General features: G+C 41.2%; 2 protein-coding genes across 2 annotated transcripts; both read right to left on the reverse strand.

Moving 5' to 3' along the window:
* Positions 1-5156: 5156 nt before the first annotated feature.
* On the reverse strand, positions 5157-6074 carry LOC142139766 (odorant receptor 131-2-like). The gene has a single exon (XM_075197637.1). The coding sequence runs from the start codon at positions 6072-6074 to the stop codon at positions 5157-5159; it is 918 nt and encodes a 305-aa protein (XP_075053738.1).
* Positions 6075-28366: 22292 nt separating this feature from the next.
* On the reverse strand, positions 28367-29278 carry LOC142139767 (odorant receptor 131-2-like). The gene has a single exon (XM_075197638.1). It carries the CDS (start codon positions 29276-29278, stop codon positions 28367-28369), a length of 912 nt encoding a protein of 303 aa, XP_075053739.1.
* Between the last annotated feature and the right edge of the window lie 42811 nt (positions 29279-72089).

Genomic DNA, 72089 nt, shown 5'->3' on the forward strand with positions numbered 1-72089 from the left:
GGCTTACAAACATCAGGGCGTACCTTCAATAATTGATTCCTATCCTTTTCATTAGCGGATTCTATAGCTTTATTCAGTAATTCCTCTCTATAGCCTTTACTTAGAAACTGTTTCTTCATCCCCATAAACTGTTCTTCTAATACTTTCGGATCTGAACAATTTCTTTTGAGCCGTAAAAATTGTCCCTTATGCTTATTTTCTAACCATCTGTAATGATGGCCACTAGTAGACAAAATATAAGAGTTGGAATCAGTAGGCTTCCTATATGTTTTTGTACGTAACTGATTATCCTCAATATAAATACTAAGATCTAAAAAATTTACCTCCTCTGAACTAATATTGAATGTAAATTCAACATTGATCTTATTCATATTGAGCTCATCACAAAAAAGATTCAAGCTAGCAGAATTTCCGCTCCAAATAAAAAAGACGTCACCTGGTTTGCTCCAAGCACGCCATCCTGCCAAATGGCAAGTTCCTCCCAAAATGACAAAAATAAATTGGCATAACTAGGAGCGAACCTGGTGCCCATAGCAGTCCCATTGCGCTGAATATAAAAATGCCCCTCAAAATAAAAATAGTTATTAATTAAAATGAAAAACATACTTTCCAATATAAGTTCCTTAATAGAGGAATATTGCTCTTCTCCATCTAAAAAGTGTTTAATGGCTCTAAGGCCATCCTCATGTGCAATCACAGTATACAGGGACTTAATGTCTGCAGTGACAAGGAACCAGCCTTCTTGCCACTCAAAAGTTTCCAACTTCCTGAGAACATCCCCTGTATCTTTAAGATAAGAGGGGTTTTTTATTACTAAGGGTTGTAAATAATGATCCACCCAGAGGGATAGATTAGATGACAAAGATTTAATCCCAGCCACAATAGGACGTCCTGGGGGGTTTTGGGCATCTTTATGTACTTTGGGTAGGACATATAACACTGGAGTCACAGGATGGGTTATAGTAAGAAACCCTATAGTATCAGCATCTAAAATACCCTCCTCTCTGTATCTCTCAAACGTGTTATTAAGTTCCAATTTTATTCTGTCTGTGGGATCTTTTTTCAAAATCTTATAGGTGTTCTCATCTCCTAATTGTCTAAAGATTTCAGCGGTATACTTCTCCCTATCCATAAGAACAATGCCACCTCCCTTGTCAGCAGGCTCGATTATCAAAGAGGAGTCGTCCTTAAGGGATTGCAGAGCATCTCTATCTCTTCTGGTTAAATTTGATTTAGGATTTTTTCCCACAATAGATTTCAAGTCCCTTTGGACCCTCTTTCTGAAGCAATCAATAAAACAACCTCTGTTGAATGTTGGATTAAATATAGATTTTTTCCTAAAAGGAGTCTGGTTACAGGAAGAGCCCATTGTCTCAATGGGGGTGGATATCTCAGATTTACCATTAAAAAACTTTTTTAAAGAATAACTCTCATGAACTTTTGTAGGTCTATAAACAACTGAAAATGATCTATCTGATGGCTTGGGGCAAATTTAAGACCTTTAAGTAATACCTTCCTTTCATCATTGGTAAGGACATGATTACTAAGATAGAACATCTTCATCTCTTGATCTTTCCCAAAAGTGCCATCCACCAAAGGATCTATTCTCTTCTTTTTGAAATTATTAAGTCTGCTTCTGTTAGGTTGAATAATCCCACCTCTTTTATCCCTTTTTCTTTTCTTTTTCTTTTTGCTTATATTGGGAGTATTTATAATGCCTCCTATCAATTCCTGCCCTTGGGGTTCCTCCTCCGATCTAAAAAATCCCTGCTAGTACTGGGAAATGTGTACTCATCCTCCAAAATACTAAATGGATTTTTATGGAAAAAAGAAGAAGGACGAGTGTCCATCAGAGGCATCCTCCTATCTTCTTAATCCAAAATCATTGCCCTCATCAAAAAAAACTCGATTTATTCCGAGGGGATCTCTAATAGGGATATTTCCCCCTATGGACTTTATTCCAACCCTCTCTCCCATAGTAGGGATCATTATTTTTATAACCCCTATTAAAAGGACTATAATTTCTAGGCCGAGAATAATGTCTAGAACGATATCCATCTCGTCCAGAGGGGTCTCTTCTATATCTATATTGATCTCTGACTCTATTATTATTTCTAGAAAAACCCTGTGTGCCATCCACATATGGGGATACTTGATCAATTTTAAACCTAAATCTCCTATTCAAGCTCTCCACGTTAGAAGATTTTTTCATATGAGGAGTGACGGCTACATTACAGGCTTGAATATTTATACCATTTGGTGAGTGTGTACCCCTTAGGGGTTAAGTGTAACCGTTGACTTCACGTGGTGTTCCTGTTCCTGTATGAGTGCACGGATTATCTAGGGTTTTCCCTTTGCCATCTTGATACATCTACAGACTGCACTGTTTTTTGGTTGTTTTCTTTTTATTTTTCATGTTTGATCTACGAGGAACATTGAAGCTATTGGGACTCTTCTAGAAGATTCATTCCTTTGTCTTATGGAACGTAGGACTTTGGACTTTTTTACCACTACATTTTGATCATTGTGCTTTTTTCTTGCATTATTGATTTTATCTCTGGATTGGCGCTTGTCTGCAATTTATCTGTTCGTTTGTCTACATTGTATAGGGCTTGGTGTTACCCATTTTTTTGCTATAAGCTGCCTCTCAGTTTGTTACATTTGGTACGCCTGTGACTTAGTCATCTTTTAATTTTTTGGTTTAACTTACTCTGCACACCTGTCTTTTCTCTCGACAATATATTTGGGTTTCCCTACAGTCAGTAACATGCTGGTACTGACTACTTCTACTGTTATTCTTGGACATCAGACACTGATTGTCTGCAAGCACAACTAAACACTAGGGGATAAAAAGTGGAAATGTTGCCTATAACAACCAATCAGATTCTAGCTGTCATTTTGTAGAGTATACTAAATAAATGATAACTAAAATCTGATTGGTTGCTATAGGCAACATCTCCACCTTTTCAAACCCGCAGCTTTATAAATTTACCCATCGGTGTCGGCGAATAGTCTCTGAAACCAACATGGTCCTTCACTGGCACCTGGAACTGGTTACTACTGGGTGTAGAATGTAGCTGCTAAAGCATCTCTTTGCTGATGGATGACTGGTTCCTACTGACAACTTACTTTAAATCAGAACTGTGGGAATCAGGAAGAGCCAGGGAACCGATTTTGAGTTTAATCCATTATCTGTAGGTCACAGGATACAGCCAGTAATAGGCACCATGCAGAATGGTGTTTATTTGCTCAAAAGGAGCCCTGACAAGAGCTGTTGCACACACCTCTATGGTTGGAATGATCACCTCTGAAGTACAATGATAGTACATATGCACTATAAAGTTTCAACTACCCATTTTTGTTTGCATAGTTTATACACACAGTGAGGGTTGGGGGGTGGGGATAATCCACTATCCTCTTCCACAGATACCATTAAATCTGCACTGGGATATTAATATTAATTAATGTATCTGAGTGTAGCACAAAAGTCAATGCATTTTCTGAAATTCGATTTAAACAGCAATCTTTGATTGCCCAAATTACCAACCAAATCCTTATGAAAATAGTTTCTTTATCTCTCTGACTACATTGGATATAAAAGAGAAAAACCTCCTGCTGACAAAGGTAACACTGGCCTCAGAAACACTGCTAAATTAAAATGGGATTTCCTGTCTACAAAACACAAAAATACTTGTAACAAAAATACACCCACAATAATATCAAACACATATATAAAAAATAAATGTATACAATAAGTTATTACTTCCTTTTAATGTCCGGTGCTGGAGAGCTGGACATTAACTTCTCTGATGCTATAGGACCACATATTCACATTACCTTTCTATATATAAAGCACCTATTCTATTAAACATATTTATACAGTTTTACATTTGGAGAAAAATAGAATTTAAATGAAAAAGAAAAGGAGCTTCTAACATGCTAAGTGTTTGGTTTTAAACCACTTAACGGCTAATGGTAGCTTTGGTTGAATGAATGGAGTCTCTTCTTTTGACTCTTAACAGATATTGTCTGCTGATTTATTTGTTCACCAGACAATCTACCCTGAATATACACTGAACTCAGGGGTGCAGTGAGTAATTCATTTTGACCTGCCCCCACCCAAAGGCTGCATGAGCAACCTAGGTGAGGTGTGACCACATGAAGTGATAATAAGCTATTGGTTCATGTAGTCACTTTGCTCATCCTTTAATATAGCTAAGCTGGGTCACAGCGGGGGCTGTAGCCCTTTCTGCACACACCAGAAGATGCCAGGTCCAGGCCCCCAATGGACGTCCGGGTACTTTGTATTTGACATAGGAAAATTTGCATGTAAAGAGAAGAAAATATAAAAAGTATTGGATTCAATATTTTGAGAAGAGCTTCAGCTTGTCCTACAAAGCCAATATTTTTCCTAGTGGTTGGATAACCAGCTGCAATTACATACTCATAATTGGCCTTGAAAAGAACAGCTATTATGGCTCACGTCTCACTGCAGAGAGCTTCAGTAACAGAAGAGGAGGACCAGTGACTAAGTCTACCTTCAGCTCTTCTAAATGGTATGGGATCGTATCTGACTGTATATGGTAATTATTCTGATTTTTCCACTATAAGAATTGCAGTATTAATAACTTTGCACAATGTGCGCTGCACGTTTGCCAAAAAAGATTATTTATTGAGAATCAGTATAATAACAAAGTCTGGTGATGGGGGCCCTACCTCTTATGATGTGGGGCTTTTGAATAGGAAAAAATAATCCCCATCCATGGTCATTACTGACCCCTACAGAATGTGACATTGGGCAACAGTAATGTGAAAAATAATTCCCCACTTAACTGTCTGACTTTATGTGCTGTGAGGCCAATAGAGGCCACTAAAATAGCAAAAAAACAGCTTGAATAGGGGGATATTTTTTTCTTGTCCCATATTCTGAATTTTGGAGTCGCAAAATTTGTAAAACATCTATGTTTTTGGTTGAAACAGTTGATGATTTAGTAAATATACTTTTAATTTTCCCCTTTGGGGTTGAATGGGGGAGGGGAATATGATGATAACAGGCCTATTGCAAGGAGTAAGCATAACAGTTTCATCTTGTTTTAATAACTTATATCATTATTATTTCTCATCTATGTAACATATCTTCCTAATTCACTCAAATTTCACTTTACAAACAATGATCTTGCTGATGAGCACACATTTGTCATATGTTTACCAAGTACTTCATCTCTAATACCATAAATTAATGGACTGATAACTCTGGGAAGACACATTAACAGGAAGAAATTAAGTATTGGCATATAGAGAAAATATGGTGTTAAATATCTGTCAGTATATGAAGAAGTGAAAGACAACATACATAAGATGAGCTGAAACGCGTGGAGCAGGACAGTTTTTCCAGCCTTAGAAGCAGATGTTTCAGAACCAATCCTCCGAGCAACCAGCATAACTTTCAGGTATGTGTAGGCAATTATCAGTCCAACAATGGTAAAGCTAATTATGATGGTTATTGTTCTTATAACTACTTGTATTTCATCCGCTATCAATAATGCCCAGTTGCAGGAGATATGGATTGAAAAGACACGTTTATCTACAAAGGAGCAAAATGCAATAAAATCTGCAAGCTGTGGAATGAATCCCACTGTCCACATGATTGCAATGGCAGCACTAGATCTCTGTGCAGTGCACAATTCTGCATGCCTTAATGGGTGGCAAATGGCTACATAGCGTTCCAGAGACATGACCGCCAAATTGTAAGGAGTAATCCTAAATGCACAGGTAGAGAAGCTGACAATTGTATAGCAGACTGATAAAGGCATGTACAAAAAGTATGCAGTAGTGGTAAAGAGAAAAAATGATATAGCTAGAAATGCTAAATCATTAACAAGCATGTGGATAAACAGTATATAGCGAGGGTTCTCTCGGACATGAGGAACTGTGAAGAAGGCTTTCAGTATAACAGCCATGAAGTACAAGAAGATGCAGAACAAGGGGAGGATCAGTATGAAAAAAGACACCCTTTGTAAAGTGTAATTGGGGTATCTAGTCATGTTGTTGTTGAGCTGGGTAGAGTTAACCATTAGTTTGAGTCCAAATCGCCTTTTCTTCTCTATTGAAGGTAGAAAAAGGAAAAAATACTTATTAAAAGGGCATTTCTCATAAACTTGCTGCCTTCTCTTGGACAAATAAGCGTATCATAAAGTTGTACTTAAACTATCTATAAATTTCAGCTAACATGTCTGAGTATGAGTTTGAAATGATAACAGTCTTGGCTCTTTCCTTCTCCTCCCTTTCCTATTCATTGCAATATGCTTTGTGAGGAAGCCATCACTACTGAAAGTTTTACTTTGTTACTACAATGTTGAAGTTTAGCACAAAACAGTTAACCCTTAGTGCTGCAGAAAACTATTATAATATTTTTATAGGATGAGATAAATATGACAAAACGCAGCATTTGTGAATTCGGCAAAAGTGTTGAAATGAATCAATGTATAATAGTACCAACGTGTACTTTGCACTGAACCTTATTTTACTGAAATACTTAAAATATTGGTTCCAGAAGTTCCTTTTTCAACTAATTTATTTTATTTACAGTTATAATCCTAATTAAAGCAACATTAAACAACGGCTCCACTTATGAAATAATCCCCTATGTATGAGCTGTCTGTGATTCTAATAACAGGACTAAGAAATTAGTCAGCAGATTCTGAGCTACAGTGAGTTGAAGTGTTTCTATCATTTATATATATATATATATATATATATATATATATATATATATATAAGATTGAAGGTAAATTTTAACAGACATGTAAATTCAAGTTTCATAAAGTAAAGGAAACAAACTGCTCCAGAGATCTTAAAATAATTTATTAACAGTTAGTTTATATAGTGCCTCTATATTGCAAAATAGTTTATAAAGAATAGTTAAACATTAACATCATTCCTTGTCCTAGTGGAGCTTACAATCTATATTTCCTACCACACACTAGGGTTACTTTAGACAGTGACCAATTACCTATAATTATGTTTCTGGATTGTGGGAGGTAACCATACAAACACAGGGGAGAACATACAAACCCCAAACAAATAGGGCCCAGGTTATGACCTCCTGAGCTATGAGACAGTATTGTGTTAGAATACTGGAAACCCGAAATAAATGGTGACCATATAAAAAACACTCCATAAGAATCATAGGAAAACTATATGAGAATACGCATACAATTTAAAGATTTATCTATCTATCAGTCCTGGCTGCTAAACATCTGAGAAATAGCATTGGAACTGTGATTTGTATAAATAATTAACCAGCTGTGATGAATGCCAGTTGAAGAAAAAGTCTGTGGGCTAGATTTACTAACAGGCCTGAAGCCGCCATGCATCGCCGCGGTTTTCCGGCGGGTTTGCATTGCAAACAGCAGGATTTACTAATGGGCGCATTTCATGTTCAATTTGAAACCGCCGGCGATGTCACGGCGGCATGTAATGCTCAAAGCCGCCGGCGGCTTTGAATAGAACATGGCGCTTTTGCTTTAAATGACGGCGCTTTCGTGTGAAGGCGTATTTTTTGAAAATTACACCTGTCTCATGGCCTGTTACTATTGGCTATTTTCAAAGTCAGGAGATTTGACATCACAAGCCCTATATAAACCACTGGCCTGACACTTTTTCTTTGATAGGCTTTTGAGGAGTTTTGTGAGAGGAGTTTGGAGGATTGTGGTTTGGTGACAGTTGGTGAGAGTTGGAGTTTGGTGGAGCGATATCTGATTGAAGTGTGAGTAGTCCTGTGGTATTTTTCTGTTTTGTACATTTATTTTCTGTCTTGTATTTTTTGTATTTGACTTGTCCTTTGTCTGTGTTACTTGTGTGTGACTGTGTTGAGAGTGTGTCTGTAGTTAATGTAGTTTGTCCTTTGTGTTTGTAAGTCTTTCTGTGTTTTGTGTGGTTAACATTTATTTGTGAACATGTCCAGAGAGAGGAGGGGAGCAGAGGCTGAGGAGAAGGAGATGGAGGTTGAGGGGGCAGAGGAGGGAGAGGAAGAGTTTGAGGAGACAGGACAGGGCAGGAAGACAAAATCAGGGAGAAATGTCAGATTCTCCCATGATGAAAATTGTGTGCTGGTGCACAATATCATTCCATGCTATGAGGTCATCTTAGGCAACCTTGCAGCCCGGACTCCGCTAAGGCGGCGCCACCAATTGTGGGCTAGAGTGTGCGATGCCGTTAATGTGGTGGGCCCACTAAAGAGGACAGTGGTGCACTGCCGCAAGCGGTTTTCCGATATTAAAAGGAGGCTGAAAGAGAAGATGGCCCAGGAAAAGAGGGCAACAAGGCGCACGGGTGGTGGCCCCCCTCTTCGTATTGAGTACACAACGTACAAGGAGGAGCTGCGCCAGATAATGCCGGCAGAGATTGTCGAGGGGATAAACGTGCAAGACACGGATTCGCCCTCTTTTGGCCAAGTAGTTGGTGAGTTATTTGTTTTTTTTTCCCTAACAGTATTTAAAATGCTTTTTTTCTTTTTTTAAATGCTTTTTTCTTTTTTTAAATGCTTTTTTATTTTTAAAAGTGACTTTTTAATTTTTCAAGTGTATTTTTTACTCTATTAGTTTGTAAAGGATTTTTTAAAAAAAAAAACCTGTTTTTTTATTTGCAAACACATTTTTGAAATAAACTGTATATTTTTAAATTGTTTTTTGCTGCAAATACATTGTATGCTTTTTCTAATCCATCCAGATTCGCCAGGACCGCAGTTCAGTCCCAGTCCGAGACCTACACCTCCACCTTCAGTGAGAGATTCGGGCACAGACGAGCAAGCAGGTGCGTGATTTCTGTTTAGGAGAGAAATAATGGAGTTAATTGATTTTCTGTGCAAATGTTGCTGTCAATGTTATTATTATTTTTTGTTTATGGTTTGCAATGAGAACTTAGGGCTACATTTACTAAACTGAGATGTTGCCTATAGCAACCAATCAGAATATACCTTTACTTTATTTATTGCATTCAACAAAATGACAGCTAAAATCTGATTGGTTGCTATAGGCAACATCTTCACTTTTGCAACCATGCAGTTTAGTCAAAATACCCCAGCATGTACTACACAGAGGGAGTACTAAAATAGTATTAGTTTACCCCAAAGCACGGTCTAGCAGCATTTGGCTGACTAAATCCTCATATTTGTAGGTTAAAAATACTTTGCTTTTTTACCCCCCTCAGCCATACATAGTCCAAATGATAATGTGTATTCAAAAGATAAAGAGTGCATCCTGAAGCAGGTTGCATAGGCCAAGAAATCAGGAATGCAAACATTGTGAAAGAATCTGTAGTTGCAAAAGATTATTCTTTCCTATCCAGTGTTCAGAATGCAATATACAAACATATTATATCCTATATACTTACCGTCATTTTTCATACACAGGGCCCTCTTCATACCAGGCACCTCACCCGGAGTCCCTGGAAATGTCCCCTGAGCCAGATGATCAAACCATCATCACCCTGGAAACAGTGGATGTCCCTGTGTCTGGCCTCCAGGATGTTTCACCTGGCCCTGCTGAACAACCAGCACACCAGCAACCTGCACCTCCAAGTATGGACCCAGCCCAAGAAATGGCGCTGTCTATTGGTGCTTTCCAGCAGCAGCAAACAATGTTCATGGAGAGCCAAACTCGCCACATGTCCCAAATTGCGGCCCAGTTGAGACGGTTACATCGCACAAATAGCCAGATACCTGCTGCAATCAACCGTCTGGCTAATGCATGGGAACAATCAAATGTGCAGATGGCACAAATGACTGGGGCTGTGGAGGCCTTACATTCCTCTGTTTGTGAGGGGAATGCTAACGTGACCCGGCTGGCAGGGCAACTACAGCAGGAACTCATTGCCCGCTTGCCTGCACCTTTTTCATCGCCCACCACCAGTACCGTTAGTACGCTAAGCAGATCGGCACAGAGTACTCCTCCAAGGAGAGGTGCTCGCACCAGGGGTGGGCGAGGGAGAGGAGAGAGTGGGGCCACACATAGCGATATGCCAGCAAAAAGGTGTCGCTAGCGCTAAACCATTCTTATTACCTAATGTTTTGTTAAGTTTGTGTAAGCATTATACTTTATTAATTTATTGTGTTCTACTGCAATAAATGCAGTTAAATTTCTATGGTGTCAGTGTTTCTTTTCTGCTAATTAAACAAGAGTATACTGATGTTTTAAAAAACTAGGCACTCAATTCACTTACACATTGACCTCTTACTGTTACTTTCCAGGGATGTTCATATTTACCACATGAGGAGTACACACTATCCTCTTTTTAAAGGTTCCAATGTAGAAAACAATTTAAATTAAAAAAAAACATTGCACTCACATCAAACACATTTTAGAGCAATAAATGTTTTTCCTGGTATGCACTTACATGTAAAGTAGTTTGTAATGAGACGGTCTCTAATCTGCCTTCCGCCCTCTGTGCTCTGCGCATCACAAGATGTGACACGGACCCCTTCTTCTTCACTGTCTACTGCAATAATCGGTGGGGTAAGTTGAGGTATGTGCCTCATTGAATTTGTGCTGTGCAGATGTCTGAGGATGCAGCAGAGGAGTCATCAGCCAGAAACCCATTCTTTATTTAGTAAATTTAGAATTGCTTTTACACTCTGTTAAGGGATTTGTTGCAATATTAAAATAAAAAACAACAAATGTGGAAATCAGTAAATAGATTGCATGGTGGGAAAACACAAGAGAAAAAAAACCCAAAAAAAACCACTGCAATTACAAAACACTGGCCTTTTAACATAAACAATCCCAAAGGAACAAACTTTGTACATGAAATGGCCCTTTCCCTTCTGTTCTGATTGACCAAATACCTGAAACAGCACACTGTTTGAACAATCTCGCCGCTCACAAGCAGCGCTTTCATTTTGGTCTTTTGAATGGCGGTTTTCCGGCGGCTTTATAAACCCCCTAATAGTAAATTCGGCTGTTTGTATGTTGAACATTGTTGAAACCGTCATGGCGCTTTATACAGAGGCGGGTTTGAAAACATCATTTCTGGCCGTTTGGACGGCGGGTTTAGCGTTAGTAAATCCGGCGATGGCTAAACCTCCGCCAAACCTGCCGAAAGTCAGCGGGTTTACAAACACGCCTGTTAGTAAATCTAGCCCTGTGTCTCTGACTGAATATATACCAAACGAAATAGGGAACATGTAGTCAATTATGATAGTTTTGTCATAAATACAACAAATACGAACTTCATTTTACTAAAATATTTTGCCACTCCCTTTCCTGACAGGCACTTATTTATATATATATTAAGATCAAGAAAGCATAACTGATATACTATAATCACATTTTTATAGATTCTCCAATTAAAAAACGTTTTGAATTTCAACTATGCATGTCAGAACACTAGAGACTTTACCCAATTTGTGGCCACATAATAATAAGAATTAATGTGGGATATACAGCAATACTGCTTCAGTAGCACAGATGTATATATGGTACCATTCGTATACAAGAACACATGCAGAATGTCCTTAACTGATGCAATATGTATTTAAACTCCAAAAAAGGAGATATACTAGACTTGTACTGACACAGCAGAACAGGTGTATACAAACAGGAAATAATCTGCCATCTATATACCAACGTGGCAATTCGTGGGATTTGGTGATTAACACAGTAATACATTTACCAGGAATGTATATATTCCTTATTACTGTGGATCTCTTGGTCTATACTGACATATTAAAGTGACATACTCATCAAAGTGATACTTACCTTATACCTCATTTGTGCAAACCACACGTGACTGTATGATCTTCATGTCCATATGATGGAAATACAATACACTTACTTTATATGATCACCATTCATGAATTGTTGGTATTTTCAAGACCCAATCATAAGACATCTGTATAATATAACTACCATAGATAGAGACTCCCAGTATATACTTACGGAACCAAATAAAGTGTATTGATCTTCTGAACATACGTACCCGACCAAGACTCCGAAATTTTAATATTTCGCTTTATAAACATACAGTTTTATTTGCATGACTAATAAATAGTAGTTTTGTAGTGTAGTGTCAATTTATTTATTTGTTCATTTCTATCTACTTTTGTTATCCACAATGAAATGTCCCTTCAACAACACAGGATTTTCTCCATGAGTGTGCCTTTCATATAAGTAGTACTTCTCCTTCTCTTCTATTATATACAATACATTACTACTGGAAGCATCACCTCATACCATCAGACTAACATATTAAATCATGTCTTGAAAATATACATCAATTGTAAAGATGTTTTCTTGTGCGGGAAATGATATATATTACTTGTATTTTGTTATGTAGCAAATGTGGGTAGCTTAATAAAAATAAAAAAAATGTCTCCCGATTTACGCTGCCATTTGTCTTGGAAGATATAGATAGCTGCGACTAAACAATTGTGATATTCTTCTGATGAACCACAAGTTGGGAGGTTGTCTCAGGTGCCCAACAAGTAGATACAGAACAAGAGGAAGAGCTTTTGATCTAAGCAATTCTGAGTACAATGATGAGAGAAAAGTCTAGGAGTGGAAAGGAGGTTTTAGGGCAATAAAGTGTAACAGCTCAGGAGGCAATGTGGCAGAAGAGTTACTCTATGTACAACAGCAAAAGTACATTAAAGGAAACAGTAATTTTAAAACAAGGACAGATTTTTCAATTGCTAAGCCCATTGCAACATTACTTGCATTCCCACCCATACCACTGGAGCAGACAGGGCTTTAATAAATGTGTAGAAAGGTCCAAAGTAACAAAAAACATCAACCAGTGCTCAGATCACAGATAGTGCTCACCTGTAATGCAGTGTCCACAAGAAGCAGGAGTAGTGCGGTGTAGCAGTAACACAGATCATCCATCAATCCGATGATGAATCTTGATGACAGAAATCCTGTTTGCATCACAGGCAAGACTGCAAAGTTGTGGCTTAAATTAGCTGAACTGAGGACAGAGCACAACAAGAGATTTCTTAAAAATAATTGAACTTTTATTAGAACTTGAAGTTAAAGCACGCAGCAACCAATATTTTAGTATCTTGGAGTGAGCCCAAAATTTAGGAGCCAGGCACATTTTAAATTTTTATATGGTGTCTGCTAATAAATAGCTGACTATACATATAGGCCAGAACCTCTCTAACCAAAGCTCACTTATAGACATTACGCCCCATTCAATCTATATCATAATCCATTTATATCTCCGCTCAATCCTCTTCTTCATCTCACTTCTCTTTCCTCCCTCAAGTCTCTTCTCTATGTTCCCTCTCACTCCTCAAACCCATTCTCCTGTCATCATCATCACTCCACATTCATTTTCCTTCTCTATCCTATTGTCTGTCAATCATCATCCTCTCCTCATAATCTCTCTTTGACATAGTACAGGCCCAGTGGGCTCCATCCCAGTTCTCTTTCCCCTCCCACCTTGGGTAATACCATGAGCTGTAGTATTACTATAACACCTTAGAGCAGATGGACCTTTAGAGCTGTTAACCAAGGGGCCATCCTGAAGCACATTGACCTGTGCAGAGGTACCGGTGCCCACCCCCCTCCATGCTGCTTTTATCCTTTACTTTATAAGAGATAATATTTATAAAAATATGTGTTGCTTAATATACATCGGTCATGTTGGAGAGTACGGTGATCTGTGTTTGTAGGTGACATCCAGAGGATAGTAGACAGGTCCTATCACTTACAAATACATTAAGGGTCAATACAGAGAACTTTCATGGGAACTTTTTACCCCAAGAACTATACACAGGACACACAGTCACTCCCTAGGGTTAGAGGAGAGGAAATTTCACAACCAGCAAAGAAAGGGGTTCTTTACAGTAAGGGCAGTCAAGATATGGAATTCATTGCCAGGGAAGCTTGTGATGGCAGATTCAATAGATATGTTTAAGAAAGGGTTAGACAAATTTTTAGCGGAAAAATCTATCCAGGAATACGACCGTTAATTAAAATGAAGGATAGTAGGGTAAAAATAGGACTGCAATATTTGGTCTGGGGGGATTTTCACAATTGAAACAGATTGGCTGTTGCTTAGTCTGGATCAATTTCAAATATAAGTGCAGGATCGCAGGAGATCCAATAGAGGTTGAACTTGATGGACTGGTGTCTTTTTTCAACCTCATCAACTATGTTACTTTTATATGTGACCATAGCTTATAGTGTTTATTTGTTTTGTGTTTATTATTTCTTTAAATAAATTTATTGTACAATTTGTGGAAAAAACATTTAGGGCCTGATTCAATAAGGAAAGTAAAGCAAAAAAATAAGTAACTTTGAACTTTGGCAAAACGATGCAAGGGGTGCAAATGAGTTTATTATTTTGCACATAAGGAAAATACTGGCTGTTTTGTCATGTAGGACGCAAATATTTGATAGCTTTATTTTTACACTGACATTAAAAGTTGATCTAAGACATGCGCTTCCCCAACTATAGATCTATCCTCACATTTTTGTGGAATCAGTGGCGCTATATAAATAAATGGTGATGATGATGATGATTCTACATTTACTCCCCCCTCCAATACATTATGGTTTTGCTAAGGTTCAAAGTTACTAATTTTTTTTTGCTTTACTTTCCTGAATGAATCAGGCCCTTATTGTATAATATACTAAAACATGAAAACACAGAGTAAAATAATAACTTTACAAATAGCAATAAACTGTATTGTTCACAAAAATATTAAAGTGCAGTTGGAGGATCCTATTATTATCATCTTCATCATCATCAGCTATTTATATAGCGACCACTGATTCCGCAGCGTTGTACAGAGAATTCACTCACATCACTCCCTGCCCCAGTGGAGCTTACAATCTACATTCCCTAACATATACTGTACACACTCAGACACACACAAAATGAGAGAGACTAAGGACACTTTAATAGCAGCCAATTAACCTACTAGTATGTGTTTTTGGAGTGTGGGAGAGTGGTTACATTTTAAAGTGGTGCAAACATTGGAGAAAAAAAAAACTATTATTCCCTAAAACCGACAGTAAAAAATGTTAGTGAAAGTGAATAAATGAAAATGTGTATAATGACTACAATAGTCAAACTACAGTGTAATGAAACATGTTTTACTTTGATTGTCAGTAGGTATGTAAGTAAAGACAGAACTAAAAGCCTTCTTTACTAGGTATTGCTGCTTATCAGTCATTTTATTTATAGATTGAGTCCACAATTTGGCAATTCACCTAAATCAGTGGGTCCACCAACCACAGTTAAAATATGCTGTCCTCTCTCCTGCCCAGGGCCTGATTAAGGGTCACAGCCGCCCCAGGCTACTACACTAGTCCCCCCCCCCCAGTGTGTGTGTAAATAAATTTTTTATATATATATAGATTTATATCTGTAAATAAAAGTGTAAAACATTAATACATTAAACACACTTCATTATGCACTTCCTCTCTTACCTGATCTAGCAGCGTAGACTACCTGGTGTTCTCTTTTGCATGTTCTTGGAGTGTTGTCCGTTGGCTTCTGGATACTTAGGAGTCCTGTATTTAAAAAAAAATTGCAAAAAATATTGCAAAAATTGTATTATAGTGCAAAATTTTAACAAACCCTGAATGATACAAAACAACCCCCTAGTACAGACAGACAATAAAATATATGAAAAGTATTTACACTCCTATAGTAACATCTACCAGCCCTGTCTATCTAGTATTTAGTATTCTAGTGACCGATGAAACCACAGTCAGCATCAACATCACCGCCACACAATACAGAGATCCTGCCCTCTACAAGCTATTTCATCACCTCCCCACCAATTCATCCCCCCTGTCATTATTATCAACCCGCACCAGACAGTTTATGACCCCCCCTATCCAATTCACTAACCCCCCCCCCGTAGCCATTTCATTAACTCCCCCATCCAATTCATAAGCCCCCCCTTCTAACCAGTTCATTAATCCCCATTTTCACTTCATTAATCCCCCCTCTAGCCATTTCATTAACTCCCCCATCCAATTCATATGCCCCCTCTATCCAATTCATAAGCTCCCCCATTCTAACCAGTTCATTAATCCCCATTTTCACTTCATTAATCCCCCCCTCTAGCCATTTCATTAACTCCCCCATCCAATTCATATGCCCCCTCTATCCAATTCATAAGCCCCCCCCTTCTAGCCAGTTCATTAATCCCCATTTTCACTTCATTAATCCCCATTTTCACTTCATTAATCCCCCCCTCTAGCCATTTCATTAACTCCCCCATCCAATTCATAAGCCCCCCCCCCTCCAGCCAGTTCATTACCTCTCCATTTTCACTCCATTAATCCCCCCTATCCAATCCATACTAGCAGATCATTAATCCCCCCAAATCCAATTTATAAGATCCCCCCCAGTCATCTCCCACCCCTCCACATCCGATGTGTCACCCCCCTGATATTTAAAAAGCACTTACCTTGCTGTCTTCTGTTCTCCTCTGACCAGACGCCGGCGCTTCTGTCATCTTCACACGCAGCTAACAGCATCCGACGCTGTTAGCTGCTGGCGCGCTCTGTGTGATTAGTGTGGTCACGTGAGATGTGAGATCTCACGTGACCACACTAAGCAATACACTGATAGGGCAGCTAACAGCGTTGGATGCTGTTAGCTGCGTGATTGGGTACAGGAACATGCGGGACCGCCCCCTTGAGGCCAGGGGCGGCCCCATTAGAGGAGAAAGAAGCCGATCACCGGCACTTGAAGAAAAAAAAAACCCCAAAAAAAACAACAGCTTGTCAGTGTTCCACGCTGCGCCCCCCCAGGAATCAGCGCCCCAGGCTACAGCCTGATCAGCCTAGTGGCTGATCAGGCCCTGCTCCTGCCTGCAGTGTTTTGTCTATGCACAACAGGAGATCATCCCTGGACCATGGCAGGTATTGGATGGACTTCCCTCACTCCTGCTGGGGCAGTATATCTTCATACAGGCAGCGTATTGTCCATGAATAACAAGCTGCACGCAGGAGTGAGTTTAACCAAACTTGACTGTGACAGGCACCTGGGGATCCAATTGGAGCAGGTGGATCACTTGACCTCAGGGAAGTTATATTCTGCATTTATGTTTAGCTTATGAAACTTCATCAGGCTTTTAAAATCAAATTAGAAGCAATGCTGTAGGCCAAAAAAAGTTATTTAAATAATATACATACTCACAATGGAAGTGTACAATGCACCTGTCACAAGGCGTTGTGTGCAGTCAGTGCAGATCCTGTACATTTATCTCTCACCTCTGTGTGCTATTTATCTGTCTATAATTCTCTGATGTCTTCTATATTTTAGCTGTTTCATCGACTCGCTTGGGATCCGCACTAACAGCAGCAGCATGTGGTTCCCCGGGGACAATGATTTCAGCCCTTTACTACATTCTATTTCATCATTAGCAGCTTTCCCAAATGTCACATTATTCCTCATGAAGGACTTCACAGTTTATAAATGGGAACAATCTGATCAATGTCATCTAATTAAGCTGCTCTTGCTTATTTTATAAAATAAATATATGATAACAAAATATATTTTTGGTTAGTCTTTCAATCTTCTTCTTGAATATTTATTTTGTAGTTAGATATAATTCAAAATCTACATATTACTATTACAGTTGGTAAAGAGAACTCTCTGCATAATAGAAACTATAATGTTCTAAAATTACAGCATACCTTTAAACTGCTCCAGAAGGATAGTCCAGATTCTAATGGACTGTCCTATCATTCCACAAGTCAGTACTTGTGTCCTGACTGCCCAAACATTGGTGCGTATTTCCCTTTCTCTGGCTAATCTGCACAGCAAAGCAGGGGTGAATGGGTGCAGCCCGCACCTGTCATGTGTGCATGTGACAATATAGGGGTGTATTTAGGGATGAGGAGGGTGGCAGCGGGTGGCCTAGGGTCTCAGAGGTGCTAGAAAGACCATCAGTGGACATAACATGCTCCCAATGTGATACACCATTTAGTAGAAGGCTTGACTGTGTCCTGATTACCAGCAATAGAATGACATGAGGTTTCCTATATGTAGGATGGAAAGTAGATTTTTTGTCTTTGAAATAAATCCATTGACCTAGATATGTCCTCAATGCAATATAGAGAGGTCATAATTCATGGATAAGTGGTCTCTCCATTAAGTTCAGAGAGTCCTTCCAGATCCATAATCAGGCAATAGCCCAACAAGACTCAACAAGGCACAGGTCCAGGCTTAGGATCACACTCATATATGTGGACACATTACATTTTCTTGGCCATAGAATTTAAACTTTACAGATCATTTCCTTCAAATATTTTGGAACTTTTGGCTTAGGGCAGGTAAATTTCAATTACTTTCAATTTATATTGAATGTTGTCAACATCCTGTAATGGTAACACAATTAGGTTTGAACCTAACCTTCCCATACAGCTATTATTTTTTATTATTGTTATTATTATTATTATTATTATTATTATTATTATTACTACTAGCTTTTGCTTATATAGTGTCACCATATTATGTAGAACTTTACATTTGGAGAAATATCAGTAATAAAATGAGACTTGGGGTAAATGTATCAATATGCGGGTTCTTCAACACCCGCGTGTTCAGCCTCTTCCGCGATTAAATTTCAAGCGGCGCTGCATTGTAAAGGGTTAACTTCCCTTTACAATGCAGCGCCGCTTGAAATTTAATCGCGGAAGAAGTTGAACACGCGGGTGTTGAAGAACCCGCATATTGATACATTTCCCCCTTTGTATTATAGGCAGTCAGAGGTATGGGGGCCCTTGTCACAAGCTTACAATCTATAGGACACAATAGTGGACATTTAGAACTGGCGGTATGCAACATGTAGTAGGAATATAAGTGAAAGAAATTTGATAATTTTACAATGAAGGCAGCAGGAGAAGTGTCGGTATAGCATACCCCCATATACACCCCCATTTCAACTACTGGGTTTGATACTTGAGCTTAAGTACTACAAATTGAATATTTTTTCAAGCCAGATTGCAAAGGTTGAAAGTCCTTAGTGGGCTAGTGGAAAGTCTTGTTTGCAAGGAAGGGAATTCCACAAAGTGGGTCCAGTCTAGGAAAAGTCCTGTAACCAGAAGTGAGAACCGGTATTGATTGTGGATGAGAGACGCAGAATTTGGGAAGTACGGAGATGTAGATTTGCAAGATATTTTGAGACAACTGATGTATGTTGGTGCAGTTTTGTTAATGGACTTGTATGTTATTAGTATTACTTCATATTGGATTTGTTAAACTAAATATAGGCAGAAAATGTAGAAACTGACAGAGTGGATAAGCAATGAAAGAGTAATTTTTAAGGATCATAAGCAATGGCCTCCTGAGGCTCTCCAAGCATTTCAGTTCCTTAAAAAGGCGTTCTCTACTGCTCCTATTCTTCCAGGAGCGCTCTTGGATCCGTGCGGATGATCTCAATGCTCCAGCACTTCTGAAAAAGTTTTATACCAAATATCCAGGCAAACCCGGTTCTAAGTGTTCTGTGCCCACCTTTAAAGGGGGGGTACTGTCACTCACCGGACTGTTAGTTTCTCTGGCTCAAGACCTAGGTCTCTCTCTGCCTTGCCGGCGCCTGTCTTGCGCCGCGGCCGGCCGTATGTGCAGACCTACAGACTGTTTAAACCTTGTTCCTCTCCTCATTGGATGATTAATTACTTCTCACTATTTAAGACACCTGTTGCCCTACTATCTTTGACTGTTCTTGGTCCTCATTCTGCTGAGGTAACCAAGGAGTTCCCTGTTCCTGTTTATGGTTCCTGTTTGCTGTGGACGCTATCTCGTATCTTACCTGCACCTGGACAAGTCTCTACTCCACGCCCGTGTTAATACCTGTCAGCCGCAAACCGCTCCAAGCTACCCCGTACCTTACCTGCACCTGGACAAGTCTCTACTCCACGCCAGTGGTAATACCTGTCAGCCGCAGACCGCTCCACGTTATCTCATATCTTACCTGCACCTGGACAAGTCTCTACTCCACGCCAGTGGTAATACCTGTCAGCTGCAGACCGCTCCACCTTACCTCGTATCTTACTTGCACCTGGACAAGTCTCTACTCCACGCCAGTAGTAATACCTGTCAGCCGCAGACCGCTCCACACTACCTCGTATATTACCTGCACCTGGACAAGTCTCTACTCCATGCCAGTGGTAATACCTGTCAGCCGCAGACCGCTCCATGCTACCCCATATCTTACCTGCACCTGGACAAGTCTCTACTCCACGCCAGTGGTAATACCTGTCAGCCGCAGACCGTTCTATGCTACCTTGTATGTTATCTATTACCGGGACTAAGTTTCTATTGTGCACCAGTAGTGATAACTGCTAGTCGCTGACTTTTCTACTACTCTGTATTATTGGCTGTTTGTATAGACTTTCCTTCAGTTGTCAAGCATCTGTCTGTTTCAAGTTTACCTGCATGCTCGGCACTCCGGAAACTTCCCATTTCCAGATTACTACTGGTCATCATTCTCGCTGTGTCACTACTGTACCTACTACTCAGAGACTATATATCATCTGGCATTCCTCCTCCTATACAGCTCAAGGAGATCCTTGTTCTCATTGTGTATAGCTGTATCTGCATATTTACCATACTCCCCAGAGGGCCGCGACCTGCACAGTTGAAGCCACTGAAACCCATACTTCCTTGCGGGAGTTCCTGGAGAAGACCAGCCACTGTGTTAGACTCCGCGCCTCTGGTGAGTAAAGCTACATCTGGTAAATTCTGGGTCAAAACTCCTAGTGCCCGTGACAAACGTGTCTTCTGGATAAAAACATCTTGTGCTTTAACAAAACTGCATGGAGTCTGTCAGGATCTGCCTCGTTTCCAGTGCAGTTCTGCCTTAGGATGATGCTTCATCTCGCCAGCTCATGCCTCTGGGTCTATATTGGACTTTATTATTATGTTTACCCTTCAGTACCTATAAACCACCAGAGATGCTGCTATTTTGCCTTTCTCTTCCCAATGCCAGGGGTGAACCAGCTGCACTAAGTTAATCATTCACACCTGATTGTTGCCCATATATGCCTGCCTCTCCCAGTTACCTTTGCTGGTCATTAATGTTTGTTTACCCTTGGACTACTGCCTAGCTATTTTCTGTTCCTATGGAAATCCTTGCTTTAGCCAGTTCCTGCTTCTCTGTAACCATTTACCTCTCACCTGTACCTTGTCACCTGGAGGTAAACCTGATATCTGTCTTATGCCTGGACATACTGCAAACTTATAGTTTCTGAGAATCTCTGGCTATTTACCATTTATCTTGCTTCAGCTAAGTTACCTGCTGATTTGTTTCCATTATGATTTACCTGTTATTCTGCAATACCTGAAAATCTGTTTATTCACTGACTTAGTCTGTGTTTACATTTCACCACCTAGACTGTGTTTTCACTGCAATAAACTGTTTAATGTTTTCAACACATTTATGGCTCCATGGCTGTAATTACAAGGATTTAGTTTGTGGAACAGAATTGTAACAGAGACATGGATTAAACAAATCAGAGTACATGGTGGATATTACATACTACAAACTGCTCCCCCTAGCAAACTGGTAGATAAAGCTGCAATTGCCACTCTAAAGATACCAGGCCGAATCGTTAAGGAGTGCAAAGCATAAAAAAGCGATAAATTTGCACCTTGGCAAAACCATGCTGCATTGGAGAAGGTGGTAAATTTAAAATGTGGGGACAGATTTATAGTTAGGATAGGGCATGTCCTAGATCAACTTTAAATTTCAGTATAAAAATAAAGCTATCAAGTATTTATGTGCTACATGAAAAATATGCCAGTATTTTCCTTGCACACAAAATAATAAACTAATTTACCCCCCTTGCATTGTAACATGGTTTGTCTAGTAGTAAACTTACTCCTTTTATTGCTTTGCTCTCCTTAATGACTCAGGCCCACTGGATTTATCTGGCCCAATTATACCTACTTCATGGTAGCTGGCCACTGAGTGGTGCCTTCCTATACCAGAGAAGCATACCCAGTACCTTCAAGGGTTCTTATAGTCACTCAGGCAAATGCAGTTACAAAGGTACAATAGTACATTTAATGTAATAAAAGCAATCACTAGAATGCTGTGTGCAAACCACATTATCTGTCCCTTACCCCATGATCTTAAGGAGCTTCAGTCACCTAGATGTCCTGATTTGCTGACTTCTGGCTGCTTGGCCTGACAATCTCTCCTCTATTGGCATATTAGGAGTGAATCCAATTGTCTCCCTGTTAGATCAGGCCCCCCAAGTCACAAGTCCCATGGAGTTCTTCTAAGCTGCTTTTGTACCAGCAGGATGCCCAGTCCAGCAGAAACCAAGACTTCAATGCTGGATCAAATAAAAATAGAAAACAACACGCATCCATGATTCTCACTCTTTCTTCTATACCCTGAAGTCTCCTATATAGGCATTGCTGGGTTGGGTACGAATTTACGATGATGACAATTCCGACAGGCTTTAGTCCTACAAAAAACAAGCTATTTCTTACAAAAATTAATATATATAAAGAGACTTACCTAAACACCGAAACTCCAGATCTCCGATGGAAGCGGTATGCTGACAGGCTGTCATTCCAAAGACACAGGACCTGTACCCTGCAGATTAAGTGCTTACAACACATCGACTGTCTTCGGAATTACAGCCTGTCAGCATGCCGCTTCCATCGGAGATCTGGAGCTTCGGTGTTCAGGTAAGTCTCTGTATATTGTATTTGTTTTGTCAGGTTTTTTTTGTAGAACTAAAGCCTGTTGAAATTTTCATCATCGTAAATACGATTACCATCGGCATGGTTACAATGTCCCTTTATCCACATGTAATGAGGATCACTATGGTGAGCTGGGGAACATTAAAAAGTACATGCTGTTATGCTCCATATTTTGTGAGAAACAAGGGACATGCTGTTTAAGGTAATATGAAACTCGTTTCGTCAAGGCCACTATGGGAGACAATTCCACTTACTCTTTGCACATAGCAAATATTCCACATATGTCATTTCATGGACCTTACCTAAAGGTTAATATTATACATGTGGTAGAGAGGCCTATAAAAGGCTACCTAAAAATTATTTTCTGGATATGTTTTATTGATACTTTGATACTTGATGTGTTATTAATGGATGGTGAGGAAATGAGAGGCATACACATACCTGAGAAAAAAGGCTAAAGGTACAGGATAGAAATGAGGGAGAACAAAATGGCTGACAAAAAATTACAAACATTTGTTTACTCTGTCACCCGAGGTAAAGTTTGGAGACAATATACCCTCTAAACTCTAGTGATTAGTAGAACTGAGGCATGAATAAGCCCAAGGGAGATTACAAGCCGAGATCTGTGTGCATATCTATTTGGCTCATTCAGGGTTAACAAAGCAGGGAAGGTGTGGTGATATCATGTTAGAGTCATAGGGGGTCAGGAGAAAGGGAGCAGGTTATTAAAGAGCAGGGAAGAGTCATACAGCTCTTTTGGTTCCAGGAAAGCACAGGGATAACTAGCCTCAGTTTTGTGTCCTTCTTATTTGTGTATTCAACTCTGTTCCCTTTGTATTTGTCTCTTTGCCTTCTGTATTTTCCACCCTTATTCCTTGTTCTATTTGCCTGCCTTGTGTGTGCTTTCCCCTCTCCTATATCTCGCTTTCATCCACCCTATTTCACCCCATCCCTCTTTCATTTTTCACACGTCCCCGCACTGTTCATTTCCTTTACCCCTGTTTTTTGTGTGCAGCCTTTCACCCTCTCTCTCTCATAATGGAGAGAGCTGATTTGGTGGCCCCCATCTCACCGCCCCATGGGCAGCGATGCCTCAGTGTCATGCCAAGGGATGTTTTGTGCCCTCTTCCTGTTTGCCACCCTCCTCCCAGGTGCTTGGGGTATCACATATTCCCCTGTTCCAAACAATCTTTTTTTCTGGTGTTGAAATTATTATATACCAGCACTATATATTTCTGAATTTGCACTACAAGTGGCTGGGGTGTCACATATTCCGCTGTTCCAAAAAATCTATTTTCTGGTGTTGAAATTATTATATACCAGCACTATATATTTCTGATTTTGCACTACAAGTGTTTTGGGTCTTATTAAAATGTATTCACAGCAGTCCACATATGAGCAGGATCAGCAAGCAGCTGCTGGCACCAGTCCTGATGGTAGTCTTCCCAGTACGTCATCTGGTAAAGCCTATGTAAAAGTACATAGTCCTTTTAAGTCAGGGAAAAAAACACACATAAAAAACCTTTTACAGTGTTGAAGAGAAAAAGAGCTGTAACTAATGAAAAGTTAACTGTCGAGAATTTTTTTTTTGCCAACATGCCATTCTACACACGCAGTTGCAAAAAAAGAATGAGGCCTTCGCCTTTCTCTTTTAGTGCAAGATCTAAATATGTTACTGAGCCTTCTTCTTGTAAGGTCACTCGTGACCAAGCAAGATCAAGTAATTTGGAGTCCAAAAGTGGTGCACAACTACTGCTACGTGTGAAAGCCGAGCTGCAAGAAAACAGTAAGGCATTAGAGGAAAATATATTTTCAGAATCAAAAATGACACCAATCCCTGAGGAGAGTCCATCCACGAGTGGTATGTGTAATCGTGACCATTCTGATAATGTACCCATAAAGAAGAGCCCTTTCAGAATTTCTGCTGATGTGTGCCTGAACAGCCTGAGTGTAGCTGGTGATACACCAATTGAGGATGACACTTTGGAATTAAAAAAGGATGAGGGGGAGATTTGTGTAGCCCACGAGGTCGCTAATGAGGATGTTGATGAGGATGAGGTTGTTTGTGTAAGTCCTGCACCAGTGGCAGCAGTGTGGCATCAGTGGCAGCAGTTCTGGCACGTGAGGTTCTGGCACCAACTTACACTTTCCAAAGAGAAGAAGGGATGACGCAGGTGACAGACCACAACAGTTTGACATCTGGGCTGGTTTGAGAGATTTTACCAAAAAATGTGTGACCTTGCCCATAACTCCAACCAATCCTATTATTAACATGCAAAGGATGGTGGAGGATTATTTTCAAGAGTTAATTGATATGGATATGTCACACAGTCCCTTTCCATACTGGGGCATTTCTATGTAACGTACATTCTTTGCAGGCTGCTGTTTTGTCAAATTCACTATAAGTGTAGGGCGTTATCTAGACCCAAACAGAAAATCTGCTTTGGGCATTTCTATTTATGGTACAGTCTTTGCAGGCTGCTTCTTTCACTATTTAACTATAAATGTAGGTTGTAAAATACAGACACTCCAAACTGCCTTTTTTGCTATGAATGTCAATAGCTCTTTTTAGAACATTGCCTGCCTCCCTGGATTAGTGTGTGTAGCTGTAGAACTAAGGAGTGCCTAGCAGGGATTAAACAGTATTTTTCATAATTTGCACTAATAAAGTTTGCCAATAATATACACCCAAACAGAAAATCTGTTTTGGGCATTTCTATTTTATTGTACAGTCTTTGCAGGCTGCTTCTTTTTCTATTTCAATTTTAATGTATGGGAATAATGTAGACCCAAACAGAAAAGCTGCTTTGGGCATTTCTATTGATCGTACAGTCTTTGCAGGCTGTTTTTTCTTCTATTTAAATATAAGTATAGGGTGTAATATACAGTTAGACACCCAAATGCCTTTTTTGCTATGGATTTCAGTAGCTCTTTTTAGTGCGTTGTCTGGCACCCTGGATTGGTGTGTGTGTCTGATAAAAGCACATATCCCGGGAGGGGTTAGCGCTCGTTGACATTTATTAGCTGTAGAATTACCTCACTTATCCAAGAAACAGGTGGAGCACTTAATTATGTTATTTTAGCCCCAAAAAAATTGCAAAACAAAACCAAACAAAACCAAAACCAAAACACGCAAGGGTGGTTTTGCCAAAACCGAAACCAAAACACGGGGGTCAGAGAGCATCTCTAATTTTAATACATTCTGGAAACAACTGTGCATTCCGGTCTTGGGTTTTAATGAATCCAAAGGTATATTTAGAAAATACAAAGCCTTCTAAAATAAGCATAGTGGGCCTTATTCATCAAGGAACATCGAACATAATGTGCTTTTTTTTTAAAAGCACGTGCATCGGGTATACGCATGTCTGTATTCAACAACATGCGGATCTGAAGATACAACTGTTAATGAATAGGGGTCTAGGTCAGCTCTGCTCTGGCAGACAATACACTGAAGGATACATCCAATACATATGTGAAATATAAAGTCCCAAAATAACACACAGAAAAACAAAATATTCAGTTTATATAACCTGTTAATAATATAGTCATTAATGACAAAATATTAAAAGATTTTAAAAAGTTGTTGTATTTTTCATACTTTTTCCATAGAATACAATTATTAGGATGCTATTAATATCTACTGTACATAAAATGCATTTTTACAGTTGTAATCATTTTGCAACCACATGTTCTAGTATATGCAAAGCTGTCATCACTAGTGATCGGCACTTACACCAGACCTGTAGGTGGTTCAAGTGATACGACTGAAAATCACGTACCAGAAAGATGGCCAAAGCTTGAATCGGACACTTCTTTATGCACTCAAGCTTGGCACCCCCCTTACTTGACATTGATTGCTTGCATAAGCCCATTCTCGTCCCCATTCAGAACATGAAATCTTAGGCTCCTTAATGAATCAGGCCCAGAATGATTTTAGTGCATACTCGGCATATGTGGAAAATTATGCATTCTTGCATACATTAATGTGAGTGAGGGTTTGTAAATGACCAATTGTGGGTAACATTTAATCATTTATTTATTATTATAGTGTTTTGTGCTATCCTAATTTAAAACTTGTCATTTGATCATTCACCACTGAGAAGTTGAGATCCTAAATGTTTCAAATTGCTTTTGCAGAGAAAAGAAATCTTACCATGTGTGGTTGGATCACTTATAAATAACTTATTTGTGGATATTTATTTTAAGTAGAGTGTAGTGCAGCTCTGTTTGCAAATGTACTTATCTTTTTATATTGGTGTTTTTGGTATAGAAATTTATTGACTTTGGAGACTATATGTCATGTTTGGGTTTTGTAACTTTCTAGAGACAGGTAATCTCTTGTTATTTAGACCTTTTCATCACTAACCAAAACGTCTGTTGAGCCTGAAAGACAAGAGGAGGTAATTATACTTGCAAGTAGAATCCCTATGCAAGTGATCACAGATGAATATCAGATTTGCAAGTTAATTTGTGTTAAAAGCAACATTAGAGAAATGTTATATCTTGATGGTAAACATTCAAACAAAACCTCAAACGTAGTAGTGCCGGCAGCAGCAATATAAAAAAGTGTTAAATCCTTCAAGGCTGATTTATGTGAAGACTGCTTGAAGCACCTGGAATGGTTAGAGGACAAGGAGGCTGGATTATATCCTGCCAGGGTATGTGTGTGAATCTGTATAAAAGGAGGACTGTTTGGTCATGTAATGTACTATTGTACCATCTGTAACTTCTGGACAGATCTCTAGTTTCACAAACTGGCGTTTAACTGTCCTTATTAGAACACTTGAGCTGATAAACATCACTGCTACAAGATTCTGCTTTGATGACTACTTACCTGCTGTAATTCCTGTGACAATCAGACCACCAGTGAGTTATATTACACTACAATCCCTATGGATCTGCGTACCAGAAATAAATATAAAATGGCTTATCTGCAACAGGTTTCGTGTTCATTAAGCATTATCTCCATATACTGGACTCCAGTTGTCTCTGCTAATAGTTATCACCCCAGTAGGTCAGGCCACAAAAACTGTAACAGGTTCTTGTTCGTTCAACATTGTTTATCCGGATCTCTTCCATCACTCAATATGGAAACAAGGACAATCCCATATGGTGTAGTATTTTATATAAAAGATTTTTATTACAATTATGCAACGTACACTCAAAAATTAAAAAAGAAAACAAGACTTATCTGAATCTCAATATATTGGACTCCAATTTAATTTAAACTATCTTTCTTACCTGTATCTGCATCTCTGCTGTGGCTTACATACCAGCAGAAGCAATTCTTTGTGGCCTGACCTACTGGAGTGGAAACTATTAACGGAGACAACTGGAGTCCAGTATATAGAGATAATGCTGAATGAAGAAGAACCTGTTTGTGCTTTGAGGCCAGTAAAAAAGTAAAATACAGCTTGGATTGGGGGATATTTTTCCTGGTCTCACCTTCTGAATTTTTGGAGTCACATCATATGTAAAACACCTCTCTACTTTCTTGGTTGAAGCAGTTGAGGGTTTGGTAAATATACTTCTAATTTGCCCCTTTGGGGTTTGATGGGGCAGGAGAATCTGATGGTCCGAACCCTATTGCAAGGAGTAAGCAAAAGAGTTCCATCATTTCACCAACTTATATATTATTTATTTCACAGCTATATAACATATATTCCCAATTCACTCAATTTCATTTCACAAATCTCCCTGACGAGAACACAATTCTAATATGTTTACCAAGTGCTTCATCTCTAATCCCATAAATTAATGGACTGATAACTCTGGGAAGACACATAAACAGGAAGAAGTTAAATATTGTCATATAGACAAAATATGATGTTAAATATCTGTCAGTATATGTAGAAGTGAGAGACAACATACATAACATGAGCTGAAACGCGTGGAGCAAGACAGTTTTTCCAGCCTTAGAAGCAGATCTCCCAGAACCAATCCTCCGAGCGACCAGCATAACTTTGATGTATGTGTAGGCGATTATCAGTCCAACAATGATAAGGCTAATTATGATGGTTTGTGTTCTTATGACTTCTTGTATTTCATTCGCTATTAATACAGACCAATAACAAATGACATTGAGTGAAAAGACACGTTTTTCTGCAAAAAAGCAAAACACAATAAAATCTGCAAGCTGTGGAATGAGCCCCACTGTCCACATGATTGCAATGGCAGCACTAGATCTCTGTGCTGTGCACAGCTGTGCATGTCTAAGTGGGTGGCAAATGGCTACATAGCGTTCCAAAGACATGAGCGCCAAATTGTAAAGCGTAATCCTAAATGCACAGGTGGCAAAGCTGACAATTATATAGCAGATGGACAATGGCAAGTAAAAAAAGTAAATATAAGTGGTAAAGAGATAGAATGAAATAGTTAGAAATGCTAGATCATTAACCAGCATGTGGATAAACAGCTTGTAGCGAGGGTTCTCTCGGACATGAGGAACTGTGAAGAAGACATTCAGTATAACAGCCATGAAGTACAAGAAGATGCAGAACAAGGGGAGCATCAGTATGAATAAAGTCACCCTTTGTAAGGTCTTATTGATAGATACAGTCACGTTGCTGTCAAGCTGGGTAGAGTTAACCATTAGTTTGAGTCCAAATCACCTTTTTTTCTCTATTGAAGATAGACAAAGGAAAAAAATGACTTAATTAAAAGGAATTTCTCTAAATTTGACAAATAAGCATATCATACAGTTGTGTTTAAACTATCTATAAATTTCAGTTAATATGCGTTTGAAATGAGAGTAGTCTCGGCTCTTTAATTCTCTTCCATTTCCAATTCACTGCAGTAGGCTTTGCCAGGAATCCAACACTATTGAGAGCTTTTTACTCAGTTGCTTCAATGGTAAAGTTTTTCAGACAACAGTTAATCCTTAGTGCTACAGAAAACGATTATAATATATTTATTAGAGATGAGTAGTTCAGATTATGTGAAATCCGCCAAAATCCAACTTTGGGGATCGGTTTTTCCTTCCAAACTTGGATCTCAAAAGGAGGCAAAACGTAATTTCCGGAAGTTTTATTTTTGCAAAACTCTCACGAGATTTGGATCGCCATCATTTGTATATACAGTCCTCCCTCATTTTCTCAAGTGCCATGTTAGAACAGACAGCGTGTAGGGAGGAGGTTAGCTGCGTTGCTCTGCTGCTAGAATAGCGTTCAGGATGCCCAAGGAACATCAGAAAGCAATAGAATGCTGTCATTATTGTAATGCAGTTCTGTAGAGAATAGTCAGCTACAATAATTTGCTGATCAATTGCTTATAATTGCAATCTTAAATACAGGTAACATAGTCTAGTGGCTCGTTATGAGCGAGGGAGGCCAGAAAAAACATTGGCCTAGGGTAAGCTTATTCCAACCCCGAGATAAAGAGGACTGCCCGAGACTTACAAGAGAGAGGTGGTCCCCAAGAAGAAGTGTACTCACTCTGATGCCAGGGCAACTGGGACGCCTCACACAGCAGCTGTGTCGCGGCTAGTGACAGGCAGCCGGGGTGCGCAGCTGTAATTAAATTAACAGGCAGAGGTCATTCGATTGACAGTGGTGTGAATGAATAGAGTAAGACATTTTGTAAAGTAAAGAGACGAAGGTGACTTGCACCCATACTACAAAATTCAAAGATAAGGCCCACAAAACTTTGCCCAAGCACTCATCAGTAGACAAGAGCAGGGCTTTCATACCTTGCTTTCCTTATATGCTCTGTGCATTAATGCTGCCCTTCTGAATCAAACCAGGGGACTTGTAAATATTTATGATGGAGGAAGGGCGGAAAAATCATTGCCCTGGGATAAGCTTCATCTAACCCTTGGGTAACGAGGACTGCCTGAGACTTGAAGCAGAGGTGTTCCCCATGAATGGGGGTACTCACTCTGACGCCAGGGACACCAGCACCATATCTCCTATCTCTGTGCTACCGATTTCTGCTCATAAGCTTTTACCACATTAAGTTAAGTCCTGGGAGCATCCTAGTACTTATGAGTGCGTCCAAACCTCAGGAAAGGCGGCTGCTATAGGAGAAGACCTCTCCCGCTAGTTCTGAAAGCTTATGACAGTTACTAGGAAGCTGTAACATTGCAAAGGATTATATCCTGGGACCAGTGGTGTAATAGCAATCTGACCTATCACTGTTTGGTTTTGCTATTAGCTGTTAGCTGACTCGCATTGCTCTGTCCGCAACCATTTTGCTTAAACAAAAACTGTGACCTTTTGCCAAATTTACATTTCTGTCCCGTGGTTATTTATTTACTTAATTACAGTAATACTAAGTCTGAACATGCGAAGGAGATTTGGGTGCAATGTAAGGGAGATAAGTGATTATTTACTTACGAGTATTTAGAGTGTTGGAGGAAACCAAAGCACTCAAAGGGGAGAACATACAAACTCCCAACAAATAGTGCCCAGGTCATAATTCTATGTCATGACCCCGGTGCTGTGAGGCAGCAATGCTAGCCACCGTGCCACACTGCTAACTGAAAACCAAAAATATGAAAAATAATAAAATATATTTTTAGCTAAAGTGGCATGCAGAGAGAAAACAATGCTTTAAAAACATGTACATATTAAAGAGTATCTACCCCTAAAACGTATATTTTTTATATAATGCATTGCTGTTTAAAAACAAACAAACAATATTTTGCCCCCCATGTCCTTTCATTGGTGAGATTGATTTTTTGTCTGGCTGCTATGCAAAGTAAATACAGCGTCTTCCACCATTGACATGCTCACAGAGGTGAAAAGGAGCCAGGGTGTCCCAGGATACAGAGGTAAGTACAGTACTTTTTTTAGACAGCTGTCCCACACCCTCTAATTAGTATAATATATTATTATTATTATTAATTTTTATTTATAAGGCGCCACAAGGTGTCCGCAGCGCCGTACAGGGACAAACAAATTACAATACAATGGGAGACAGCACAGTACAGTAAACAGTAAGCACAGCAACTCAGTAAGCTCAATGCACAGCTAGAAAGGGCGGGGAAGGGGAGGGAGGATCCACAAACGATGGGGCCCAAGAAGAAGGGCGCGGAAGACAGGGAGACCCCCAGGGGGGAAGAGGGAGCGAGAGTGGACGTGGGGTGGAGGACCCTCGAGGAGGAGAGCTAAGTGGCTGGAGAGCAGAGTTAGAAGTGGTGGAAACAGGAGGAGAGATGGCCCTGCTCAGAGGAGCGTACAATCTAAGGGAAGGGGTGGACAGACAGAGAGACGCAGGGGAGAGAGGGAGAGTAGGGGGACGGAGGCAGAAGATAAGGTAGGAAGTTAAGTGGGAGACTGAAAGGCTTTAAGAAAAAGGTGGGTTTTAGGGCCCGTTTGAAACTGGACAGATTAGGGGAAGTTCTGATAGAGGGAGGGAGCTTGTTCCAGTGGAGGGTGGTAGCGCGGGCGAAGTCTTGGATACGCGCGTGGGAGGAGGTTATAAGGGGGCAAGAGAGGCAATGGTCAGAGGCAGAACGGAGAGGGCGGGATGGAGCATGAATTGAGAGGAGGGTGGAGATGTAGGGTGCAGTGGAGTTGGCGAGGGCCTTGTAGGTGAGTGTGAGGAGCTTAAAGAGGATTCTGAAGGGGAATGGGAGCCAGTGAAGGGCTAGGTAGAGGGGGGAGACAGAAGAGGAGCGGCGAGAAAGGAAAATAAGCCTAGCGGCAGCGTTAAGAGAAGATCGAAGGGGATTGAGATGAGAGTGGGGGAGGCCAGTGAGGAGTTGCAGTAGTCCAGGCGGGAGATGATCAGAGAGTGGATAAGGCATTTGGTGTCATCTTAGGAGAGGAAGGGCCGGATGCGAGCGATGTTACGCAGCTGAAAGCAGCAGGATTTAGCAAGAGAGAGGATGTGGGGGCCAAAGGAGAGAGAGGAGTCGAGGATGACACCAAGGCAGCGATGTTGGAGGACAGGGGAGATAGAGGTGTTGTCGACAGTGATGGAGAGGTCAGAAGGGGATGAGGTATGAGAGGAAGGAAAAACTATGAGCTCAGTTTTGGCAAGGTTAAGTTTGAGGAATCGAGAGGACATCCAGGAGGAGAAGGCAGAGAGGCAGGTGGACACCCTAGAGAGGAGGGAGAGAGATCAGGAGAGGAGAGGTATAGTTTAGTGTCGTCAGCGTAAAGGTGGTAGCTGAAGCCGAAGTAGCTGAAGAGTTCACCCAAGGAGGAGGTGTATAGAGAGAAGAGTAAGGGTCCCAGAACAGAGCCCTGAGGGACCCCGACTGGAAGGGTGGACGGGGGGAGAGAGATCCAGAGGTGGTGACAGAGAAGATTCGGAGAGTAAGGTAAGAGGTGAACCAGTACAGGACTGGGCCGGAGAGGCCGAAAGACTGGAGGGTGTAAAGGAGGAGGGGGTGGTCAACAGTCAACAGTGTCGAAGACTGCAGAGAGGTCAAGGAGGATGAGAAGGGAGAAGTGGCCCCTGGCTTTAGCAGAGAGGAGGTCATTGGTGACTTTAGCCAGGGCAGTTTCAGTGGAGTGGAGGGGGCGGAAACCAATATAACTTTGTGTTGAGTTTCTCTATTAATGTGATCTACTATCGACAGAACACAAGGCTGGATTTTTTGTCAATCCTCTCTGTACTTGCCCTTTAATCATTAACAGGAGATAAGTAGGTACATTTAGCCCTGAGATATATCTCAATGAAATAGAGTGAAGGGCTTTAAAAGAATGAAGTACACTTTTGATTTATATGAGACATTTTGTGTAATTGTTGATGATTTTTGAACTTTGTGTAGGAATTGATATTGCTACAAATCTACAAATATACTCTAGAAATATTATGTGATTAGAACATATTTAAATTGATCTGATGAACACCTAAGCCTGTACTCCACTTGTTGTATGTTATGCTGCTGCTTGTCTTGGAAGATACAAATTGCTGTTACTGGACAATTGTGATATTCTTCTGACGCACCTCAAGTTGGGAGATGGTCTAAGGTGCCAATTAAGTAGATACAGAATAAGAGGAAGACCTTTAAATTTTAGCAATTTTGAGTACAAAGATGAGACGAAAGTCTGGGAGTGAAAATGAGGTTTTAGGGCAATAAAGTGTAACAGCTCATGAGGCAATGTGACAAAAGTGTTACTTAATGTACAACAGAAATGGTACATTGAAAGAAACAGTTGTTTTAAAACAGGGACAGATTTTGCAAATGCTGAGCCCTTGGCATTCCTACTTGCTCCCCCCACCCATACCACTGGAGCAGACGAGACTATTGTTAGAGGGGATGTGGCTGAACTCAAAGGAACATAAATAATATTGTAATTATAAATATATTTAATAAATGTGCAGGAAGGTTCCAAAGTAACAGAAAACATCAACGAGTGCTCAGAACACAGATAGTGCTCACCTGTAATGCAGTGTTCAGAGTCACAAGAAGCAGGAGTAGTGCTGGTGTAGCAGTAACACGGCTCATCCACCAATCCGATGATGAATCTTGAAGACACAAAATCCTGTTTATGTCACTTGCAAAACTGATAAAACTGAATGCAAGACTAAAAATTTGCTGCCAATATTAGCTGCGTTGAGGACAGAGCACAACATTAGAAGTAATTGTACTTTCATTAGAAATTGAAGTTAATTAGTTGTCTTCCTTTTAAGACTCATGTCATACATCATACAGCAGGCTCCAAACCGAAATTTTAGAATCTAGGAGTAAGCAAATAGTTTTAGGAGACAGGCACATTTCATATTATTATATGATATCTGCTAATAAATAGCTGACTATACATATAGTCCACTACCTATTTAATCATAGCTCACCCCTCTTATAGACATTACACCCCATTCAATCTACATCATAAACCATTTCTATCTCCGCTCAATCCTCTTCTTTATCTCACTCCTCTATCCCCTCTCAAGTCCATTCTGTATGTTTTCCACTCACTCCTCAAACCTATTCCCCCATAATCATCATCATTACTCCCTATTCAATCCCTTTCTCTATATCATACTCCCCCAACCATCATCCTTTCCTCATAATCTCTCTTTCACACAGTATAAACCCAGTGGGCTCCATCCCAGTTCTCTTTTCTCTCCCACTTTGGGTAATACCATGTGTCTGTTTTATTACTATAATACCTTAAGCATCCTAGAGGAGATGGAGCCTGCAGAGCTGTCAACCAGGGGACCAACCTGAAGCACATTGACCTGTGCAGTGGCACTGGTCACCCCCCCCCAAGAGCCGGCCCTATGTGATGATCTGTATAGTTCTCTATTATTCTGTAAGATGACTATAAGATAACTCCTGGCATATGTTCTTATCGTTCATGTATAGACAAAGGAGTAATGAGACTTTTCTGTTCCATTGTGATTTTCAATGTCTGTATGCCACTTGTCTATACTGGGTTTAGATTTTAGTATCTGCTTTTATTTAGTATGTATAGCCTAGTGCACAGTACAATTCCCCCTATTCTGCTATTACTTTAATTCTCATTATCTGCTCTTATTCTATTTAAATAAATAAAAGTTCACAGTATCATTTATTTAGTTACTATTCTACTTTAATCCTTTATTCTATAACAGAGACTTAAAAAACATGTGTTATTTAATATACAACGGTCACATTTAGAGAGTACGGTCATCTGTGTTTGTAGGTGACGTACAGAGGATGGTAGATTGGTCTCATCACTATTATATGTGACCACAGCTTATAGTGTTTATTTGTTTTTTGTTTGTTACTTCTTTAAATACATTTATTGTACAATTTGTGAGAAAAACCTTTGTGAAGAATACAGTAAAACGTGAAAACACAAAGTAAAATAATAACTTTACACATTTCAATAAACCGTAATGTTCACAGAAATATTAAAGTGTGGGTGGGGGATCCTATATATAATAGTTTCAATCTGAGTTATGATATGGGTTGGCCTCTAAGGTTTGTCATTAAAATTTATAAGTGGAGCAAACATTGAAAAATAAAAACTACTGTTCCCACAAACTGACAGTGAAATATGTTAGTGGAAGTGAATAAATCAGTATGTTTATAATGACCGCAATCGTTCTACAATCACTTCTTATACTGACCAGAAGATACTGTGATGTTCTCTCTCTAACTGGGCAGCGCTCTGCAATATGTACTAAAAGCAGCAAACTACAGTGTAATGAAACATGTTTCCTTTGATTGTCAGTATGTATGTAAGTAAAGATGGAATTAAAAGTCTTCTTTATCATATGTTGCTGCTAACCAGTAGGTTTATTTATAGATTTAAGTCAGTGATTTGGAGATTCACCTGAGCCAGTGGGTCTCCCAAGCCACAGACTAAATATGGTGTCCTCTCTCCTGCCTGCAGTGTGTTGTCTATGCACAACAGGAGATCATCCCCAGACTATGGCAGATATCGGATGGACTTCCCTCACTCCTGCTGGGGCAGTATTTCTTCATACAGGCAGGAATGAGCTCAGCCAAACCTGACCATGACAGACATCTAGGGATCTCACTGGAGTAGGTGGATTACTTGACCTCAGGTAAGTTATATTCTGCATTTATGTTTAACTTATGAAACTTCATCAGGCTTTTAAAATCAAAATAGAAGCAAAGTAATATGTCCAAAAAATATTTAAATAATATACATACTCACTATGTAAGTGTTCAATGCAGCTGTCACAAGGCGTTGTGTGCAGTCAGTGCAGATCCTGTTCATTTATCTCTCAACTCTGTGTGCTATTTATCTGTCTGTAATTCTCTGATGTCTTCTATATTTTAGCTGTTTCACTGACTCGCTTGGGATCCGCACTGTCTAACAGCAGCATGTGGTTCCCCGGAGACAATGGTTTCAGCCCTTTACTACCTTCTATTTCATCATTAGCAACTTTCCCAAATGTCACATTCTTCCTCATGAAGGACTTCACTGTTTGCAATTGTCAACAACCTCATACATTACATCTAATTAAGCTGCTCTCTTTTTATGAAATTTTTATGGTTATTCTTTCAATCTACTTCTTAAATATTTATCTCATAGTTGTGATGGTATAATTCAAAATCTACAAATTATTAATACAGTTGGTAAAGAGAACTGTCTACGTAAAAGATGACGTTCTGATGAGCACAACGTTATAGCATACCTTTAAACTGTTGCGATTCTGGAAGGACGGTCCAGATTCTAATGGACTGTCCTATCATCCCACCAGTCAGTACTTTTGTCCCGACAGCCCAAACATTGGTATGTATGTCCCTGTCACTAACTGATCTAGAGAACAAAGCAGGATTGAATGGGTGCAGCCCGCACTTTTCAGATTTTTTTGTCTTTAAAATATATCTATTCGCCTACAATTTGCCCCCACAATATAGAGAGGTCATAATTCATGGATAAGTGGCCTATCCTTAAAGTTGAGAGAGTCCTTCCAGATCCATCCTCACCCAATAGCCCAACAAGACTCAGAGCTCAGGGCCAGGCCTAGGATCATACTCACATGTCTGGACACATTACATCTCCTTGGCCATAGAATTTAAATTTTACAGTAAACTTCCCTCAAATATTTTGGAACTTTTGGCTTAGGGCAGATAAATTTCAATTATTTTCAATTTATATTGAGTGTTGTCAACATCCTGTAAAGTTGAGAGTGTCCTTCCAGATCCATCCTCACCCAATAGCCCAAAAGACTCATGGCACAGGTCCAGGCTTAGGATCACACTCATATAACTGGACACATTACACTTCCAAAGCCATAGAACTTTAAACTTTACAGATAATTTCTTTCAAATGTTTTGGAACATTTGGCTTAGAGCAGGTAAATAATTTTTCTCCCCATTAATATTGATTGTTGTCAAGATCCTGTAATCAGAAAGAAAGTATTTGAACGGAGTTCAAAAGAAAGAAAAGGAATATGAGCACTCCAGTCTGTGTCTGTATTTTAGTTATAAAACGTAACCTTATTTTCACAATTTAAAATATTCTCCAGGACATAAAGAAAGTGAAATATAAAAGCATACATATAAATATAGACATATTAGGGGAGTTATCACATGTGAGTTAAAATGATGATACCCTTCAGTGGGAGCTTCTTCTAGTATTCATTAGTACTTGCTGCAGAATTGTATAATCATGTATCATAACTATCAAAAATGTGGAACTTTACATTGTGGCATCTGCAGGTCTACACATAGTAATTATATAGGCACAGCTGTGCGCTGCCTCATGGATAAGCAGTAGGTACAGGTAATATAGAGAAATAATATTCAATATTTAGAAGAGTGATACAAATTATAAACCTCCGCAAAGCTAAAGGCTGATTGTCTAGGGGGAAATTAATCGAAGGGGACAAATACTTGAAACATCAAAGTATTCAACTTTATTTAGAAAACATTAGTTTCCTAAGTGGTCTCACGATATGATGTTTGAAAAATCCATGTGCTTTAAATCAGCAATTATCTCTGTTCCGTTTATACGTTACACAACTCGCGGGGTTCATTGCCTGGCCCCACCATCCTGTGTCCAAATATTAATACCAGTAATGTTGTATTGCTAGATTGTATTGTTCTATTAATTAGTGACTAGTCGTTTTGTAATCACAAATATTTAATCGCATTGCGCTTGGTGTCTGTTCATTCCGCGGACAGTCTTGTATCTTACACACTTCACAGAGTTAATATCATAACCCCATGATCTATCATCTATATAATGATTACAGCAATCTTATCTAAGTACTCTGTATTTTTCTATTAATCGCAGATTATCAATTGTGTGTAGCTGGACTATGACCACCAAACAGGGAAGGAGATGTAGCCCAAATGGATACACGGCTGCTAGATCAATCCATTAAAGTCTCTCCTTCGTAAACAGTGTGCTAACAGACTAGCATAGTGGTATTGGTATAGCTCTTTATTCCCATGAGGTCGCAAAGGACTCGTTCAATATATAGTTGGCGGTAACAGATAGCCGATAGACAAGGCACTTTCTAAGATCCTCTTCTAAACCCTTCTTATAATGCTTTTGAGAGGCACAATCAGACAGCCGACAATCGAGGCATTTACCACCGATGGAGCTCTCTACTTCCGGGTATCGATGTCACACTTATGTCTACCCTGACGTACGTTTCACTACTTTTTCTTCAGAGGGAAGGTCTATTCTCTCTAGCGTGGGGCCAACTCCCAAACAACATCCTGTAATGTAACAATTAGTTTTGAGCCTATTCTTTCCATGCAGTTGTTATTATTATTATTATTATTATCATTATTATTTACATTTAGTTATATAGTGCCTACTTATTCTGTAGCGTTTTAAAATTGGGAGCAACATAGTAATAAAATGATACTGGATATTCCAGATAGTCAGAGGTAATTTGTCCATGGTCATGAGCTTACAATCTATAGGACAATAGGAGTTTGACAAGTGGTCGAAGTGAACATTTAGAAGTGGTGGTATGAAAAATGTAATGGAAATTTAAGTGAATGGAATATGACAGTGTTACAATGAAGAAGTGTTACAATTGGAGAAGTGTCGGTATAGCATACCACCGTAAACACCCCCATTTCGACCACTGAGTTAGATACATGAGCTTAAGGGCAAGATTTATAAAGGGGCGATCAAACCACGGCTTTTTGGCTATTTTTCCGGCGGATTTGAAACCGCCAGATTTACTAAAGCCAGAATTGGCATTTTTCAAAACCACCACTTTACAAATCGCCATCCCGTTTTTAACAATGATGAACATACAAACCACCAGATTTACTAAGCAGGGTTTTCAAAACCACTGCAAAACAGCCATCCAAATGGCCAAAATGAAAGAGGTGGCTGTGAGTGGCGAGATTGCTCAAACTACATGCTGTTTGTGCTATTTTCCCATTCAGAACATAAAAAGAAAGTACCATTGACCTTTAAATTATTTGGGCAATTGTTATTTATTGATTGAGGGACATAATTAATTTAAAATTAACTTATGGGGGAATTTTTTTTAACTGGATACTATTATACAATTAAATTATGCGGAAAATATGAATATATAATAAAATAACTGATTGTAAATGGTGGATATAATTATTTATATTGCACAATTTGGCATTACATAGTGCTGGAATAATATAATAATTAAATAATTTTGTCCCCTAAATATAATGGAAAATAACATTTCTCCCATAACTTAGTATTAAATAAATTTTTCACCTTAATCAATAAATAATGATTGCTCAAATAATTTAAATGTTGGTGGTGTTTTCTCTTATGTTCTGAATGGCAAAATAGTTCAAACAGCATGTTTCAGCTATTAAGTCATTCAGAAGCAGGTATTAAAACTGTCCTGTCCTGTCTTTTGAATGGCGGTTTTGATGGCGGTTTTAACTGAAACGCCGGCAGTTCAGCTTTTTCAATCCGGCACACATTGCCATCCATTTTAAATTGCAGCCTCAAACCACCCTATAGTAAATGCGGCGGTTTGGATCACTAAACCTACGGCGATGTAGGGCGATTTCAAACCGCCAAAAAACTAAATTCTTAGCAAATATAGCCCTAAGTGCTAAAAATTGCATAATGTTCAAGCCAGATTGCAAAGGTTGAAAGTGCTTAGTGGGCTAGTGGAATATCTTGCTGTGCGAGGGAGGGAATTCCACAATGTAGATGAAAGAGCAATTTTCAAGGAAAGAAAATCTAGTTGTTGCATGGAATATAGATTGTAGGGGTGAAAGTCTTGTTCGGGTTTCCTCCTGGTGGAGTAGGCCCATGATGTGGAGGAACCTCTGATGGAAGAAGATGCTGGGGACATTTGACAGAAGTCACTCCTTTAATGCTACCACAATCTTCACCAATCATACACCAGGCTTGAAAACACTACCAGGTAATGAGCACAATCCTCACCTGTATTGAGTAATAGTTGGACAAGTCCCTCACCTCAATGTATACCACTTTCACCGACATCCGAATAATCCTTTCCCATCTTAATGACCTTGTCTCCAAATATTAAGGATTAGGGATTTATATAGACAAAGATTTTTTTGCTCAGAAAAAAACTGAAAATGGATAGGCCTAGATGACCACTCACCTGTTCTATTGGATACAAATGATTCAGAATCCTTGAACATTTTAGAGGATCTCTGGGTGGAGAATAATATTATAGATGGAAATGAATCCACTATTCCAATATATGATTCTAATCCTCAAATACAGTGTTTAGAAAGTAACATTAAGCCTAAGAACATTCAGTTAAAGTTAAAATCTAGTTTCTATCCTATCCATCAGAAAAGTACAGCAATTCAGTGTTTTTATAAATCTACGTTGGCTGAATTTCAAGAATCACGTAGAAATGAATTTACTGAAAAATGAGGGTAAACATGGATATAAAAGCAAAAATAGAAATCTCTCTAAAAAAGAATGGCTTGCCCTCAAAAAACTCCAGTCAGATTTGAATATTGTTATCAAATCTGCAGACAAAGGGGGGGGGGGGGGTTATCATAATGGATACAGTAAATTATTTGAAAGAAGCCTACAGACAGCTAAACAATACCACTTTTTACTTGAGAATGGATAATAATCCTACAAAAACATATCAAGAGGATTTAAAGATTTTGTTGGATAGGGCCGTGACCTGGGGGCTCATTTTCAGGAAATGTTGGCACTATTTTTGGGTCCCACATCCTGTTGGGTTGGGTACATTTTAACCACAGTAATAAGTGCGACCTCAGGAATGCCTACAAAAAAACCCCGAAATCATTCAAAAGCGAATTGAAAATAATCAGACTTAGCTTGAACACTTCAGCGTCGTGTTCAAGCTAAGTCTAATTATTTTCAATTACCTTTTTGATAATTTAGGGGTATAATTTGTAGGCATTCCCGGTGTCGTAATTGTGGTAATCGGAAAACCGATTACCACCGATCCTGTTACACCCACTTTTTATTTTTTACCAAACATACACAAATCCCTCACTTCACCCCGAAGGCGTCCGATTGTTTCTGGTATTGGGTCCTTAAGCACTAATCCTTCACATTATGTTGAGTATTACCTGCAAGAATTCGCTGTCTCCTTAAATCATATATCAAAGATACTACACATTTAATAAGAACCGTAAAGGATATAATATGGAAACCCACATATTATTTTGTGACGCTGGATGTTTCAGCTCTCTATACCAACATCCCACACAAAAAAAGAGTGGTTGTTATTCAGGAGACGTTATTTAATAGTACTATGGAGGTGGGGGAAGCAAAATTTTATTGTAGATTCTATCAACTATATTTTGACTTACAATTATTTTCTTTTCAATTTGGATTATTATTTACAGATTACGGGATGGCCATGGGCATGAGGTTCGCCCCATGTTAGCTTATATTTATATGGGCCATTTTGAAAATATATATATATGGGATGGTCCATATGGGACGAATCTCGTGTACTATGGCCATTATATTGATGACCTTATTATAATTTGGGACGGCACGGAGGATCTAATGTCTAATTTTTTCACTTACCTTAATCATAACAAATATAATTTATTTTTCAAATGCAATTGGAGTTCTCAGTGTGTTCATTTCCTGGATCTGACCCTTTTGGTACAGAGTCTGACAATTGATACTGAAAACTATCAAAAACAAGTGAATACTAACAACTACATTGACTTCAATAGTAACCATCATAGACCATGGTTAAAAATTTCCCTAGAAATTAACTGAGTAGGATAAAGAAAAACTGATCTAGGTCAATTGTCTTTGGAAAAAACAGGCAAAGGGCATATTAAAGTCCTTCGAAGAAAAGGGATACCCACAAAAAGTTTTGGATGAAGCGTATGAATATAACAAATTTTGCAGATTCTTATTCTTTTTAAAAAATACAATAGGATGTTCTAAGATAATTGTGTTCAAAATGGGATCTTGTTTTGATATATGGTAATTATTTTTAACTATACATCTTATGATTGATTTCACATTATATTTTGAAATAATCTTTGAGCTACTAACCATATCAGAATTTTTATTTATTTGTTCAAATTTTTGAACTATGAACCTTCACTTTACGTGGTCAGCTTGTGGATCCTATTAACAAAGGTCTGTTTTTCTATTGTCTCACCATCAGCCCGATGCTCACTATGCTGAGCCAAGGTAATCATATTTTATAGGCATTATTGAACGGAGTCTAAATTAACAGCCACGGATTTCTGGACTGCAATAAAATGTACATATAATATGACTGCATCTAGCACAGTTTTCTTGAAGCTCCCTCTTGTGGACACATTGTAGAACTCAAGTGATCTTTTCTGAGTGTTGCAAAAAGACACAGATTAACAGCCCATGTTTCAATTGTGAGTAACCTATTTTATTGGCATTAGTACAAGACTGTCAGGACTCTGTGCATCAAAACCCTAATGGGACATTTGGGCTATATTTATTGACTATATAGATATCTATTATCATATATTATTACAGGCATTGGATTCAGAAAGAAAGTATTTTTATTGCATTATTATATGAATGTAATTTTTTGATCACTATTGATGTGATATCAAAGTCACATTATTAATTATTAATAAAATGTTTACTTTTTAGCATCGTATTGATCTGACTAGTCTCTGCGCGGTCTATTGCTATTTATTTCCGTTCACTATTTAAGGCTACACAGGATTGACAGCAGCGTTACTAGCCAGAATTTAAGTGCATTTACACATTTGTTCATACTGTTATTGCCATTGGGTATCTTTTTAAGCTATTGTAATAATTAACCCCATACGGTGCGCCAGTGATTTGGCTTAGATTATAGGCAACATCTCCACTTTTTCAAGTCTGCAGTTTAGTAAATATACCGCTAACTGGAAGTGGGCACAGCTGAAACAAGAGGAGTGAGTGTGACTAAGCAGAGCGAGTAGAGATTGGGACAGTTTATGTGTTAGTGTGAATAGCATCATAGCATCATCAGGAGTAAGTTAAACTCTAAAAAAAAGAGGGGTTTTCAGAAAGTGTCTAAAAATTTGAAGGCTGTGGGCAGGGCCGGATTGGCCATATGGCACTTCTGGCAAATGCCAGAAGGGCCGATGGCCAGATGGGCCGGTCCGCATGCCCGCCGAGCAGCAGCACTCTGCGCGCTGCTTGGCGGATGGAGAGTCAGTGACTGCCGCCTATGCAAGTAATCACATGGGACGGCACCACGTGACAGGAGGCTTCCCATGTGATTACTTGCATAGGCAGCAGTCACTGGCTCTCCGTTCGCTGACCAGCACGCAGAAAGGAGGTGCTGCTGCTTGGATGTAACAAGGTAAGTGTCTGTGCGTGTGTGTAATAGTGTGTCTGTGGCTAATAGTATAGTGTGTCTGTGTGGCTAATAGTGTGCCTGTGTGGCTAACAGTATAGTGTTTCTGTGTGGCTAATAGTGTGTTTGTGTGGCTAATAGTGTGTCTGATAGTGTGTCTGTGTGGCTAATAGTGTAGCTAATAGTGTGTCTGTGTGGCTATTAGAGTGTCCGTGTGGCTAATAGTGTGCCTGTGTGGCTAACAGTATAGTGTTTCTGTGTGGCTAATAGAGTGTCTGTGTGGCTAATAGTGTGGCTAATAGTGTTTCTGTGTGGCTAATAGAGTGTCTGTGGGGCTAATAGTGTGGCTAATAGAGTGTCTGTGTGGCTAATAGTGTGTCTGTGTGACTAATAGTATAGTGTGTCTTTGGGAAATATGTTTTAAGTAAATGGGTATACTGTTAGGTTAATGTTGGGGCTGGTCTACTTATTAATTGTGAATATTATTATTGTGGGGACTGGAGGGAGGCCTAATTATAAAACGTGAGTGCTATTGTTTTAACACCGGGGCTGGTTGAAATTTTTTAAATCTCATGTACCCATTTTTTTTCAAAATAGGGCATCCAATATTCCAGGATCAAGACAAGAATGAACTGAGCTAAAGAAACCAGCTGCTACAAGTGGTGAAAGTGACCAAGACAGGTAGGAGAGAGCAGGACAGTCTGCCAACTGTCCTGAATCTGGTGGGGCAGTCCTGAATTTGGATGACTGTCTCACTTAGTCAGGATTTGGTCCGACTGCAAGGACAGTTGGGAGTTATGTCTCGCATTACAATGTACTGCTTGAGAAGGCAGAGCTGTGTGCATCTAGCAGTAGTGCCTGTGTATTTGTCTAAAATGATAACCATGTTACATAATAGGGGCCCTGGTGTCTTAAATACCCTGAGCATTAATCCAGCTCTGGTTAGGGGAAAGGAATTGAGAGAGCTTCCCTGCTCACTTCACAGGAAGTTCCCACCCTTATTGATGTGAGCCACACCAGAAACATAGATAAGTACAGTGGGCTGGGTGTGTCATAATGTGCCTGGCGGTATGGCATGATGTGGCTGGGAGGGCGTGATAAATGTAATGTTTTATTATAATGTATGTATCAATGCCCCATGTTGGCCACAACCACAACACAATGTGGTCGCGCCCTTTCGGCTCCACCTCGCAGCGGCGGCACATGGTTTCTTTCCAGCTGGAGCTGAGGTGGGCCTGTGTACTTTAAATGCAAGGGCTGATTTTTTTTCAGTCAGTCCGGCCCTGGCTGTGGGAAAGCCTGATTGGGCGTGGTAGGGAATACAATATGTCTTGTAGGTGGGAGTTAGAGATGGTTACCACAGACGAGACAACGAGACAAGGCGCAGGTCAGAAGTAGATCTAAGAAGGTAAGAAGGAGAGTTTTTTATATTAAATTTGAGATGTATGAAGGGCTTGTGTTGTTGAGGGCTTTGTAGGGAAGGGTGAGTATTTGAATTGGATTCTGGAGGACACAATGAGCCAGTGTAGGGATTTGCAAAGTGGTACAGCAGATGTGGAGCCATGAGAGAGAAAGATCAATCTTGCAGCAGCATGTAGGATGGATTGAAGTGTGTAAACATCGGTGTTGGTAATGCCAGATAGCAGAATATTCCATCAGTCGAGACGAGAGATGATGAGAGAATGGATTTGAGTTTCTGTAGCATGTTGGGTAAGAAAAGGGTCTTTTCTGACAAATTTTTAAGTTGGAGTCAACAGGACTGGTAGAGTGTCTGGATGTGAGAAATAAAGCAGAGGGAGGGAGCTAAGTGTGAAACCAAGGCAGCGTACTTTGGGGACTAAGAAAATGTTGCTGTTATTGACTTTAAAGGAGATTTGAGGTGAGGTCGTGACTGTTACAGGAAGAAAAATTATAAGTTATGTTTTGGAGATGTTGAGCTCTAGGTTGGGTTGGAACATGCATGTGGAAATAGCAAAAAGTTAGTTGGTTACAAAAGAGAGAACAAAATGGGAGAGATCAGGTTAAGAGATATAGACTTGGGTGTCATCAGCAGAGAGGTGGCACTGGAGGCTTTTCCAAGAGAAAAGGTGTACAGTGAAACAATAAAGGGCCAAGAACAGAGCCTTGTGGGACTCCAACAGATATTGTAATTGGATGGAAGGATGTGCCAGAGGTAAACACTAAAGGTAGCAAGTGAACCGGGAAAACACTGTCTCACAAAGTATAATGAAGTGTGTGTAGGAGAAGAGGGTGATCAACAGTGTGAAAATTGTCACAGAGGTCCAGAAGACTGAGTATGGAGAAATGGTTATTAGTCTTTGTAGTAAGTAGATCATAGATCTTTTTTACGAGAACAGTTTAGGTGGAATGTTGGGGTAGAAGACTGATTGCAGAGAGTCGAGAATGGAGTGAGAAGGGAGAAAGTGACACATGCAGTTGTGCACTAATTGCTCAAGTAGTTTGGAGGCAAAAGGAAGGAGAGAAATAGGACGACTGTTGGAGAGAGATTCTGGACTGGTTTATTTAGAATTGGTGAGATGAGCGCATTTTAAAAGAGGATGGAAATGTACCAGTGGAGGGAAACAGGTTGAAGAAGTGAGCTAGATGTGGGCATGCAGTGGAGGAGAAGGAGTGGAGATATTGGGAGGGAATATGCTTGAGGGAACAGGTTGTAGGGTGACATAATGAGATGGGTGCAGAGACATCTTCAGTTACTGGAGAGAATGAATTAAGTGTGGATTGGGGAATGTAGGTGAAAGTGGGTAGAGTGGGAAGATTGTGTGGAATTTTGCAACAAATATATTGTTGAATGATGTTAATTTTGTCTTTGAAGTAGGTACCAAAATCATCGGCTGTGAGAGAGGAAAGGAGAGCAGGTGCAGGCGGGTATAGAAGTAAATTGAAGGTGGCAAAGAGGTGATGTGGTTTAGAAGACTGTTTGGATTTTAGAGATGTGAAATATGTTTGCTTGGCAATTGAATGGACAATGCTGTAAGATGAAAGAATTAATTTATTGTGGAGGAAATCAGGATAGGAACAAGATTTCCTCCAGTGGTGCTCTGCACTTTTGCAGGTAGCGGGTCTATTTGTTGTGTCATGGTTTGTTGTTTGGATTGTCAGAGACTACATGTAGCAGCTTGAGCTGCATTGTCTAGGACTGAAATCTAGATAGGAATGAAATTTCCTCTATACTGTCAACAATATACAATATTTGAACCAGTGTAATCATACCCTGGATGAATGTTCATTCAACTTAATAAAATTAGTAATAGCACAATGGAAGTCAGAATCAAACACACTTGAGTCATGTCACAGTACTGGATGCTTTGAGCAAGGAACTACTTAGCTGAGGTTTCTATAAGAGACACACCATTTCAGCCAAGCTGATAAGTCCTGATAGGAGTGGTAATAAAATGCAAGCTGAAGTCAAAGGATTGTAGTAGGTAAAATAGTGATGGACAAAGTTAAGGAATTTGAGAATGTATAGGTAGGGATGAAGCCAATGTTGAAGGATTGGAGAAGGTAGAATAGTTATGTACAGTCCAATTAATCAAGTCTTTTTCAAAGCACAAGTAGAGAAACTCAAAACAAAACTTTGCTCTTGCAAATGTTTGGTAGAATTGTTGGACTTATAAAGGCTACAAACAGGTAAGGTGACTAGCTAGAATGCTATTATTAGAAGGAATTGAGAACAGGTGTTTGTATATGGCAGATGACATCTGGAGCAAGTGAGTGAATCCTCAAGGTCATTGTTTTCTGGCAGCTGTCATCTGGAGCTAGTTTTGTGAATCCTCACAAGATATGACCAATCTATAAATATCTAAAACCCTATTGGGAGCTAGAATCCCTGATTAGCAGTAAAATTAATAGACTCAAAAAACCATTCAAATAAAAAAAACATGAAATCAAAATAGACAAATCAGATTATATCAATAACTACAGAAACCTTCATCATCACATCCACATCAAACAAAATCACAACCAAGAAACAGGAAACCATCTATAAGAAACTCAATCTACTAATATAACAACAGCATATGAAACTAATTTACGAAACAAATCCCCCAAGCTCATTGGATCAAAATTTAATAGAAAACATACTACTTGACTACACATACATACATGACATCGCAAACTCCAAATCATAGTTCAAAATGGCAAATACTTCCTTCAAAGGAAGATTCGACTTGCAAGCAATCATAGCAAATATTGAAAATATTCATACACTTAAACCCACAACAAATCTATAGCCGATCAGAAAAAATAGCACCATGAGCTTGACACAAGAACACAATAACACACCTTCTGTTCATTTTAAGTCATAAGCCAAACACAAAATGCTTCACCATTTTCAACCATGCAAATTGTAAAAAAAAATTCAAACAAAATACATACATTTCTTTAAATCTATATAGACTAAAAATAACTTGCAATCTGAAAACCCATTTGACCATATCAGAAACACCCACCTCCACATCATACACAACCACACACAAAGAGTTGTTTCATTTATACATTCCAAAAACTGGTAAAGGATGACCAACGAAAAATAAGCACTAATGCAAAAAAAAAAATCACAAAATGATTCTCACAAAGCAAGAAAATATAGCCCTACAGCAACTCACATCCAATTCAGAAATAGTGAGCTAACCAACTGACAGGTGGTGAAACTGTGTTACTGAACCATGCATATTACCTTATAGTATCCTGTTACTTACTCAACCACACAAGTACATATAAAACATTACCCCAAAATTGACTAAAAGAACTAAAAGCTTGTTAAAAAGAACCAAATATGCTCTAAAAATCTGGGGGCAAATGTATTAACCTCCGGTTTCTTCAACTCCCGCGAGTTCGGCGTCTTCGGCGCTTAAATTTAAAGTGACGCTGCCTTGTAAAGGGAAACTTCCCTTTACAAGGCAGCGCCGCTTTAAATTTAAACGCCGAAGACGCCGATTTCGCGGGAGTTGAAGAAATCGGAGGTTAATACATTTACCTCCTGGTCTTCATTGAATGATGCTGAATCAGAATTAATTTAAATTTTTATCAATCGAACACCTAAAACTAAGCATAATTTATTATCTTTTAAATACAAATCCCCCACAAGCCCAAGAAGTTGCACAATAATATCAAGCATTAATTCACATACATCACACATATCACAATGCATAGATTAATTTATATAATATATTGTCAAAACAAAGGACACACCATAAATTATTCAAGAGCCGAATACTGAACCACACTATATTTTAGTCACAAGTGATGTCAAATAAGTCTACACCTACATTAATCACACCTAAGGTACAAAAAGTGTCAGCTCGTTTCTAGAAAAATCAAAGTACCGTATATACTCGAGTATAAGTCGACCTGAATATAAGCCGAGGCACCTAATTTTAACACAAAAACTGGGAAAGTTTATGACTCGAGTATAAGCCTAGGGTGGGAAATGCAGCAGCTTCTGGTAAATTTGGATGTCAGAAAGAAATATGATTATGGATGTTGCTCTTATTGTCCTCTGTATGTGTACAGCGATATTGTGTAATTACCTTGGTATGGTAGTTAATGCGCTTTAACTGCCATAATCGAGGATGCTGCAGCTCCTAGATCTGGTTTCAGTGTCCTTATGCGCACCTCTGTCCGTTGTTGGTGTTGATGTAGTGGAGCATGTCGTCGGTCAACGCGATGTTTAGGGCAGCTATGGATGTGCTCGGGACCACTGTGAGTCTGCCGTAAATCCCGATGATGTGGTGGTATTCCCCTGTGTAAGCGCTGTGGGCTCCGTGTCTGGCTCTGTTGCCGGATGTCCTGCTGCTGCAACCCGCGCATGCGCAGAAACTGGTGCTCGGAGAAAGAAAGAAATCTATTGCGGTCCTGGAGCATCACTCGAGTATAAGCCGAGGGGGGGCTTTTTCAGCACAAAAAATGTGCTGAAAAACTCGGCTTATACTCGAGTATATACGGTAATTCCCACAGAGCCAAATACATTTAATAATACATAGCATTCAAACTCACCCATAATTTAGTACCCACCCATCTGGTTCAATGACACTCATTACCTCCAGACACAAAGTACAGCAATGGGTACTAAGTTTGCAACAAATTATTACAACCTCTTTATGAGCTGATGGGAGGAGAAAAACAGTTGGTCTGATGCCAAGTATCTTGCCGGAGTTCAATGCCGGAGATACTCAGATGACATAATATTCATATGAAAAGACACTCCCAAATCCCTCAATCAGTTCATTATAGATATGACCAACAATATTAAGAACCCTAGTGGTTAGCACTTCTGCCTCACAGCACTGGGGTCATGAGTTCGATTCCCGACCATGGCCTTATCTGTGTGGAGTTTGTATGTTCTACCTGTGTTTGCGTGGGTTTCCTCTGGGTGCTCCGGTTTCCTCCCACACTCCAAAAACATACTGGTAGGTTAATTGGCTGCTATCAAAATTGACCCTAGTCTCTCCCTGACTGTCTCCCTCTCTGTCTGTTTGTCTCCCACTCTGTCTGTCTGTGTCTGTCTGTGTGTGAGTGTGTGTCTATATTAGGGAATTTAGACTGTAAGCTCCAATGGGGCAGGGAATGATGTGAGTGAGTTCTCTGTACAGCGCTGAGGAATTAGTGGCGCTATATAAATAAATGATGATGATGATGATGATGATGATGATGAAACTAACCTCAAATAAAACTAGTTTCTATCCATTTGTGTGCCACAATCTCTAATATGATCAATAGATTAACACTAGATGAGTGCTTCATATTTAGAGAAATCCGAAAGAACTTAATTTTCTGGTGACAAGTCGAACTGAGCCATGAGTTGGTTTATTGCATCAAACCCGGGAAGGAATCCTCTTTTTCCATAATTAGTGCATGCACCTGTACCACTGCTTTATATACCTTCCATCTGTCAGTGTTCCTTGCAGTTCATCATTTGTTCCTGGCTCCTGCTGTTTGTCTGTTATCTTTGTGAATAAACTGCTCAAGTTTTTTACTTCAGTTTGACATCTGTCTGTGACCCGACCATCCTTGATTGCTGCGAGGATTGAACCTTAGCCTATCACACCGACTACGCATATCGCTGCCTGGACCAACCCTTATCTGTGTAAAGTTTGTATGTTCTTCCCTTGTTTGCGTGGGTTTCCTCCGGGTGCTCCAGTTTCCTCCCACACTCCAAAAACACACTAGTAGGTTAATTGGCTGCTATCAAAATTGACCATAGTCTCTCTCTCTCTCTTTCTCCGCCTGTGTGTGCATGTTAGGGAATTTAGACTGTAAGCTCCAATGGGGCAGAGACTGATGGGAATGAATTCTCTGTACAGCGCTGCGGAATCAGTGGCGCTATATAAATAAATCGTGGCGGTGGTGGTGACCCTTTGCCTAGTATTTGACTCTGTCTATTGTCTGCTCCATTGGACTTACCTGTGTTCTGCCTATTGTCCGTGATACCATTTCCCAGCCTCAGGATCGTGGTGTCCGCAGTCAGCTCCTTTGGACTTACCTGTGCTCACTGTTTCCACCATCCAGATTTGCTGCTTGGTCTGGCCTCTGCATGTACTGTGTTGCTCTCCAGCACCATCTCCACACAGGTCACAACTGACATTACACCCAATCTTGAATCTGTGTTGTTGATCCATTAATCACTCCCTACATCCAATGCTCACAACCTGGTTGTGGCTGGATTACATAGAAATAACTTAGATAACGTAGATATTTATTTTAATTAGGGATGTAGTTCACCTCTGTATTTAATTGCAAATGTACTGTTTTTTTTGCATTGTGTTTTATTTCAGTATAGGATTGAGGAAACATTATACCAGAGGAGGTAATGGAAATTTTTGTAACTTTTTTTAAAGAAAGTCCCCATGCTAATTAAACCTTTTGATGTCTGAGTGCCCAACACATACCTTAGCCTTAAGGCACAAGGGGTGGGGTAATTAGACTAGGTAGGCTTCCTATCTCTCTAAGACAGGATGCAAGTAATATAGGAAATCACAGCAAGTTTTAGAAACTCACAGACTGACTTTTGCAAGTTAAATTGGATTAAATGCAAGTTATGGGGTATATTATATCTTTGATGGTAATTATTGAAAATAGTGTATCAGCCAGGTTGGTGCCAGGGAGGATCAGGGGGGCTGGATTACCCGCTGCCAGGCTGTGTCCAAAACTGTATAAAAAACACTTTTTGACCATGTAGTAGTATCATTATACCATCAGTAGTTTCTGGATATCACTAGTACCTCAAATTAGTGTATAACTGATCTTTTTAGGACTTCCTGAGCTAAGAAACATCACGGCTTAAGGAACCTGCTTTGATGCCTACCTACCTGCTGTAATTCCTGTGATCTACAGATTAGATCAATCTAATCTGTTATCCGGCTGTTCTGAGGTTGGGACTCAACATTCCAGTACCAATGCTCTGCCCACTACCTTACAGTTCTGGTCAGTGTAATAGGCCAGAGGGACACAGGAACCCTGATCTAAAGGAAGAGGTCAGGGGTACCAGTCCAGGTACCTAGTGAGGGGGTAAACTATCAGCGGACTGTTAGGAACCCCTCTAGCCGACACAACACAACCCGGAGTCTACTCTGCCAGTCAGGTGTTCACTGAAGCCCCTGATGGTGGGGACAGACTGGGCTGCAGACTGACAGAGGGTCGTGAAGTGTGTACCGGCTGGGGAGAACCCAGACAAGAAGAGTCAGGTCCACGCAGAGGTCAAAAGGTCGGCAGCAGGTAACAGAAACGATGAACAAGCTGAGGTCAGAGGTAACAGGCAAAGTAGCAGAACGGGTAAACGAGCCAAGGATCAGGGTCACAGGAAACACAAGCAAAGTCAAATACGAAGCCAAGGGTCATACACGGGAAGTCAAAACGTAGATACAGGAACAGGAACTGGAGCAAGCAGGTCAGCAGACTGGAGCACAGAAGCTATAACCGGCAATGAGGCAGCAGACCTCATTGCCTTAAATACAACCCATAACCAATCAGAACCTGCCCCTAGACAAGGCCACACTTGTAGGCTAATTGCCAGCACCTAGCAAGACCAATCAGGGCTTAGCCCTGAAATCCACACCTGCAGGCTAATGCCTGCTAATTCAGCCACAGGCTAAATCTGCCTGATTGTCCCTAGAGCGCATGCGCGCCTGGCTGCCAGGATACAGCGCTGAGGAAGCGTCCGACCGTTGCCTTGGCAACGGTCGGGAGTTGGAAGGAAATGACGTCCCGGTCGTCATGGTGACGGCCGGGACGTTGAGACCTACAGGAAGCGAGCCGCGGCGGCTGTGAGTACCGCCGCGGCTCGTGACAGTACCCCCCCCTTGAGGAGGGGTTAAGGAACCCCGACATCCCGGTTTCCTTGGAAATTTTTTAAAGAACTCCTTCAACTGTTTAGGAGCATCGAGTTGTCTCCGTGGGATCCAAGACCGTTCTTCTAACCCACGATTCCTCCACTGCACTAGGAAGTGCACCTGACCTTGCACTTTTTTGGAATCCAAGATCTTCTGAACAACGTATCTTGGTGATCTGTTTGATTTTCTCTCAGGCAAATTTGAAGACTGGATTTGAGTAGGATATAATACCGGCTTCAACAGAGAACAGTGAAATGTGTTGGGAATTCTCAATGAGCCCGGAATTCTTAACCTAAATGCAACAGAATTAACCTGCTTGATGATAAGGAACGGGCCGATGAACTTGGGACCCAACTTTTTGCAAGGCTGTCTGAGTTTAATGTTTTTTGTAGACAGCCACACTCTCTGGCCCACCTTGAAGGAGCAGATGGTACGGTGGCGATCCGAAATTTTTTTTGCGACAACTGAAGCCTGTTTCAGAGATGCCTGTACTTTCCTCCAGATAACTCTGAGATCTCTTGCAGTGGAATGGATCTCCTGGACACCAACTGGGTTAAGTGAATACAGGGAGTTAGATCTGGGGTGAAAACCATAATTGCAGAAAAACGGAGAAGTTTTAGTAGATGAATGACAGGAATTGTTACAGGCAAATTCCGCCCAGGGTAACAAGGAAGACCAATTATCATGGAACTCTGACGTGTAGCATCGCAAAATTTTTTCCAAGGACTGGTTAACTCTTTCGGTCTGCCCATTGGACTGAGGGTGATATGCGAATGATAAACTAACCTTGATTCCGAGGAGGGTACAGAAAGATCTCCAGAATTGCGCTATGAACTGAGAACCCCGATCGGAAACTATGTCAGTAGGGAGTCCATGGAGCCGGAAAATATGTTGAATGAATAAGACGGCCAAATCCCGAGCTGTAGGCAGTCTGGGTAAGGGAACGAAATGGGACATCTTACTGAACCGGTCTACCACGACCCAAATGGTATTGTGTCCTGCAGAAGGTGGTAGATCCACTATAAAGTCCATGGACAAGTGGGTCCATGGTTTTGCAGGTGGTGCCAAAGGAACTAACTGGCCTATTGGGCGGATCCTAGGAACTTTGTTTCTGGCACAAACCTCACATGAGAGGACATGACTCCTGACGTCAGCAGACATAGATGGCCACCAGACTGTACGGGAAAGGATTTCTAACGTCTTGAAAATTCCAGGATGCCCTGCAACCCTACTGTTATGCGCCTCTGCAATAACCGCCTTCCTTAGATGGACTGGAACAAAGAGACGTCGCTCCGGAGTAGTATCAGGGGCTAATTTCTGGAATCTCTGAAGTGTGATACTCAGATCTTGGGTCAACCCGGCATGGATTACAGAAGGGGGAATAATCGGCTCTGGGATAGTGACTGGAATGTGGTGTGCCGAGAAACTTCTGGAAAGGGCATCTGCCCGGACATTTTTGGAGCCTGGTCGGTAGGTGATCAGGAAGTTAAACCGGGTAAAGAATAACGCCCACCGGGCCTGTCTGGGATTTAAACGTTTGGCTGACTGTATATATTGTAAATTCTTGTGATCGGTAATGACAGAGATCTGATGTGAAGCACCCTCCAACCAATGCCGCCACTCCTCGAAGGCCCATTTGATTGCCAATAGTTCTCTATTACCGACATCATAGTTGGCCTCCGCTGAAGAGAACTGACGGGAGAAATAAGCACATGGGTGCAGACGATTAGTATGAGGATCCTTCTGCGATAGGATGGCACCGGCACCGATGTCAGAGGCGTCGACCTCAAGAATAAATGTCCTAGCTGGATCCGGATGTCTAAGGACCTGAGCAGAGACAAAGGCCTTTTTCAGGCTTTCGAATGAGGCTACTGCTTGGGACGACCAATTGGTTGGATCCATTCCTTTACGGGTCAGAGCGACAATGGGAGCCACAATGTCGGCAAAGTTGTGAATGAATCTCCTATAATAATTGGAGAAGCCCAGGAACCTCTGCACCGCCTTAAGATTGTTGGGTTGCACCCAATCCAGAATAGCCTGGACCTTAGCTGGATCCATGGAGAATCCCTCAGAAGAGATTACATAGCCTAAAAAGGATACCCTCTGTACCTCGAACTCACACTTTTCCAGCTTAGCGTACAGGTGGTTCTCTCGTAATTTCTGTAGAACTTGTTTGACGTGAGTCTGATGGGCGGGCAAAGATCTGGAATAGATGAGGATATCATCTAAATAGACGACCACGAAACAACCAAGGAATTCCCGAAGAACTTCATTGATCAAGTCCTGGAACACTGCAGGTGCATTACTAAGGCCAAACGGCATGACCAGATACTCGTAGTGGCCAGAGTGCGAATTGAATGCCGTCTTCCACTCATCTCCTTCTTTGATACGGATGAGATTATATGCTCCGCGAAGGTCGATTTTAGTGAAGACAGTGGCCCCTCTTAGCTGATCAAACAAAACCGAGATGAGCGGAAGGGGATAGGTGTTCTTGACTGTGATATGATTCAATCCCCGGTAGTCAATACAAGGTCTTAACCCTCCGTCTTTTTTTGATACAAAGAAGCATCCCGCTCCTACGGGAGACTTAGATGGCCTGATGAAGCCTCTCTCCAGGTTTTCGTCGATATACTCCTGCATGGATTTTGTTTCTGGAGCAGAAAGGGAATACAAACGCCCCTTAGGTAACTTGGAACCAGGAATAAGTTCGATGGCACAGTCAAAGTCACGATGTGGCGGTAAGGTATCAGCAGCCTTCTTGGAGAACACGTCCCAGAATTCATGATACTGTGAGGGAAGCCGCTCCGGAATAGGCTGAATCATACGCAGAGACAGTGACAAACAAGACTGTGTACAATAAGTACTCCACTTGACAATCTCTCCTTTTACCCAGTCTATGACAGGGTTATGACAGGAAAGCCATGGGTGGCCCAAGATCATAGGAACCGACGAACAATCGATCAGGAAGAAGGTGATTGACTCAGAATGGAGAGCTCCGATCTTCAACTGTAGTGGCGGGGTCTCCCAGGAAATCTTGCCACCAGGCAACGGACCTCCGTCTAAGCCACAGACAGTAATGGCAGAGTTGAGTTTTACCATCGGAATTCCGGCAGAGCGGGCAAACCCAATATCAAGGAAGTTGCCTGCAGCTCCGCTATCAATGAAGGCCGACAGGTCCACAGAGCGAGCCCGGAAGGTGAGCTGTGCAGGGATTAATACAGCATTTTTCGGGTAGATAATTTGCAGACCTAGGTGAACTTTCCCCTCATTCCCTAGGCATGGTCTTTTTCCGACTTATTTGGGCAAGAACGGGAGAAGTGGCCTTTTATGCCACAGTATAGACATAGACCTTGCGAACGTCTCCTGTCTCTCTCTTCCGAAGAGAGACGATATGCTCCTAATTGCATAGGCTCCTCACCATCCTGGGAAACAGGAACGAAGGCGAATGGAGGTGACGATGCTTCCTTTTCAGTTTTCCGCTCCTTATATCTCCTGTCAATTTTAATGGAGAGGTGCATCAGATCCTCCAGAGAACTAGGAGACGGGTATTGCACCAAAGAATCTTTAATCTGTTCAGATAGGCCGAGACGGAACTGACTCCGTAAGGCAGGGTCGTTCCATCCACTATCAGGTGACCATCTACGGAATTCAGCGCAGTATTCTTCTGCCGACCGTCGGCCTTGTTTCAAGGACCGTAGATGAGCTTCCGCGGAGGCCACTCGATCCGGGTCATCATACAGTAGACCCAGTGCCTCGAAGAAGGAGTCTACGGACTGCATGGCCGGACTGGTCTGCGGCAAAAAAAACGCCCAGGACTGGGGGTCACCCTGTAGAAGGGAAATAATAATCCCAACTCTTTGCTGCTCTGAACCGGAGGAGCGAGGTCTCATCCGAAAATAGAGCTTGCAGCTCTCCCTGAAGTTCCGAAACAGGGTTCTATTTCCGGAGAACCGATCTGGTAAGTTCATTTTGGGTTCACAGATGGGACCTGGAGTCGGTTGTGAAGCTTTTGTGGCTTCTTCTTGAACAGACATACGCTCAGCCAATCCCTGCATCATCTGATACAAGGACTCAACGTGGCCTGCTAGAGTTTGTGCTGGAGACGGTGTGGATCCACTTGTATCCATTCTAACCTTGTCTGCGTGAGTGGGCCGGTTATAATGTTAGGAACCCCTCCAGCCGACACAACACAACCCGGAGTCTACTCTGCCAGTCAGGTGTTCACTGGAGCCCCTGATGGTGGGGACAGACTGGGCTGCAGACTGACAGAGGGTCGTGAAGTGTGTACCGGCTGGGGAGAACCCAGGCAAGAAGAGTCAGGTCCACGCAGAGGTCAAAAGGTCGGCAGCAGGTAACAGAAACGATGAACAAGCTGAGGTCAGAGGTAACAGGCAAAGTAGCAGAACGGGTAAACGAGCCAAGGATCAGGGTCACAGGAAACACAAGCAAAGTCAAATACGAAGCCAAGGGTCATACACGGGAAGTCAAAACGTAGATACAGGAACAGGAACTGGATCAAGCAGGTCAGCAGACTGGAGCACAGAAGCTATAACCGGCAATGAGGCAGCAGACCTCATTGCCTTAAATACAACCCATAACCAATCAGAACCTGCCCCTAGACAAGGCCACACTTGTAGGCTAATTGCCAGCACCTAGCAAGACCAATCAGGGCTTAGCCCTGAAATCCACACCTGCAGGCTAATGCCTGCTAATTCAGCCACAGGCTAAATCTGCCTGATTGTCCCTAGAGCGCATGCGCGCCTGGCTGCCAGGACACGGCGCTGAGGAAGCGTCCGACCGTTGCCTTGGCAACGGTCGGGAGTTGGAAGGAAATGACGTCCCGGTCGTCATGGTGACGGCCGGGACGTTGAGACCTACAGGAAGCGAGCCGCGGCGGCTGTGAGTACCGCCGCGGCTCGTGACACGGACCCAAATTACCCAGAAAAAAAACGGTTCTAGGTGCCTAGTGTTGGCAACAGCAAGTCCCTCCTCTTGTGTTTAGAGGTGCGCAATTTGGCTACACAAAAGGGACGGTGGCAAGTCAAGCCCAGGGAGTCCCCAGCAACACACGGACAGGGTGGCATAGGAGGTCCATCTTTTCACACTGATTATCCTGCTACTTTGTACTGCGGTTAACCCTGTATATTCTAGAACTGTTGCTATGGACTAACCGTGCAATTTCATATGTTTGAATCACACCATTGCTTATACTGAGTTGCTGTTTACAGGTTCTCTGCATAAATTGGTTTTCTATGTGTATCTGTTTAAATAAACATATTTTTCTTAACGCCAGCAAAATTGTGAGTGAATTAAAGCTAGGTGAATTCCATCACATTCCATGTTTTGCTCACAACCAACTTGGTGGTACAGAGTTTTTTAAAAATGACAAGGAGATGCAGGAGATGCTGTCTGTGGCCCAAAAAATTTCGGGACATTTTCAGCATTCAGCAACAGCATGAAATAGATTGCAGCAGCTGCCAGAAGAATTTAATTTGTCCTGCCACCAACTGAAGCAAGAGGTGGAAACAATGTGGAATTCCACCTTTTATATGCTCTGAGGGTGAAGGAACAGCAAAAAGTCATCCACGCTTACTCAACAAGCCATGACATTGAGAAAGGAGGGGGAACGTGCATTAGTCTACCGCAGTGGATAATACTTTCTGTCTTGAGCAAGGTGCTGAAACCATTCCAAGCATTCCCCTGTGAAGTGAGTTCAGACACTGCTAGCTTGAGTCAAGTGATTTCCCTAATTAGACTTTTGGATAAGCAGTTCGAGAAACTGAAGGAGGAGATGAAACAAAGCAATTCCGCTAAGTACGTCAGACTTGTAGATCAAGTACTTTATTTGCCTCGCCAGGCTCTAACAGTTATCATCATCTTGAAATCGGATCACTACATTTTGGCTACTGTGCTTGATCCTAGGTTTAAGAGCTATTTATTCTCTTTGTTTCCAACTGACCCAGATCTTAAGACATGCAAGAAGCTCCTTGCATGATAACAGTTCAAGTGTTACGTGACAGGACGGCATCTCCTCCTTCAATTTCTCAATCAACTGCTGCTAGGAAAAGACTGCTTGATCCTAGGTTTAAGAGCTAGGTCTTTCCTTTCTTTCCAACTGACCCAGATCTCAAGAGATGCAATGAGCTCCCGGTGAGCAATTTGACTGCTCAAGTGGTACATGACACGACGATATTTCCTCCTTCAGTTTCTCAGACGACTGCTGCTAGGAAAAAACTTAGAGACCCAGTGGTGACGCAGATGATCAGCACAACATTTTTACATTTGGTCTGTTCTAAAAGAATTGCCATAAAATCATGACACCTATACCATAACGCCACCTGGTACTACTATCAACATACAAAGAATGGAGGAGGATTATTTTAATGACTGCATACAAATAGACATGTCAGATAGTCCCTTTACGTACTGGGAGAAAATAAGGCAATTTGAAGACCCATGTACAATCTCGCTTTGCAATACCTAAGCGACCCACCCTCCAGTGTCAACTCCCAAAGAGTTTTCAGCACAGCCAGGAACCTTGTCAGTGATCAGCGTAGGATATTACTTCCTAAATATGTGTAAAAGATGATGTTCATCAAAATGAACTGTGTGATGTTAAATACTTTCATGTCAAAAAAGACAAAAGAATTATAGGAGTGATATTTTTATTGGCTAACAAAAAGAAATTTTTATATTTGCTTGCTTTGAGAGCACAGAGGCCCCTTCATTAGGCAAATTTACAAATGAATGAGGAAAAGGCACAACATTTAAGAGATGTTACATCAAGAAATTTGTACAGGGGGGAATACATTATTAAGATAAGCTAAAGTAATAAAACAAAGGTGTCACTCACCAGACTGTGAGTGCTTCTTCCCGTGTATTTAGGAACCGTGGCCGTCCACCCTCCTGAGGGTCTGCGCATGCGCAGCCCTTTCAAACCTTCAGTACCTGTTCCTTTTAGTTAATTGGCTGATCAGGCAACACTCCCTATTTAAAGCACCTGAGTTCCATTCCTCGTTGCCTGATCTTGGAGTCTCATTCCCCATGAGCCTCTGAAGGTGTTCCTGTGTTTCCTCGTGTATTCAGCGCTGCTGATTCCTGTGGTTTCCAGACCACTTCAACTCTCCTGTGTTTCATCGTGACTGTTTAGCTGATTCCTATCCGCTGCCTCCGTGCACTACAGTCTTCAGACCACTTCAACTCTCCTGTGGTTTCCAGACCACTTCAACTCTCCTGTGTTTCATCGTGACTGTTTAGCTGATTCCTATCCGCTGCCTCCATGCACTACAGTCTTCAGCTCACCTCAACTCTCCTGTGTTTCCTCGAGACTGCAACAGCTGATTCCTATCCGCTGCTCTCCGTGCTCAACAGTTCCAGCTCAGCTCTACTCTCCCGTGTTTCATCGTGACTGCACCTGCTGATTTCTATCCGCTACCTCCGTGTACCTGCAGAGTCCTGCTGGCTGCTACTCCTCAGTTCTACTCGTGTCTGCAGCAGCTGATCCGCTCTCCGTGCTTCTCAGCGTTCCTGCCGGTGTCTACTCGCCAGTCTGCATCGGATCTACGCCTCACTGCTTTCATCTCGTCTAGACCATCGCTACTCTTCAGGGTTCCCCAGGAGTCCAGTTCTACATACTACTGCTTCCTGAGTATTTGTTGCTATCCCTGTTGGTCTACCTACCTGTGCGCTGCACCTACTTGATTACCGCTTCAGCCTCCAGGGACTTCGCATCCTGCCGGCCTCCAGCCGTTCAGGTATCTCTGCACTCCTGTCTGACAGCCTGCTCCTGAACCACGGTATGCATACTTCTCATTGACTGTGCTGGTGTATTGCATATCTTGCTGGACTGAGTTGTTCTCCTCTGGAGCTTACTATCCGCTGAGACTATTGCCATCATTGACTGTGTTATCTTTTGCCCGGATAGTTTCTGTGACTTTGTATTATTGCAGTGCGGTTCAGTCATTACTATATTGTGCATGTCATCGTGGATCAAGTTCAGGTTGTCCGTGTATCCTCTGTATTGCAGTCTCTCCCCGTGCTCCTCCTCACATATATATTCAGTGGTACAACTTGCTAACGCAGACCACTGACTCCCCGGATACCTCCACCTGGATTCCATTCCTTCACCTAGACAGCGGTACAACTTGCTAAACGCAGACCGCTGACTCTCATCCCCTCCTCGTTGCTGTTGGACATTCCTACTCATTATAGCAGTGGTACAACTTGCTACCGCAGACCACTGACTACCCTCACGTTTCCTTTGTCCATTCAGTTCCTCGTGTATTACTACATATATATTACCAGTGCTGCTAGTCATAGACTTTCACAAGCATCTCTATCATCTGCTGTCTCCTGTTCCGTGATCACCCTGCTACCAGAGTACCATATTACCATCTATACTGCTCTGGTAAGCCCATCACCTGGTGATCCCTGGGTAAAGACTCCTAGTGCCCGTGACAGTAAGATCAGGCCATGACAGACCCAGATACGGAACCTACAGCCAAAGAGATGCTGCAGCATCTGGTCACCCGTGTGGAGCAACAGGATGCTCGCCAACAGCTGTTACTTCAATGTTACCAGTCGTTAGCCTCCCAAGGAACATCTGGACAGACCGTTACAGCTAATCTTGAAGCTCCTGTGCTTTCCTCCGTTTCCCCAGTGCCATCCCAGGTGTCTACGGCTTCCACGCTTCACCTGCCTACTCCACCAAAATACGATGGAGACCCCAAAACTTGTAGGGGTTTTCTCAACCAATGCTCAGTTCATTTTGAACTCCAACCTCAAAATTTTTCTACCCATCGTTCCAGAGTGGCCTATCTTATCTCATTGTTTTCTGGACAAGCTCTGGCTTGGGCTTCCCCTCTGTGGGAGAGAAACGATCCTGTATTACAAGATAGTGCCAAATTCATTTCTATGTTCCGAAGTGTATTCGATGAACCAGGTCGTGTGACCTCCGCTGCTTCCAGCATTCTTTGTTTACGTCAGGGTTCTCGTACAGTAGGCCAGTACGTCATTCAATTTAGGATATTAGCCTCTGAACTTCAGTGGAACACTGAAGCATTAATTGCCGCCTTCTGGCAGGGGCTCTCCGATAAAATTAAAGATGCACTGACTATCCAAGAGCTTCCTACGTCATTAGAAGATTTGATTTCTCTTTGCCATCGTGTAGACATGAAGTTTCGTGAAAGGGAATCTGAGAAAACAACTTCAGTTAAAGCACCTCTTCGCTCAACCCCTCAATTTCGTCCAGCTTCATCTCCTGTGATCCCCATGGAGATAGGACGTTCCAAATTAACTTCAGAGGAGAGGAACCGAAGAGTTAAGAATAGACTTTGTATCTATTGTGCTGATTCCACACATATGCTCAGTTCTTGCCCTAAGAAATCGGGAAATGCCAGGCCCTAACTAGTTCTAGAGAGGAAGTTAGGGTCCCTGGAGTCCTCTCCATCTTCTACGAAATTAAAAGTCTGCGCGTTTGATGTTACGATTTCCTTTGCTACCAAATCCTTTGAGTCTCAAGCACTGATTGATTCTGGAGCAGCAGGAAATTTCATTTCTAAATCCCTAGTGAATCAATGGTCCCTACCAGTGATTACTTTGAAAACACCGATTACTGTGACTGCTATAGATGGATCACGTCTCATCAATGGTCTCATCACCCAGAGTACGTCTCCAGTAACGCTTCAGATTGGTGTGCTACACCATGAAGAGATTTCGTTTTTAATTCTTCCTGTTACGACAAGTCCGATTGTCTTAGGCCTTCCATGGCTTCAATGTCATTCTCCCCAGATTGACTGGCGCACTCCTCAAGTTACGTCTTGGGGAGCTGAATGTCATCATCGTTGTCTTTCTCAAGTCATTCCTCTTAAAATACAGCAATCTTCCATCTCATCTTCCTCACCGGGACTTCCTCCTCAGTATGCTTCATTTGCCGATGTTTTTGATAAAGCTCAGTCTGAACGTCTTCCTCCTCATCGTTCATGGGATTGTCCGATCGATCTTCTACATGGCAAGACTCCTCCTAGGGGTCGGGTGTATCCACTTTCGTTACCTGAAACTCAAGCTACATCTGATTACATCCAAGAGAATCTCCAGCGAGGGTTTATTCGACCTTCCACCTCTCCCGCTGGAGCCGGGTTCTTCTTCGTAAAAAAGAAGGATGGATCACTACGCCCCTGCATAGATTTTCGTGGACTCAATGCCATTACTATTAAAAATCGGTATCCCATTCCGTTGATCACTGAGTTATTTGATCGCATCAAGGGAGCTCGGATCTTTACCAAGTTGGATCTTCGTGGTGCCTATAATTTAATTAGAATCCGGTCCGGTGACGAATGGAAGACAGCGTTCAACACCAGAGATGGGCATTATGAATATCTAGTAATGCCCTTCGGGTTGTGTAATGCCCCCGCTGTTTTCCAGGGCTTCATTAATGAGATCTTTCGGGACTTGTTATATGTATGTGTCGTTGTCTACCTGGACGACATATTGATCTTTTCACAGGACCTGCCTTCTCATCACCAACATGTGGCAGAAGTCCTTTCCAGACTCCGGAAAAATTCATTATTCTGCAAACTAGAAAAATGTTCATTCGAGTTACCCCAGATTCCATTTTTGGGGTATATTGTTTCCGGAGTTGGCCTACAAATGGATCCAGAAAAGGTGAATGCTGTATTACATTGGCCCCAGCCAACTACCCTTCGTGCCATCCAGCGTTTTTTAGGTTTTGCCAATTACTATAGACGCTTCATTCAAGACTTCTCGTCCATTGCATCTCCGATTGTGGCCCTGACTCGTAAAGGGGCCAATACTAAGCAATGGTCATCCGAGGCTCTCCAAGCCTTTCAATTCCTTAAAGAGTCCTTCTCCTCTGCTCCCATTCTTTGCCAGCCTGATGTGACACTTCCCTTCTTCCTAGAAGTAGATGCCTCTAATGTTGGCTTAGGAGCCATTCTCTCCCAACGATCGGAGCAACAAAAATTCCATCCTTGTGCCTTTTACTCTCGGGGTCTCCTGCCTGCGGAGAAAAATTACACTATCAGGGACAAGGAGTTGCTGGCTATCAAAGTAGCATTAGAGGAGTGGAGATACTTATTGGAAGGAGCTCGTCACCCTGTGACGATTTTCACGGATCATAAGAACTTGTCATACCTACAGTCTGCCCAATGCTTGAATCCTCGTCAAGCAAGATGGTCTCTTTTCTTTTCTCGTTTCGAATTAATCATAACCTTCAAACCAGCTGCCAAGAACAAGAAAGCTGACGCTCTATCCCGAGCTTTTGTGACGTCCTCTGACGTTGAAGAGGTTCCCAACCATTCTATACTAGACCCCAAATGTATCTTGCTGGCTGCTTCTTCCACTAAAGTGCTACCATTTGGGAAGACCCTCGTGCCTCCTACTCTTAGGAGGAAAATCCTTTCGTGGTTCCATTCTTCTCGTTTTTCTGGACATGCTGGTGAACGCAAGACCTTTGAGATTCTCTCTCGAAGTTACTGGTGGCCCTCGATGAGGAGAGACGTCAAAGAGTTTGTAGCTGCTTGTGAATTGTGTTCTCAGTTTAAATCCTCCCGCAGAACTCCAGCGGGGTTGCTTCAACCACTACCCATTCCGTCCAAGCCCTGGACCCATATTAGTATGGACTTTGTTAATGATCTTCCGCCTAGTAAAAATTGTAATACTATTTGGGTAGTGGTAGACAGATTTTCGAAGATGGCTCATTTTGTCCCTTTGTCTGGTTTGCCTTCCTCGTCTACTCTGGCTGAACATTTCATCAAGGAAGTCTTTCGTATTCATGGATGTCCGTCTGAGATTGTGTCAGATAGAGGAGTACAATTCGTTTCCAGATTCTGGCGGGCCCTTTGTAAAACCTTGGGCATACGATTAGCACTCTCATCTTCCTACCATCCTCAATCAAACGGACAAACTGAACGGGTCAATCAAGATCTCGAGACCTTTATAAGGATGTTCTCATCAGCCAATCAAGACAACTGGGTAGAATTGCTTCCTTGGGCTGAATTCGCTCATAACAACATGTACCATGAGTCATCTTCCAAAACTCCATTCTTTGTGGTTTACGGTCACCATCCGTCTTTTCCGGAATTTCCTGCCCTCCCTCCCACCCAAGTTCCTGCTGTAGAGACTGTTTGTCAGACCTTCAAAAATATTTGGTCTCAGGTCGAAACCTGTTTAAAGAAGACATCTGCCAAATATAAGTCTTTCGCAGATAAGAAGAGGCGGGCTATTCCACCTCTGAAAATTGGAGATCATGTCTGGTTATCTACCAAAAATATTCGTTTGAAGGTCCCATCTATGAAATTCGCTCCCCGTTTTATTGGTCCATATAGGATCATTCAAGTGATAAATCCAGTTTGTTTCAAACTTCTACTTCCTAAGAACCTTCGTATTTCCAACGCCTTCCATGTGTCCTTGCTCAAACCTCTCATCATCAACCGTTTCTCGGCTCCTCCTTCAGCACCTCAGCCAGTTCAAGTTCATCAGGAGGAAGATTTCGAGATTACTCATGTATTGGACGCAAAAATTTCGCGAGGAGTTCTTCGTTTCCTCGTTCATTGGAAGGGCTTTGGTCCTGAGGAGCGTTCATGGATCAAAGCTGAAGAACTCAATGCTCCAGCTCTTCTTAAGAAGTTTTATTCCAAAAATCCGGACAAGCCCGGTTCCAGGTGTTCTGTGCCCACCTTTAAAAGGGGGGGTACTGTCACTCCCGTGTATTTAGGAACCGTGGCCGTCCACCATCCTGAGGGTCTGCGCATGCGCAGCCCTTTCAAACCTTCAGTACCTGTTCCTTTTAGTTAATTGGCTGATCAGGCAACACTCCCTATTTAAAGCACATGAGTTCCATTCCTCGTTGCCTGATCTTGGAGTCTCATTCCCCATGAGCCTCTGAAGGTGTTCCTGTGTTTCCTCGTGTATTCAGCGCTGCTGATTCCTGTGGTTTCCAGACCACTTCAACTCTCTTGTGTTTCATCGTGACTGTTTAGCTGATTCCTATCCGCTGCCTCCGTGCACTACAGTCTTCAGACCACTTCAACTCTCCTGTGGTTTCCAGACCACTTCAACTCTTCTGTGTTTCATTGTGACTGTTTAGCTGATTCCTATCCGCTGCCTCCGTGCACTACAGTCTTCAGCTCAACTCAACTCTCCTGTGTTTCATCGTGACTGTTTAGCTGATTCCTATCCGCTGCCTCCATGCACTACAGTCTTCAGCTCACCTCAACTCTCCTGTGTTTCCTCGAGACTGCAACAGCTGATTCCTATCCGCTGCTCTCCGTGCTCAACAGTTCCAGCTCAGCTCTACTCTCCCGTGTTTCATCGTGACTGCACCTGCTGATTTCTATCCGCTACCTCCGTGTACCTGCAGAGTCCTGCTGGCTGCTACTCCTCAGTTCTACTCGTGTCTGCAGCAGCTGATCCGCTCTCCGTGCTTCTCAGCGTTCCTGCCGGTGTCTACTCGCCAGTCTGCATCGGATCTACGCCTCACTGCTTTCATCTCGTCTAGATCATCGCTACTCTTCAGGGTTCCCCAGGAGTCCAGTTCTACATACTACTGCTTCCTGAGTATTTGTTGCTATCCCTGCTGGTTTACCTACCTGTGCGCTGCACCTACTTGATTACCGCTTCACCCTCCAGGGACTTCGCATCCTGCCGGCCTCCAGCCGTTCAGGTATCTCTGCACTCCTGTCTGACAGCCTGCTCCTGAACCACGGTATGCATACTTCTTATTGACTGTGCTGGTGTATTGCATATCTTGCTGGACTGAGTTGTTCTCCTCTGGAGCTTACTATCCGCTGAGACTATTGCCATCATTGACTGTGTTATCTTTTGCCCGGATAGTTTCTGTGACTTTGTATTATTGCAGTGCGGTTCAGTCATTACTATATTGTGCATGTCATCGTGGATCAAGTTCAGGTTGTCCGTGTATCCTCTGTATTGCAGTCTCTCCCCGTGCTCCTCCTCACATATATATTCAGTGGTACAACTTTCCAGAGGCAGACCACTGATCCCTGTTTCCTGTGTCACCTGTTCCAGTGTCCTCTCACATAGCAGTGGTACAACTTGCTAACGCAGACCACTGACTCCCCGGATACCTCCACCTGGATTCCATTCCTTCACCTAGACAGCGGTACAACTTGCTAAACGCAGACCGCTGACTCTCATCACCTCCTCGTTGCTGTTGGACATTCCTCCTCACTATAGCAGTGGTACAACTTGCTACCGCAGACCACTGACTACCCTCACGTTTCCTTTGTCCATTCAGTTCCTCGTGTATTACTACATATATATTACCAGTGCTGCTAGTCATAGACTTTCACGAGCATCTCTATCATCTGCTGTCTCCTGTTCCGTGATCATCCCGCTACCAGAGTACCATATTACCATCTATACTGCTCTGGTAAGCCCATCACCTGGTGATCCCTGGGTAAAGACTCCTAGTGCCCGTGACAAAAGGTTTTCGTTACGGATGGAAGAGTAAAAGTCATACGAGTTGAGACATCTGAAGTCATAAATCCAAGTGTTAGTTTGAGCCCTATAATAGTTTTGTCTTTTTTGACACTAAAGTATTTAACATCAAATAGATTTTTCTGGCTAACACGGTACTGCAATAATAATAATACAAATTTTTTTTTTTGCTACATCAAAATGATTTGCAAATTCCACTAGGAAGGCCTTTACCGGCAATTACAATGAAGTACAGAGACTTCTGTGCTGATTCCAGCAGGGATGAATTAATATTGTGTGAGGATGTTCTTTACATTGATGAGAGTTAGGATGTGGCTGAGGATAATGAAAACGAGTGAGGTACGATAAAACTATGGTGATAATTTTGACACCTGTCATGCCTCCGAAAAAAAACCCGAAAGAATAGAAAATCGAGTTGAAAATAATTAGACTTACCTTGAAGACGACACTGGAGATCCCCGAAAGACAGCAGCATAATGACAGCAAGGCTTTCCGACTGGAGAAGTGACCGGCTCTGGTGGCAGACGTTGCGATGACATCAGGCAGCAGAGGCGGTCAGTTCTCCAACTGGAAAGCCTTCCTGTCATTATGCTGCTGTCTTCGGGGATCTCCAGCGTTGTCTTCAAGGTAAGTCTAATTATTTTGAATTCGATTTTCGATTTTTTTCGGGGTATTTTTGGTGGCATGACGGGTGTCGGAATGGTGATAATCATAACTTCTTGCCTCTGTAGAGTTCATTGACAGCACTGTAAGCTTACCTGCCTTATGCCCATTGGTAGCTAGTTTTGTGGTGGCCCAAACAAACCAAGCACTTCAGCTACAAAAATGGCAGTCCTTGTCGCTGAAGTGCTTGGTTTTTTAAACTATACATGTCCTTTTTAACATATAGGTGGGTGGGAGGGCCCAAGGATAATTCCATCTTGCACTGTTTTACATTTTGGCCTTGGTTTATCAGCCTGTGCGACAGGCGCAATTCAGGTGTAAACAGTATTATTAGGTTACCAATTACCATGGTGGACAGTATGATTAGGTAGACTATTCAAATGTGGACTGTATTATTATATGGCTAGGGATATGGTTAAGGACAAGTCTAGGGACAGGGATAGAGACAGGTCTAGGGACACTGTTAGGGACAGGGTTAGGGAGAGGGTTAGGGATACGGACAGAGACAGGGTTAGGGACCAGAAGTTTTGGTTACTTTTGAGGGAGGAATGGCATATTTTGGTAATGCTGCTCACAAGTAGCAGATATGATTTCAAGAGGGACTGAATTTGAGGATTGAAGATGAGGGCAGAATCGAGGATGATACAGAGTATGCATGTGGAACAAGGTAAAGAGTGATGTTATTGATTGTGAGGTTGATGTGTGGGGATAGTTGCATTAACAGGAGAAAGATGATGAGCTCAGACTTAGACATGTTGAATTTTAAAAATTGTTGGATCAGAGGTGGCAGCAGAAGCCAAAGATGTGTATGAGTTCACTGATAGTGGAGGTGTAGATAGAGAATAGTATAGGTTCAAGAACAGCAGTGTGGGGAACACCAATAGATAGGGGTAGAGGGGGAGAAGGAGTTAGAAGTGACACAGAAAGATTGACCAGAGAGACAGGAGGCAAACCGGGAGAGAACAATGATGAGACAGTCAAAAGAGTGAAAGTTTGTATGAATGTTGAATAAGCATGTCCAACATGTTTGTACAAGTACAAGAACAGCAGTCAATATTGATTGTATGATATCTCTTGCTCAATTCACTCATGTAGCCTAGACTACTAAGGCTACAGACAACATCAGTCAATAAGTAATAATTAGCTAAATACTATGGATGGGATCTACTGAAAGTTGATTTTCAGAAATAATTTAACAAATCGCTATTTTTTAGTGAATTACAGGTTGACTTGCTAATCTCCAAACTCATGACAATCAGTAGTTTTCTAAACCTATCTAAAAAAAAACAATTTTTAGATTCCACCTATGTTTAAATATGAATTTAAATTATACAAAAAATTTATGGCAGTCTCAATTTAAGATCAAATTAAAGCATAAACTGAGATTAATATATAATAATGGATTGACAATATTGTGAAATGTGTTCGGGAAATACACAGTTACATCACGTAGTCTGTTCTCTTCATGCTCTATACTCCCTGTGGTGTGCAGGTAATTAACTCCTGTCCTGTGCAACTTTTAGAAATCTGTAAGTCACTGTTCATTACAGCATGATAATTGCTGATCTTATTGTCTTAACGAGTTCCAGGATTGCACAATTGTAATTAACTGTTTTAATCAATACCACTGGGAAACTTTTACTCAGCCAGGTTTCAACAGCATGTAGAATGGAAATGACCAGCAATAAAGGTTCCCCATGGAAAGAAGTGTTTACTAGAAAATTAACAAAGTGATTTCCTTACAGAAGATTTTATGATATTCTATGAAAAACTATTTCAATTTAGTAGATTGACCAGAATGTTTTAATGCTCATGTTATAAATCAATGCCTGGTTTTTAGACAAAATTAAAGAAGTTTACAGTGTTTTTTTAAGCAAAAGTTCCTACTCTTAAAATTAAAATGCAAGATTGTTGGGAGCTAGTATATCCCCTCGGTCCTTAGTCATCACTTTTAAGAGACCCTATTTGTTGAAGGATTCCCAATGTGCACATTTAAGCCATATGCTAAGATCTCAACTATTGTCCAACATAGCCTAGTTCCTAAGCTTCTGGCTATCTAATGCTTTTGTGTCCATGTCATCAGCACTTTTAATGTCTATACAGGCAGGGGCAAATGCAGGATTTGTAGAGGGGGGTTTCCATACCACGCCACCAGTGGGTGTGACCAGCATGCATGGGGGCATGTCTATAATTTTAGACAGTGCTTGGCTGCTCTCCAACTCTTGCCATCCCCATAATATACATGGGCAATGCTGCGTGGACTTCTGTTAGGTGCACACAGCTCTCCCCTTTGAAGCAGAGCCGTGTGGAGCAGGGGCAGGGTCCAGCCACCTCAATTATACAGTGCCCCAGGTTTGAGGGGGTTTCCATGCACTAGGAAAACCCCCTTTGTTTGCCTATGACAGGGGCGAAGTCTTCTGTAGTAAAATTTCTGCACTTCTGTTTATATATACAAATACGTACATCAGGCACTCTTACATAGATGCATTGAGATGATGATCTTTATTTTATAACAAAATGTAGATATAATAGGAAAGATTCATCTGTTTGGCGAAAAATTCCACTCAGCTTTATCTAAAAAACAGACTCACAACACAAAGACCATATACTGTGTAGTACATAATTTCAAATACTTATTGAAATGTTGGATCTCCTTGTAAGTTGATTCCAGTTCACTATGAGGAATAAATAATATTATTTCCACTCGTGATTGTCCACACTCCAACCCAGCAGGGTACATGCTTACAAGATATATACTTGTTCCATGCCTTTCACATATTACAGTTCACTGGCTATGTTATCACACCACGATATCCTCTCCTAGAACATCGGAATCCACCCAAAAAAGGATAACATGACAATATGATACACAAAATATAAATAATTAATTGTTCTATAAAAATAACATAAAAACAATGGATGGACTCATATCAATCTTCTCTATGTAATCAGCATGTAGGAATAAGTAGACAGGTCCAGTAGTCTAATAGATAGTTCGTCTCTCCAACTCCTTGTAATATAGGGAAAATCGTCCACCAACGCATTTCGACTTTAAATGTAAGTCTTTTGTAAGGCTAAAAAACAGGGATACTCTGCACTCAACAAATACACAATTAATGCAGTACTAAATACTTTTCTATCTAAAAAACAGGGAATGTTAGTTCCACATATTGCAATATATGTTAAGCCGGCCAACTCACGCCAAAGACATTGGTTTAATATAGAAAAGTGTATAGTACAGCATTAATTGTGTCTTTGGAGAGTGCAGAGTATCCCTGTTTTTTGTCTATACAATGTGGGCAACCCCCTCTTGCACCCCAGTCTATACATGGAGAGTGCAGAGGATCTATGTCTTTCTCAAGGCTAGCCTTGAGATACACTAAAGGTTGTTTATTACCTTCTTTTTTCCTCCAAACAGATGAATTTTTCCTATCATATCTATATTTTGTTATAAAATAAGGATCATCATCTCAATGCGTCTCTGTAAGAGCGTCTCTGTAAGAGCGCCTGATGTACGTATTTGTATATATAATTATTTTAATGTTTTAGAGGTATAGTGGTACCTTTGTACGTTTTTGGCTGCACTATAAGTGGAGCGTCATACTGATTTGTGAAGTTGCGTCCTCTATAATGACCAGAGGTCAGACTGCTTTAAATGCTAACACCCTCCACCATTCTCCACACAGTCAGATACAATTTGTGTGCTGAGTACTAGTTTCTCATAACTAAATGATGAAAGGAAAGAAGTGTGTCTTGGTGCATTTC

Source organism: Mixophyes fleayi, chromosome 2, assembly GCF_038048845.1.
Source record: "Mixophyes fleayi isolate aMixFle1 chromosome 2, aMixFle1.hap1, whole genome shotgun sequence".
In the NCBI taxonomy this organism is placed as follows: Eukaryota; Metazoa; Chordata; class Amphibia; order Anura; family Limnodynastidae; genus Mixophyes; species Mixophyes fleayi.

What these genes read in the sequence shown, in the direction of transcription:
- LOC142139766 (XM_075197637.1), bottom strand. Translation starts at nt 6,074, where the DNA reads ATGGTTAACTCTACCCAGCTCAACAACAACATGACTAGATACCCCAAT.
- LOC142139767 (XM_075197638.1), bottom strand. Translation starts at nt 29,278, where the DNA reads ATGGTTAACTCTACCCAGCTTGACAGCAACGTGACTGTATCTATCAAT.